General features: G+C 37.6%; 1 protein-coding gene and 2 long non-coding RNA genes across 3 annotated transcripts; all 3 read right to left on the minus strand.

Annotated features, from left to right (window-relative positions):
* Positions 1 to 10986: 10986 nt before the first annotated feature.
* On the minus strand, positions 10987 to 13180 carry LOC140016258 (uncharacterized). Its single transcript, XR_011822610.1, has 2 exons — positions 12765 to 13180; positions 10987 to 11158 (listed from the first exon to the last, which is right to left on the minus strand). It is a non-coding gene; the product is annotated as an uncharacterized lncRNA (long non-coding RNA).
* A 6863-nt stretch (positions 13181 to 20043) lies between these two features.
* Positions 20044 to 22663, minus strand: LOC140016310 (uncharacterized). Its single transcript, XR_011822695.1, has 3 exons — positions 22481 to 22663; positions 20862 to 20909; positions 20044 to 20233 (listed from the first exon to the last, which is right to left on the minus strand). It is a non-coding gene; the product is annotated as an uncharacterized lncRNA (long non-coding RNA).
* An 18556-nt stretch (positions 22664 to 41219) lies between these two features.
* On the minus strand, positions 41220 to 42761 carry LOC140015876 (zinc finger BED domain-containing protein RICESLEEPER 2-like). Its single transcript, XM_072068704.1, has 2 exons — positions 42692 to 42761; positions 41220 to 42553 (listed from the first exon to the last, which is right to left on the minus strand). The coding sequence occupies exons 1-2, from the start codon at positions 42759 to 42761 to the stop codon at positions 41220 to 41222; spliced, it is 1404 nt and encodes a 467-aa protein (XP_071924805.1).
* Between the last annotated feature and the right edge of the window lie 29328 nt (positions 42762 to 72089).

The raw sequence follows: 72089 nt of genomic DNA on the forward strand, positions 1-72089 counted from the left end.
GATGGAATCTTAAGTTTGACCACTATTCATAACTTTACCATTTAATCAGAATTGGCCAAAAAAATCATCTTCATTTCTTTCCATCATGGCCGAACTACTTTAGGGAGAAAAGAAAAAAAATCTTCAACTTTCTTCATCTCAAATCTTGCACAAGCTTGCAATCCAACCAATTAAACTAGAAAGTTCTCCATAAAAATCCTTCTCTTAGTAGTAGTAAGGTTGTTGGTGAAGTGGTTTGGAAGAAAGTGGTGTGTAGTTGCTTCCTTTCTTGCATTTCAAGGTGAGTAGCTAGGGAATTCTTTCTTTGGTCATGATAATGTCAAATTAATGACTTGTGGTGGTTATAAGTGTGATTTTGTGAAATATTTCATGACTTTTAGTTGAGTTTGGTGAATTTTATATGTAATCTTGATTTTTCTGTTTAATATGTGTTTGATAGTGTGTGGACATGGATTATGGCTTGGGATAGTCTAGAATGAAGCTATAGTGCCTAAATTGTAGCGAATTGCAAAAAATTTCCATGATGTGCGGAAAATTCCAGATTAGGGTTTCAATTTTTCCCTGTTTGACCTAGTTAGAGACCGAATTAGCCTTAGGTTAAAACATGAAAATTGTAGAGAATGATGCTTTATAGTTTCCTGCAACATTTCAACCTCATCGGAGCAATGTAGCCTATGAAAAGACTGAAATACCCCTGCTGCCCTGTTTCTGTCCGAAACTGATAATCAGCTGTGGTAATTGGTTAGTTTGACTAGGAATACTACTGATTTGGTTGTCGAAGTCTTCTTAACATTTATCACCTGGTATCTTAGCTGTCAGCTGGCTTGGAATCACTTGAATTGGAGTCGTATGTGCTGAGATGTGATTGAATGAATCAGGACTGCTAGTTGAATTTCACCGTAAACTTCGAACTGGAAAATCTGGGGTTGTTTTGGTAAATTTGACCTAGATACAATGTAAATAGGACTGAGTAACCTTCATCAAATTGTAGCCCTTTGTCTTAGCGTCGAATCGGTATAAATTACACATCCATCCGATAATCGTAGCGCCGGTTGTGTCTAATACGCTAAATGACGTCAAATCTATTTTTGGGTTTTAGGGCTTAACTTTCATTTTCGGACTTTCCCTAGCTTACCTTGGTACTTATACGTTCTAATGGGGCCTTATTTTTGGTAGTATGTGGATTTGGTTTATGACTTGTAATCGAGTCTTATTGTGTTTTATTGAATGTTTTAGGGGCGTGCTGGTGACGCAAGGCACTCGTCAGACAGAAATTTGTGATTTCACTCTGTGTTTGCTTGGTGAGTGTATTACTCACATACTTGTTACCTCATGGCTTCGCTATACTGGAAATCTATGGCTTGTATGTGACAGCCCCACTTTCCCCTAAGGCGAACCAAAGAGGTTAGCGGACTGCCTGCCCAGCTCTCGCCAGGACTAACGGTGCAGTATAGAGCGATCTTTCACGTTCCAGAACTTATAACGCGCGCCAATAAGGCAAAAGGGCAAAATAACCCAAAATAAAAGAAAATGAAATCCGGAGTCGGCCATGAATAGTAACCGACTCGTCCGTACCCAACCAAACATCGAATTACATATACCACATAACATTTAGCCTTTACAAACCAAAATGACGTTTAAAAGTGATACAAAAGTCACTACATATATGGTTTGCCAAAACAAAAGTGAAAACGGCCCTAATGATACATTTAGGGTCCCATTTTATATACAATACAAAAGAGTCATTCATCTAGTTCATTCGGCAACCATTTATCAAAATTCATTTCAAAAGAGTCATATTCCTGTAAGGAAAACAAAAGGAACGGGGTGAGCTAATTGCCCAGTGAGAATACAACTCAGGCAACCAAGTTCATGGATACATCAAGCTTAATAGTCCAATTTACCAAAATAAATAAAGCCACACATTAATAATGAGGATAAAAGGATACGGGTGGCTCTCAAGAGCCCTTTTCCTCGTTTGAATTCTTGATCAGGTCTCATTGACTCTCCGTCAATGTCTGAAAGGTAACCAACCGTAGACTCCTCTTAACTTCCATTCCCTTCCTCCTAACATTCCTCAACCGGGCCCGAAATCCAAACACTTGCATTGTGGTATTACTCGAGTAAACCGGAATCAAGAGTCTCTCATACTACAAGATTCCCTATGATGTTGCCCCAAGGCACATTAATTGGCACGACCAAGCTCTCGCCGGCTCGATTCAATCAATAACCAATGGGGTTGAGCTCATGGATAATATTTGAAGTCATGTATTTCATTTCATATAACATTTCATATAACATTTCATATAACTTTCCAATAACATGCGAAACAATAAGTGAAAGTGATAAAGTACACTCTCACTTGGATCAATCAACATTCAACATCTCAAGTACAAAGATCAAAGCCATGTAATAGCACATAAGTGAGTAGTACACTCACCAAGCTAGCACAATGTGGTTTCAAACACTTTAGTGAAAAGAACGTTGTGCACCACCGTCACGCCCTAAAAACATGCAAACAAATACAATGAGACTCGATAACGAGTCATAAACCAAGGCCAAACATGACCCCAATAAGGTTCCATAAACATTTACAAACAATAGAGGAAACCAGAAATTTCGGAAATGTAACTAGCATTGGCCCTGAAAAATACAGTTTTGACGTCATTTTGCGGTAATGGCACAACTCTCACTACAATTATCGGATGGGGGTGTAAGACCCACCATTTCGAAGCCAAGAAACAGAGCTACAACAATGTAGAAGGTCACTCAATCCAGTTCCTAACACAACTAGGTCAAATATGCAAAATACTATACCAGAATTCCCAAAACAGGTTTGCAAATCACACAAAACTGTAATTACTATAACTCAGTCTATACAAGTCCAAATGCCGAAATTCCAAAGGCATAAGTTAGCTAAGACATCCAGCTACATTTCATCAGAAGACACCAACTCCAAAATCCAAACCAATTCCAGTCAAAATGGCCAATTACTATCGCAGTTTTCGCATTCTGATCAAAGCAGAACAGCTACAGTAATTTCGTCATATCTCACTCTACACTAATCCAAATGACCTGAAATTTTGTAAGCACCTTTAAAATGTCATTCCCTACAACTTTCATGTTTTGAGCTAAGTCCAATTCGGCCTCTATCTAGTACCTAAAAATTCGGACAGAATGTACCCTTAAGAACCCTAGATTTTCCAATTTTCTTCCAAAACAGAAATTGGTTGCAATTAATCACTTTTCCCACCTCCTTAAGTCATTATAGATCATTTCCATACATCATAGAGAGCCACACCATCATGCTTGAATTAAAACAGAAAATTCCCCAAAAATAATAAAAAGTCATCAATTCAACCACAAATCAAGAATTAATCCATAAACTTGCATCTTCTACTTCCACTAAGCATGATTTGAGCATCAATTAAAGAAGGAGGGTGGTTCTTCACAACTTACCTTTAAAACAAGAGAGAAAGAGCTATGGGTCACCTTAACCTTCCAAATAACTTCACACAACAACTCACCACCACTACTTGAAGGTGTTTTATGGAGAAAAATCAAGGTTGGATGGTTGGTTTTGATGATTGAAGCAAGATTGAAGCCAAAACTTGAAGAGGTTTTCTTTCTTCCTTTGAGAGAGAGGGCCGGCACTTGAGAAGAGAAAATGGTGCAATTTTTGGTTAATTTTGTGATTTATTTGGTCAATGGTAAGACATGGAATAGTAGTCTTAAAGGTAACCCAATCAAATGGTGACACTTGTCACCCAATTTAATGCAAGTCTATCACTTTGTTCCCTCTCACATCAATCCAAATAGCTTCCTCTAATTATCTCTTAACACCCGATAAAATAATTTCAGTATCCAAAACTTAATCTAGTTGGCCGAATTTTTCCGGACTTTTCGCACTAGTGGGTCCCACGTCCGGTATCTGCTCTTAATTTCTCAAAATCTATTCGATACTAGAAAAATCATCTAAAAATTATATCTGCTCCTTAAATTTATCTAGAAAAATTTTCTAATCACGAAAATGCTGAAAACAAGTCATGAAAATAATAAAACTTAGAAAAATGAAAATTACGGGTTCTCACATTGTATGCTGGTGTGTATTGATGAGCTTAGTTGAGTTAAGGGTGTACTTTATCACTCTTATACTCAAAGGCTTATGTGACTTGTGAGGCCCCAGTTCGTTCTACGTTGATATATTCATTAATTGGGCGGTAACGTTTGGTTTTGGGAGTATTTCGAAAACCCTATGTAGGGATTAAGATTTAAACCCTAAGTTCCGGTTAAGATTGAAAACCCGTTTTTCCTACATTTTCTTTATTAGAAAATTCCCCAGATAATTTTTATGAGTAAATATAGTTTTTAGATGATTTTTCTAGTATCGGTTAGATTTTGAGAAAATAAGAATATATATTGGACGTGGGACCCACTAGTGCGAAAAGTTCGGAAAAATTCGGCCAATTAGGTTAAATTCCGGATACTGGTTAAAATTTATCGGGTGTTAAGAGATAAGTAGTGTGTGTGAAGTGATTGATGTGAGAGAGAAAAGAAAGATAGGAATGCATTAATAGTGGTGACAAGTGTCACCATTTCATTGGAGAAGACTTAAGAATTACTATTCATATTTTTGACTTTTTTGACCAAAGGTTAAATATCTTCAAAATTCATTAAAATTTCCTCATTCTTTCTTCACCATGGCCGGCTCTCTCCTCTCTCTCTTTCTCTCTCTCTTGCTCCAAGTACAAAGAAGAAACACTTCAATCTTGTTCCAAATCATCAAACCAACCATCCAACCTTGATTTTGCTCCATAAAACATCTTCAAGTGGTGGTTGTGAGTTGTTTTGTGGATTTGTTTGGAAGAGCTAAGGTGGTCTACAACTCCTCTTCTCTTGTATACTAGGTAAGTGATGATTTAACATACTCTTGCACTTAATGAAGCTTAAGTTATGCTTATTAGTGATTAAAGTGCTGAAATTTCTGGTTTTTATCTTGGTTTGGAGTGATTTGGTGAAGTTTTCCATTTTATGATGATTTTTCTGGTTTAATTGGATTATGACGGTGTGGTTGTTTGTGATGATTGGCAATGGACTATAATGGCTCTAGTGGATGTGAAATGTGGATAAATGCAACCAATTTTGGATTTGGTGTAAAAATTGCAAAGCTAGGGTTCTTAAATCCCCAATTCTGTCCGGTTTTGGATCATAGGGTTAGAGGCCGAATTTGACTTTGCTCAAAACATTAAAATTGTAGGTATTGATGTGATTGAGATGCCTGCAAAATTTCAGGTCATTTAGATTAATGTAGAATGAGTTATGATGAAATTACTGTAGCTGTTCTGCTTTGGACAGAATGCGAAAACTGCGATAGTAATTGGCCATTTTGACTGGTTTTGGTTTGGATTTTGAAGTTGGTGTCTTCTGATGAAATGTATCAGGATGTCTTAGATAACATATGCCTTTGGAATTTCGGCATTTGGACTTGTATAGACTAAGTTATGGTAATTACAGTTTTGTGTGATTTGCAAACCTGTTTTGGTAATTCTGGTATAGTATTTGGCATTTTCGACCTAGTTAAGCTAGGAACTGGATTGAGTGACCTTCTACATTGTTGTACTCCTGTTTCTTAGCTTCGAAACGGTGGGTCTTACACCCCCATCCGATAACCGTAGTGAATTTGGTGCCATTACCGGATATTGAGGTCAAATACGGTTTGTGATTCTAGTACGTTTTTGGAAAGTTTATGGCTGGAACTTTGGCTTCACATTTGACTGAGTTACAAGCTGTTTAGGCTTCCGACCAAAACACCAAACTTATAGCCCTATATCAGAGCTTTCTAACGCCCTTGGAATTTCATGAATCGGATTTATAAAACCTGAGATATAGCCGAGCAAACAAGGCCTGCCCGTGAAAATGACCAGAAATCTGTTTTGGTCCTGATGACCAATTTCCGTTCCGAATTTGGATTGCCGACCTTCATGAAAGTTGTTCCATTTGGAATGAACTATCTAACTGCCAATTTTCAGCTCTTTTGACCATGTGTAGCATAGAAAACAGTTAGCACTCAAAACTGACCATTTGTGCATTGGCCAGATTTCGTAAGTGATTGTGTTTGGTTCATTTGGGACTAAAGCCTCCAGTTTCAGTTCTGGATGTCTTCATAACAGTTGTTGTTCATCCTTTAAGCTTCGATATGGCGTCTCATACGCCTTAATCCGATATTCGTAGCTCAACTTATGAGTAAACTAGAAACGAGTGTCAAATCTGCCGTTTCCGTCTCCGTCTGTCATATTTACGTGCGCGCGTGTTGTTTTGCCGTTTTGCTTGTTTTGGGCATGTTAGTGGCCGTTTGTGATAAAATCTTCTATTTCAGACAGCGGTGAGCTAGGCGGAGCCGGTGGGGCCCACTACTAGCGAACGCGCGAAGCGATTTTGCTTCCGTACTACTTTTGGTATTTTGAGTAAGTATTCAGGCCGGTTTGGTGTGTTTTCTTTGCTATGTGTTTGAGATATGTGAAAAGGGCACTTAGGCGAGGGTGTACTTTATCGCACTCGACCTAAACCCTAATTTGAATGTATAAATGTACTTGGCATATGTATATGAACCTTTTGGAACCAAAACCCTTGAGCTTGTGGCTCGGGGCGACTTTCGAATAAAGTTTGTGAAGTTTGCAAAGTTTGTGATTTTGAATAATTTTGTGAAGTTTGTGAGTTTGGGACGAACTCTTGACCTGGTTGGACTATTCGAGCCGGTTAGGGCTTGGTCGAAGGCAGTCCAACTTAGTCTGAGGTCACCAAGTTTGTAGGTTCATTTTATGAACCAATTTTGTGAATCCGGTTCACCGAGAAGGTGACCAAGTTTGTGACCCGAGCTTGTGACTCAAGCTCAAGTTTGTGATTTCGTTCGCCCGGGCAAGTTTGTGAGGTGACTGGCCAGTGAGGGTGATAAGGTGTCGGTGGGTGTACAAGTGAAGTTCTACGGACTATTAATTGCAGTCGACGGAGTGTCGGCAGGAGATCACGCATGGCACATGAGTTGGCTTTGGAGCCACCTGTATCCTTATTATGTGATGTTACTTTTCTGCTTTTGCTTTACTCTTATTGTGTAACTGTTACGTGAAATTTATGCTTTCGCCCCTGTTTACTTACTAAGCATATAGCTTACCCCATTCCTTTTGTTTTCCTTAGCAGGGGCCGACGCGGGGACTTTTGGCTCGTATACTAGTATAGTAAGATTGGCTTGTAATAGTTGAACAGTTAGGATGTTTGTTTTTGTTTTGGTGGTTTGACTCTATACTTTTGGAGAATGTAATTATAACTCTTTTGGGATTGTATATAGAACTCTTTTGAATTTTCTGGCTTTGATTGTTTTAAGTTTTGAGTCCTGGCGCGAGCTAGGCAGGCGGCCCGCCGATACCCTTGGGTTCGCCCTTGGGAGAAGTGGGGTCGTCACATGACTGGCTTATGTGACTGTTACTGTATCAACTGAATGTCTTTGAATATATCCAATCAACTGAATGCCTTTGAATATATCCAATCAACTGAATGTCTTTGAATATATCTGAACTGGTGTCGTTTGGACATGCATCCAACGACTCTTACTGTTTACTCTGAGCTCAACTCCATTGGCGATCGATTGACTCGAGCCAGCAAGGGCATGGTCGAGAAGATTGATAAGCCGTGGGGACTGTTTCTAAGGAATCATTGGGTATGAGACCCTTGATTCCGGTATACTCGAGTATTACCATTGTGAACTAAATGGAGTTCGGGCCCAGTAGGGGTATGTGAGGTGGATGGAAGGTGAAGAAAGTGGGGTCTACGGTACTGGTTACTTCTTTTATCGTTGACGGAGAGTCAACGGGGCGAAATCAAGTACAGCAAGCGAGGAAAAGGGCTCTTGAAAGCCGCCCGTATCCTTTTATTGAATCTAAATGTGATGTTAGTTCGGATTACTTGTTGAACGTTTGGACTGAACAACTTTGTGCTTATGTGAACTCTACTGATCTGCATGAGTGTACCTCATTGGGCGAAAGCTCACCCCATTGCCTTTGTTTTCCTTACAGGAATGTGAATACCTTTTGGAAACTGTGAATTTGAAACCGAGTTGAGCTAGTTGAATATACTTTTGTATGACTCCTTGATGGTTGGAGACCTAAATGTATTTTGTTTTAACACTATCTTTTGAGTTGTAAGTTGAGACCCTTACATGTATAAATGTGATTAGCACTGTTCATGTGCGGCTCCGATATGCCAGTTTCATTTCATGATTTTGTTTCGTTTGAGCGTGCTAATACCTTCCGAAACGTTCTAGACTGTACTTAATCGCGCTAGTAGTCCTGGCGAGAGTTGGGCAGGCAGTCCACTAATCCCTTTGGTACACCTTAGGGGAAGGTGGGGCTGTCATAGGTTAGAGGCTGAAACGCCCAAGTAAGAAGTCCTTAGGGAGGTAGCCGAAACTTTATTGGTCAAAAAATCAGGAGTAAGGTATGGAAGTATGATGGACCCTTCTTTTTAATGTAAAGCTTTGAGTATAGGATAGAAGATGGTCACTCTATTGCTCATTCATGGAAAATTCGTATAATAATATTTTATCATTAGTTATAATACATCCTGAATGTAGATTAGAAATATTGATGGAAATAGAAATTATAGCATCAAATATAAATATTCAATTATATTTTTGGTTTAACCCAGAACCTTCTTCAAATTTACATCTGAATTTAAATTTTCTAGGCCACTATCCTGAAGACAAAATTCCTCATAATACAGCAAAATTTAATGGAGAAAACTTTGTTTCTTTAACCAAGAAAATATAGCAAGTAATTAAGCTTTGGGGAGCCAATTTTTCTATTCTTTTCTCTTTTGATTTTTCTCAAAAATCTCACACTACTATGTGAAGAATTAATTTTCTTGCAAGATAGAGTAATTATGATATATATAGACAAATAAGTTTCTTAATTCTATTAGGAAAGTCTAATTCAATTGCATTATGATTTAGGAATCCAGTTTCCAATACAACTTTTGCTTTGGAAATGCTTTTTCTTATTTGCAATATAAGTCCCTCAATTTTAACTTATGTTACGAATTAAACTATAAGTTTCTTAAACTTATCAATTGAGTTCTTATTACTCGAATATCTTTAACTTTGAACAATTGACTCTTTTTTTGTGTGATCCATTAGACTCTTTAATACGTTGATAATAAGTACAAGTTAAAATTCTTAATAATAAGAACTAGATAAATGAAACTCCTTTAATTTATCATTAATTAAACTTAATCAACCAACTTATACTAATTTAATTTATCATTGATTAAACTTAATCAACCAACTTATAGATCAAGATTAGTTTCAAGAAAAGTATCATGACCAATAATGCTAATATGCAATATACTCCATCAACAAAGAGTTCAAAATCAATCAACTTCTATCTGTGTAGCAATACCATCATCAATAATTGTAAATTAAAAATATAACCTGTGACGCTCCCATCTCTCCCTTGGGCAAACCCTTAGGTATCAGTGGAATGCCTGTCCAACTCTCGTCAGGACTTCGCACTCATTCAAGCTTAACAAAGGATTACAAATTAACCATCGACTTAATTAAGAAGTACTTCAAAATACAAGCTCGAAACTCCCGAGTATACCATTTATAATTACAAACAACAAACCCAAGTGTACAAAATTTACACTTTAATGGTCTCCCATAACATACCAAAGTATACTAGTTTCAACTAAGTTGCTAGTCTAGGAACTCCAATTTTCATCTCCAAACCCTATTAAGGAAGAACAAACTTAAAGGGATGAGCTAACGCTCAGTGAGACTAAGAAAACAAGCAAGCAAGCAAGTACGTAGAACCAATTAATCGAATAGCATGCTTAAAAGCAACTTAAAATATGACATTTCATTTAAGTGCACAAGTAGGAATTTAACACACAAGGAGGATATAGGAGCTCTCAGGAGCTATTCCCATTTCTCGATCAATTTGAGCCATCTGGGGTTTGTGACACCCCCACTTCTTCCTAAGGCGAACCAAAGGGTATCCGCGGGACGCCTGCCTAGCTCTCGCCAGGACTCAAGCAATTCCATTCAACTTATATCCGGACCACACAATACAAACCGAAACTTAGATACAATAAATGAGGAAACGTTCAAACTTAATAATAGTCAACCATTCTCCAACCACACGTCGATATACATAATACATTTCGTCCAAAGGTTACGTTTCCATACCAAAAGTACAATCCAAAGCCAAAGGCATAAACAAAAGTAATAGCAACCCTAAAACAAAAGCACAACAGGAGGGCTGCTCCATTTTACCTCCGAACTCAACCTGTTAAGGAAAACAAATCTACAGGGTGAGCAAAACGCTCGTGAGGCCAAGAACACACATGCAACCACATAGTTCAGATAACAAGCCCAATAACAATTCAGGTATTATCTTGCAAGTAATTAATAACACCAATAAACTGTAACCAGAAACAATTCAAGGATATAGAAGCTCTCAGGAGCTAAGTTCCACATTTGCCGATACCGTTTATATATCTTTCCGTGATGACTCTCCGTCAACCGGATTGATATTTTCATATCCGTAGTTCACCACTTACTTCCCATCCGTCCACCATACACCACTTCGGGCCCGCACTACATTTATAAGGCGATACTATACGAGTATGCCAAGCGAGATTTCTCAATAGATCAAGCTTATCATTTGAGTCTCATGGCTCACCGAGGTTCCCGACCAAGCCCATGCCGGCTCGAGTTCCAAGGTCGGCCTATGAGTTTGGGCGCCCCCCATTTGTCATGTAAATGTCGAGGAGATTCACTCCATCGACGTATGCAATCATAGCATACCATTTCATGTATTCAAGCATTTGATAGGTTTAAGCAGACATTTCAAGTCATGTAAACCAAGCAAATCATGTTAAGCATGAGTCATTCGTTTCAAATGAGAACGAGTGCGATCAAGTACACACTTGACTCCATTTTGTCAAAATCAGTTAAGCTAAGCATGAAATCAGGTGAATCAAGCATGAATCAAGACTTTAGGGTTCAAGTAGGCATACACTTGACACTCACCAAGTTATGCAAGCAAGTAAATTGGAGGAAGAGTTCAAACTTCCACAGTAGGGTCCTCTTGGAGGTCCTCGTGCGTGCCTGAGCAAATAATAGTGAATTATCACCCATATCCCAAATATCGAGGAATAATTCGTTAGCTAGTATTACTCTAGGAAATTCCGTGAAAATGAACCTCAATTACTCGTAAATCGAGGTTCAAGAGAGGTTTGATAACATTCAACAATATTTAAGTCTTTATCTAGGAAATCGGGAATAAAACGTTTAGATAATATCAAAAGAATAAAGAGTTCTTGAAAAACTCTATTTCCTTGAAAGTTGGAAAATTTTCAGTTTTGTTATGAATCTTTGAAAAATCGTAACTCACGCAGTATAAGTCGAGAATTGGAAAACTTTATACCGTTGAAAACCTCTTAGAAAGTACTGCAAGTTCCTAGAAGACACTTTTCCATGAATCAAAGTGGAAAGTGCTCAAAAATGAGCCTAAAGTTGCTGTTCCAAATCACCCAGGATTGAGCCGGGGTTGGTTTTTCGCTAACTTTGAAAATTCGGCAGAATTCACTCGTTGCAAACCAGCCCTTGAAATTTATAGCTCAATTAGAGGTGTAAGTAAGGTTTAGGTCAGAACAAACGGATCGAGAATCGGAGTTTCGAGCACCAAGATATAGTAGCTCAAAGTTGGGAAAAATTCAAGACTGTTACAAAATTTCCAGATTTGGTTCCAAATTTGGACCTTTAGTTAAGTGCCGAAACGGACTTGGATTGACACCAAATTTTGCAGTATAATACTTCCATATGAAGGTTATCTCTCTATCAAATTTCACTGAAAAATACCCTCGGGAGGGGGGTCATTCAATCAACCAAAATTTGGAAAAATCCTTAAGGCAATCTGTCCAAATCTAAGATTTTCAAAACGAGCAGTCGCCGTATTTTGATCATAACTCTCTCAATTTAACTCAGAATTGGGAATGGTTGATAGTGTTAGAAAATAAATTCATAGGGCTACAACTTCACAGAAGAAATCGTTACAAGTTTCAGCATGCAACTGGTTCAAAATCAAGGCTCAAGCTGCAGCATCATCAAATCATTTCGGCAGAACGGAGAAACAGGACAGCTGACTTCAGATGAATGGTGTGGCTCACACACATAAAACCAGGACGTGCATTATACACCGATAAAAACATGGAAACGTCTAGTTTCAAATGCCGCTAACGGCACCTGATTTCGACGTCGGAGTACGGAGTTATGGACGAAATACAACCACTGGTCTGGATTACGGCGAAACCGTTTTCCAGTTTACTAGTTTTTGAAATAAATTCGTTTGAGCAACCAAAACTCAATATTTTTCAACGAAATTTTGTACACAACTTCTAAAACATGTAAAATACACAATCAAGCCATTAAATCCTCAATCTCTGCAATAAAATGACCGAACAAAGCAGGGGCAAAATGGTCAAGTTTGGCCCTTGCTCTCTACGTGAGTTTCCTGCAGTTTTTCTTCAACGAAACACTAACTTAAACACTAATCCATCATCATAAACTTCATCAAGCACAGAATCAGCAACAACCCAAGAGTGGGAATTCATAGAGCCCACTTTTTCCAACAATACAAGCTACTAAAGTAAAGATTCCAACTCAAATGCGTAAATCAAACTCCATAAACAAGTTTAAGAAGTTAGATGGCTACCTACTTTGATGGCTGTTCAAATCAGAAAATTTCGGTCCCTATGAAGCCTGAAGACAGCCGTGAAACTCCTCCCTTTTCCAGCCTAAGTTGTTGTCCAAGTGAAAAGCTAAACGAATGTGAAGTTTGGTGAGAATCTATGGAAGTTTTGGTAGGAATTTGGTTGAGTTTTAGAAGAAAAGAAATGGTGACTTTGGTTGTTCCTTTGCTGCAGTCTAGCCGGCCATTGTAGCAGAGAAAAGGAAATGAATTTCGGCTCTGTAGCCTTTGCGTACAAAAGACGCTTGACGTCAAATCCTTTGATACGTCAAATCAATTTTAACTAGTACCCTACGCGCGCGTTTTGTATCCGATTTCTCTTACGTTTGTTGCACTAGTGCACTAAACCTCTAGGGCCCTTACATTCATATAAATATTATTCATTCTTAATTGTCCCAAAATAATGGTCCAAAGTCCCTCAATTAAGCGCGCACGTGAAAACACGTATTTCTAATTTAGGCGTAATAAAAATTAAAACCTTTGAAAAATTCTTATAACGATCGTACCACTAGTTATTACTTGTGTGTTTAAACCTAAAATTGTCTATTTTAGATCCATTGTATAGGACTTAAATTTTTAGCTTATTGTAATCCCAATTGGCTAAAGTTTTTAGACACGTTTCCACTTTTTCGCTAAATAGGCTTATAAGAAAATACTTGTTTAGGGAGGTTGAAGGTATTTAAAAGAGTACTTTGGTTGAAACCAGAAAATTTCCAGCTTGGTGCGACACTACTTGGAAAAATCGTATCTCAAGTTCTGTAAGTCCAAAATTAGAAACTTTATACTATAGCCATCCGCTATAATATAACTTAAAGTCTTCAAAAGAAAACAATCTAGCACTATTCACGAGCACTCTTGGTCTCGAACCCTATTAAGGAAAACAAAAACGTGGGATGAGCTACACAGCCCAGTGAGGTTCCATGACACTCTTGCAGTTCTGATAAGCTAAGTAATTTGAGCATACTACATATATGGTTCAAGGTTACATATTGACACATTAACATGAAACAATTATCATTATACGAAATAAACACACATTGAAGGATACGGTGTTCCAATGGAACCATTTCGGTCAACTGCACCTTATAACTTTAGAACCTCTCGGTTTGTCTGGTCATCACCTTATCCCTCCAGTGGTAGTACTCGAGTATACCGAAACGGTGGCCCAGAGTTCCAACCTACCCGACCAAACCCAGTCCTGGCTCGAGCAGGTTAGTAACCAAGGGCAGGGCCCAGTTCAGCTTAGAGCTTACAACATGTACAAGTAATCAAATAAATCGGTGAATGGTAAAAATTTATCATTTTAGTAGGTCGAGTGAGATAAAGTACACACTAGCCTTAACATGATAGATAATTTCATATAAGCAATTATTAGTAACATTTAACATGTAAACACGTAAACAATATGCGGTAATTTCATATGAACATATAATTTATAGTAATCAAGTAATCAAGTAGTCAGGTAATCAAGTAAGCAGGTAATCACGTAAGTAGGTAATCAAATAGGTTGGTAAATGGTAAGTAATTACGGTTAACAGTTAATGGTTAACGGTTTACGATAAGTAATTACGGTTAATTGGCAGATATTTGCCATTTTAATAGGCCACCATTGGCCATTTCTCACTTTTACCACTTAAGAGTCGAGGAGGTTCACTCCAATCGACTTATGCAGCCATAGCATAATCAATCATTGAAACATTTCACTTAACAAATCCCTACAAGCAATTCACTTCAAATAATTCGAGTACACTTCATGTAAATATGCATTTCAAATATTTCATGTCGGGCAATTCGAGTACACCTTACTTAAATGAGACTGAGTATAGTAAACACTTATGTTGATCTTGATCCCTATCTTTTCATGTTTACAAAACAAATGGATGATACTAATATTTCTTCAAGATATATTTTCAGTTATGAAGTTATTTGATTCCATGATCAAGTACAATTGAAAGATGACAAAGTATGCTGAAGCTGTCGGATGCTCAAGATGTTAGGATCGGACGTCCGATAATCATTGCACAACTTCGGACGCATGCTTCGGACGTCCGATAGGATCCTTCGAAGTCGACGAAACTATCGGACCTATCGGACGCTGAATATGTCTCTACCGGACGTCCGATAGAAACAAGATAATTTCTCAAATCTGTTTGTTTGCTGTCGGACGCATAAAGAGCTTGCACCGGACGTCCGAAAGAATTGAATAAAATCTCTGAAACTCACTGCCTGCTGTCGGACGCATAAAACGGGGCTATCGGACGTCCGACACTCCAACGGCTAGTTGACTCTTCAGCTACTTTCTATCCGTTGGAAGCTTTAATGAGGCTCTTTCTTGGTCCTATATAAATAGTGGTTGGTCAGATACTTCAAACAACTTTGGCACACTGAAGATACAAAAGATCTAGAGAGATTTTAGTGAGAAAATACTCCAAAAAGAATATTTGTAGTCTTAGTGGTGTGAGGTTCATTGTAAGCTTTTCATTTGTGAGTGAATCTTTCATGAGTGTAACTCTGTGAGGGTTGTCCTGAGGGATAGTAAAACGTCCTGGCTTGACCGAGTGCTGCTTGGGGCAAGGAGGAGGTGAACCTTCCTTTGTACACAAGAGTGATTGTAATTCATCAACTTGAATTAGCTTGTTTCAATTAATCTACAAGCTCAAGAGGAGTTGGGTAGTTAATTGGTTTGCAATCCTTTCCTTTTTATTTACTTATTGTTTCGTTTATGATCTTTGCATTGGTTGTTTTGGGCCTTACAATTGGTATCAGAGTTTGGTCTCCTAGAGATTAAGCTCAATCGGCTTTGGAGTAAAGATGACAACCAATAATGCTATGTTTTTTGAAGGACATTCTGTTATTAGACCACCTGTATTTAATGGGTCAAATTATATGAGTTGGAAAGAAAGAATGATTATCTTTTTGCAATCTATTGATATCGAATTGTGGTTTATTATTAGTGAAGGTCCATATGATGCCTCTCTTATAGATGAAAATATTCATGCATCTAGACCGAAAACAAGAAGTGAACTGACTGCTGTGGATAGAGCTCATCTCACCTTAAATGCAAAAGCCATGAATGTGTTATATTGTGCATTAGACTCAAATGAATCTATTAGAGTCAAGGGTTGCAAGTCAGCTAAAGAAATTTGGGACAAACTGAAAGAAATTCATGAAGGTAGTGAGAATGTTAGAGAACAAAAAAAGTCAATTCTAGTTACAAAGTATGAATCTTTCAAGATGGAAGCTCATGAAAATGTTGATCAAATGTATTGTAGATTCAATGATCTCACTAAAGATTTAGAGGTGCTGGAAAAAGAATATTCTCTTGGTGAGAAAAATAGAAAAATCCTGAATGCCTTGTCCAATGATTGGAAAAATAAAGTGACTGCTATTGAGGAGGCTAGAGATTTGAATACTATGCCTATTGAATCTCTTATTAATTCTCTTACCTCTTATGAGCTGAAACTTAAGACTAAGGTGCAAGAGGAAGAGGATGCAAAAGTGCGAAAGAATATTGCTCTAAAAGCCTCACAAGATGAAGATGATTCTGCCTCCCTAGATGAAGAAGATGTGGAAGGTGATGACAATGATATCGCTCTCATCACAAAAAGTTTCAAACGAATACTCAACAAGAGGAGATTCAGAAATGGTGGACCTAGCAATTCATTCCCAAATCAGTTCAACAACTCGAGAAACAAAGGGAAGCTAGAGTTCAACAAAAAGCAAACTGATCAGTGCTTTGAATGCGGCCAACCTGGACACTATGCAAGTGACTGTCCAGTGATGAAGAAGAAAGAAAGAAGAAAACCAAGAACAAACAAATTTCAATTCACATGGAATGAATGCAATTCCGATGGTGAAATTGAAGAGGAAGATCAATCTGCTCAATTGGCTTTCATGGCCATTGGAGATGATGAGGTAACATCTTCTAACTCTCAATTTGAAAGTGATGATGAAGATGATGATGATCTTGAATATTTCATTATAAAATTACATGATAGTTTGAAAGAATCTTATGTTAGAAACAAGGAGTTAAAACAGAAAATTAGTTTTTTGCTTCGAGATAATGCAAATCTTTTTCAACAAAACAAAAAGTTGAAAGCTGAAAATGATTACTTCAAAAAAAGTATGACTGCTTTACACTTGGATCTTGATAGAAAAATAAGTTTTTGTGAAATGTTCAAAAGGGAACAAGATGATTTGAAAAGAAGAATGGATGATTTAAATGAGTTGCTTCAACATAAAAAACAGGACTGTTTTCAAAGTAATAAATCAAAACCTCATTTTAAGATAAATTCTGCTGCAAATGAGTTTGCTTTCCATAGGAGAAGACAAGTAAGATTTATTAAACCTGTTCATATGAATAATTCCCTGATTATGTGTAATTTCTGTTGTCAAAAAGGTCACATGAAAAGTGATTGCTATGTGAGAAAGAATATAAAAAAAGGCATGAAATGCATGTGAATAGTTAGACATGATGCTAATTTTAACAAGTAGGAGGTTTTGTCTAATCATTGCAGTGATTCTTGATCAGAATATTTTTTCTTTTGATTCTTTGATCTGAGTTTTCGCTGATATCTTTGAATACTACTGAATCTATATGATGTCAAAAAGAGAGATAAAAGAATAATGCTGATCTCATGATGATTTGCTGTGATTACTGTCATTTCTATATTTTTTCTTGGAATATTGAATTCTCTGTTATTGTTGTTGGATTATAATAGTTGATTTTTACTCTTATAATGACAAAAAGGGGGAGAAATGGATGTAATGTGTAAGGGGGAGTTATTCTGAGATTATGAGTTTGGCTCTTAAAAGTTTTGGTTGCAATGATTGAGGGGGAGTTTATACTTATTTTTGTTTCTTTCCATCCATTGTTTTGTCATCATCAAAAAGGGGGAGATTGTTGATCTTGATCCCTATCTTTTGATGTTTACAAAACAAATGGATGATACTAATATTTCTTCAAGATATATTTTCAGTTATGAAGTTATTTGATTCCATGATCAAGTACAATTGAAAGATGACAAAGTATGCTGAAGCTGTCGGACGCTCAAGATGTCAGGATCGGACGTCCGATAATCATTGCACAACTTCGGACGCATGCTTCGGACGTCCGATAGGATCCTTCGAAGTCGACGAAACTATCGGACCTATCGGACGCTGAATATGTCTCTACCGGACGTCCGATAGAAACAAGATAATTTCTCAAATCTGTTTGTTTGCTGTCGGACGCATAAAGAGCTTGCACCGGACGTCCGAAAGAATTGAATAAAATCTCTGAAACTCACTGCCTGCTGTCGGACGCATAAAACGGGGCTATCGGACGTCCGACACTCCAACGGCTAGTTGACTCTTCAGCTACTTTCTATCCGTTGGAAGCTTTAATGAGGCTCTTTCTTGGTACTATATAAATAGTGGTTGGTCAGATACTTCAAACAACTTTGGCACACTGAAGATACAAAAGATCTAGAGAGATTTTAGTGAGAACATACTCCAAAAAGAATATTTGTAGCCTTAGTGGTGTGAGGTTCATTGTAAGCTTTTCATTTGTGAGTGAATCTTTCATGAGTGTAACTCTGTGAGGGTTGTCCTGAGGGATAGTAAAACGTCCTGGCTTGACCGAGTGCTGCTTGGGGCAAGGAGGAGGTGAACCTTCCTTTGTACACAAGAGTGATTGTAATTCATCAACTTGAAGTAGCTTGTTTCAATTAATCTACAAGCTCAAGAGGAGTTGGATAGTTAATTGGTTTGCAATCCTTTCCTTTTTATTTACTTATTGTTTCGTTTATGATCTTTGCATTGGTTGTTTTGGGCCTTACAACTTAACATGTAATGACCATGGCATAATCATGTCATAAACTATTCAAATTACCTACTTCTATATGGAACACTCACCAAACAAAATAAGTGAATAAAGAAAGTCGTCAATGATCCACTTTGGGATTCTCTTCGAGACCTTCTTGATCGTCTGAAGAAAAGTGACCAATAATCACTCTCACAATTTCACAAATTCCTTATCAAACAAGAAAGAATGTATACTTGCTTTAGAATTCAAGTTAATGTCTTCATAAGGGTTTTATTTTATCGAAAGTTAAGATTCAAAAGTGTGGATTTTAAAGTTCCTGAGGCAACTCATATCCTCTACGAAATCGGGTTCAAAACGATAGATTAATATCAAGATAAGAAGTCAAGTTTCCAAAATTTCATTTTCTAAGAAATCGGCAAATTTCAGCTATGTGCATCAAAGTTAGAAAAATCAAATCTTGCACTCAATAGGTCAAAAAATGGAAAATCTTATACCATTGGAATCTTGTTTCAAAGTACTAAAAATTCTTAGAAAACACTTTTCTAAGATTCAATTCGGACATCAATCATTTTTCAGCTCAAAGAGGCTGATCTGAACCGGCAAGACAGTTTTACTCATGTTTTTCGGCAAAGTTTGGAAATTCGGCAAAATTCACAAGAAGTGAATTGGCCTCCAAAATTTGTACCTCAATTAGAATTCCAATCAAGGTTTAAAACACAACAAACAGAACTGAAATCAGAGCTTTGAGGGTCAAAATATAGCAGCTCAAAGTTGGTCGCAATTTGTAAACTGTTCTGTCATTTTCTAGGTTTAAAAGGCTATTTTTGAAGTATCATTTGGCCATCGATTTGGCATTGGAAATACACCAAATTTGACACACTGAGTCTTCTATGTGTGAACAGCATTTCTACCAAGTTTCATGTAAAAACTCCCACGGAAAGGCAGTTAACAACATGACTAAAGTTTGTGAAATTTTCAAAGCAAATCTGCCAACTCAAGCTTCTCTTTCCTTTTCAAACACTTTGTATCATGAAATCAGTCCAATTTGATTCATTTGTGAAACCAGTGTTCTAGAAACATTTGACAAGTACTTGGAAAACAATGGACACCAAGAATTTCGAAACAAAACCTCCCACATCAAGCTAAACTTGTCGGCCAGCATGAAGGAAGGGATTTTTCCAGATTTCCAGCTTTATCACATTTTCAAAATCAGGCCATAACTCACTCTCTACAAGTCTAAAATTGAAAAATTTGTTACCGTTGGAAACTACTTTCAAAGTACTAAAAATTCCAAGAAAACACTTTTCCATGATTTGTGACGGCCCCACTTCTCCCTAGGGCGTACCCCGGGGTTCGGCGGACCGCCTGCCCAACTCTCGCCGGGACTCAGTCGTTCCTTAATCAAGTCCGGAATACAACCAAAGGAATAACATACAATAATCCAAAATTTAAGTGAAACTTACATATACATTTCTATCTCAAAAGGGAGTACAATCATCGAATATATAAAGGTTCTCAATTCTTCATACAACCAGTCCGTGCCAAACATTAGGGCGAGAACCATTACAAAAACAAAGAGTTAGACCAAGCTAGTCTATACCAAACTCTCACCCTTGCGTGCCTTCCCCTGTTAAGGAAAACAAACTAAATGGATGAGCTAAAAGCCCAGTGAGGTTCCGAACACATAATCAAATAATCAATCCATACATTAATCATAGAATATTAATAATTCAAGAAACATTTAAAATGGAAAGCGATAATAACACATACATTAAAAGGATACGGGCTCATTGGGAGCCATAAATTCGTTCGTTCGTTCATTCTCCTGACATTTCTCCTTATTCCTTCATTCTTTTGAAGATTGCATTTTTGTAAGTAAAACCCTCATTCGTTCTTTCGTTTCATTCACCCCTTTCCTGGCCTTTAGCCAGGCCCCACCAACCTACAAGGTAATACTCGAGTATACCAACGTTCACACCCAACATCACCATATCGCTCGACTAAGTCCGCTTCTGGCTCGAGTCGATCGGTAATGAAGGGTAGGGCCCAGTTCAGCCAAACGGCTTACATTCATGCGCAACTAGCATTTAATCATTTAATCATTGAAAATTTCACATTTATTTAGGTCGAGTGCGATAAAGTACACACTCGCCTATAAAACTCGTTTTAACAATCATTGAAAGCACTTAACACATTATCAATCAATAATAACAAGCCAATAAGTCAAGGAAATATAACAAACAAGGAACACTCACCTATGTACGCAAAACAACGTGCCAAATATCCTTAGTCACCGAGAAAACCTAAGATTAAATGAGAAAGAATATTACAGCTCATCTAGCACAAACAATTAGGTGAAATCAAAGAACTCTACAAATGATGAGTAAAACATATAAAGAGACTTTAAAGTGAAACGAGGACATTTGGACCCGTGGATAAAATAACTAGGGTTTCATAGACCAAACGTAAAACCAAACTCAAAAGGGCTATAAAATTTTCTAATGTAAACACTTGAACCAAAGACAAGTCGGAATCCAACTAGATAGGCTAAAAAATACTGTTTTCGGAATCGTTTATATGGTTCAAAATCATTTCATATTCAAGTAGATATTATAGACTTCATGAAAAAGAGGGAGGACAAAAATACTCAAGAAAACCCTAAACCATTCCTCTTTATTTGGTAAGAGTAAGTAAACATTTGGAGTTTCCAATTGAAAAATGATCATGTTTTAAGATGGAAAAATGGTTATAGTATTTGCCAAACAAAAATATACAAGTTCAAATAGAAACTTAGCCCTCGAGCGAAAATTTGGGCAGCACGCCCTTTGTATTTTCCTATTTCCAGCCATTTATGGCTTCATTCTTTTTCTCAATCAAACCAAGGTTACCCACAACACAAATTCATTTAAATAGCCATTCCATAGGCTCAAAACAATACAAGTATAGAAATCGAGCTAATAACAAATGCGGAAATGAAACTTAGCAAAAGACAGATTTGACGGGTTTTGCGTAACGGACACATCCGATGCTACGCTTATCAGATTGGAATGTAATTTACACCATTTCGAAGCTAAGACAGAGGGCTACAATTTTGATGAAGAGCACTTAGTCCAAATTCCAGTGTAACCTAGTCAAATTCCCAATTCCCAGAACCAAGTTCCAACTAATCGGCTAATTAACTGTACTACCTTTAAATGGCCATATCGCAGGCTACCAAAGTCTGTTTAAGGCGATCTTGGAGGCGTTGAAAATCTAAGAGAAAGACCTACAACTTTCATGAAGATCACTCAGTCTAGTTCTCACTCTAACTAGGTCAAATTTACCAAAACATCTCCAGATTTTCCAGTTTGAAATTCACTGCAGAAATCAACTAGCAGTCCTGCTTTATTCATTCATATCTCAGCACACACAACTCCAATTCAGGTAATTCCAAAGCCATTAGAAAGCTAAGACACAAGTCTATAAGTCTTAAGGAGACATCAACAACCAAATCAGTAGTATTCCTGGTCAAAACATCCAATTACAGAAGCTGATTATCAGTTTCGGATAAATACAGGGAAGCAGGGGTATTTTGGTCTTTTCACAGGCTACGTTGCTCCGATTGAGTTGAAATTTTACAGGAAACTATAAAACATCATTCCCTACAACTTTCATGTTTTGTACTAAGGCCAAATCAGCTCCCAACATGTTCGAAATTTCAGACTAATTTCGGACAGAAATCTTGACAGAAAAGGAACACTTGAAGTTCATTTAAATTCTACCCAATCAAACGAATTTCCAGCCGTTCAAATCAGTTCCTAGCTAGTTAGATTCAACTTCCAATCATCAATCATATGTTTTACCACAAGAATCAAGAGTTAGGAAATTGGTTTACCTCAAATCCTTAATCATACCCCCTAGCTGGCCGATTCTTTGAGGAGATGTATCCTTGAGCTCCAACTCTCCAACAAAGTTCCCTTTCTTTTTTTTCTTTTTTTTTTTCCCTTTTCTCCTAGCTCACCCGATGCTGCCTTTCTTCTTCTCCAAGCTCACGATAGCTTGTTCTTGGTTTTGGCTTTGTTTGTTTTGTCTTATGTCCTCCTAACTTAATAGCTAAGTCTATTAATAGTAAAGCAAAACAAGAGATGGGTCATGGGCTTGGGTAATTAATGGGTTTATGGCTTAGGCTTCTAATGAAATTAAAACTTAAAGGCCCAACACTAAAACTCTACTTGATCCAATGTAATTAACCCATTGGTTTACTTAGTTTAATTAAAACTAACTTAAGCCCACCAACCCAAGGTACTAATCACTCAAACCCCCGTACTAAACATGCATAGATGCACATACAATCACGAAAATATTAATTGGTTGAATTTAATTTAAACTTAACGGTTTAGTTTTGAAAGTAGGATTTTAATGATTCAATTAAATTTTTCACTTTTGGTATGTAAAATACTCTTTGAAAATTAAAACACATGATAAAATACATTTTTCACACAATAGCTACTATAAATATCCATATTTAATTTATTTGAGACAATTTGGAATCCAGGATCACACATCCATAATGCACCTCAAATTTAACATGTACGCACTTATACTAAAACAAATGATTTAAAAACGATACTCACTTATAAAATCTCTGAAAATTAAATGATTAATTGATTGAAAGCAAGGAAAATAGACGTGGAAAAATAAAATAGAATAAAATAAAATAAAACAAGGAGAATTTTGCGGGTCCTCACATGATTCCAATTGGAAGGCATTCAAAATTGGACTTAAACTGGCTGTTTTGAAATGCCAAGACAGATTTGGGTTGATTTTTAGCAAAGTTTGAAAATTCGGCAAAATTTGTACAATGCGAACTAGCCTCTGGAATTTGGAACTCAAATAGAATTACAATCAAATTTTTCAAATCAACAAGTGGAACATAAATTGGGATTTTGAGCACCAAGATATGGTAGCTCAAAGTTGCTGCAAAAAGTGAAATTGTTAAGCAAATCCCAGGTTTAAATCACGTACTTCGGGACTTTGTTTGAGCTTCGAAATGAACTTGGAATAGTATCAAATTTGGCATGATTATATTACCATATAAGGGCTATTCCTATGTCAAATTTCATAGAAAAATACGTACGGGAAGTTGGTTAACAAAATCATTAAAATTCCAAGAACACCCAAGACAAAACTGCCTTGGTGTTCCGTTTTCGGTTTTCAAAACGTTTGGCCAACAAAATGTCTCAAACATGGTCCATTTGTGTACATAATGTCTAAGTAACATCTAATATACATATGGTAGGTGGTTAACACCAAGAATTTCGAAACAACAAGTCCCAATCAAAATTTAGGCATCCAACTAGCCAAAAGAGGGTTTCAAATCATTGAGTCAGATTAGGATTTCAGCCACAACTCACTCAATTCAACTTGGAATCAAGCATGGTAAGTGGTGTTGAAAACTAGATTCATAAAGCTATAAGTTCTTAAAAGAAATTAGTTTCAAAATCTGTCCACAGCTAGCTCATATTTGAGTATCAATTCGCTGCTCAAAACAGAGCTCCCAGTGTAGACGTGAAACAGGACAGTCATGTTCAAATGATTGGTATGGAGTACTCAAGTGGAATCAGAACATGAATTTTATACCTTTGGAAATCTGGGAATTTCTAGTTTCCAATGCCACAAACGGCACTCGATTTCGACATCGGAGCAAAAAGTTATAGCCGTTTGAAAATCACTGCCAGAGCAGTTACGGAAAAATTTCCAGTTTTGCTAGACTTCCGAAATCACCACATTTGGCCAACCAAATCACTAAATTTTTTTATGAAACTTTGTACACAACCTATATTACACATATACATCAGAAACAAGTCATTAGAACCACCAAATTGGCTCTAAGGGCCACGGCATGTACAGGGGCAGAAATGAAAAAATTCTCCCCTTCACTTCCTTTGAGCTTTCATCCATAATATCACTCATTTCTACTAATTTAAGCATTAATGCAACATTATTAACATCAAAACTCACAAAATCAGTCCATCAATCCATAGTGGGAGTTCATAGAGCCCACTCACCAATTTTTCAACAATTTAAGCTACCCATAAGAAATTATGAACTCATAAGTGCTATATTACTTCCATAAATCAAGATTTCAAGGTTTGATCGTCACTTACTTTGCTAGATGTTTCAAGGCAGAATTTTTGGTCCTCCTTAGCCCAAGAAAAGCCATGGAAAGCAAGCTCTTTTGTAGCTTAAGATGATCACCAAGTGCTTAGCAAAGTGTGGTTGAAGTTTATGGTGATTTGGTGAAGGATGAAGCAAGATTTGATGAAGAAATTTGGTTCTTCTCCTCCTATGGATGACTGGCTGTTTGAGTGAAGAGAGTAAGATATTGTGGCTGAAATGAAACTTCCAAGAGAAGCTAAAATGTGTGGCTCTAAATTGGTTCAAAGGTCAACTCTCCCTCCCGGGCGTACGCGCGCGTTTCGTGTTCAATTCCTCTCGAGTTTGTTTCACTAGTGCACTATACCTCTAATGCACTTCCAATCATATTATTATTATTCACTCTTAATAGTTCCAAAATAAAGGTCTAAAATTCCTCAATTAATTTTGCGCGTAAAAATGCGTACTTTCGATTTGTGCGCGATAAAGTGGAATTTTTAGGAAATTCTTATAACGATAGTATCACTAACTAATAATTGAACACTTAAATATGAAAATACCTATTTCAAGACTAATGTACAAGTCTCCAATTTTCCAAACTTATTGTATTCTCGATTTGATTATCACCTCCAAACGTGAATTCACTATTCTCACTAAACGAGCTTCCCAAAAATTAGTTTTACTAACGAGACATGTTAAAAATATAATTGAGACATTATTCCATGTAAATAAGTTTAAAATAATTAAAATAAATTATTCAGAAAAAACGGGTGAGAAAATAAATAATTTAGCCAGAAAAATAAATAAAATATGAAAATTTCGGTTCCTCACAACCTTCCCTCCTTAAAAAGAATTTCGTTCTCGAAATTCATACCTTCCGTAATTTTAGATAACCCTAAACTCTATTGTGTGATCATTTTAGATGTTCTTGCAGATGCTACTGGTCGGTTTCCTCTTCCATTGACTTGTCGAGGGATAGTTCCATTTCCTTGTTGAATAGTAGTTTTTCGTGGATACCTCCTTGGACAGTCGTGAACTTTATGGTTGGTACTCTCACGTCCCATACACTTTCACCCCTTTAACTAGCAGTTTTCTTCCGTATGATTCGTCCTTCCACAATATCCACAGGTCGGACGAGGCGTTGTGACTTGACTTGCTTGCGAAGTTTTCTTTGATTGTATCTGTCCTACCGGAGCTCCTCGTGACATAGTTCCTTTTGGTTCCTTTATCATGAGTGGTGCAGGGAGTGATAGTCTTACTCCATCCACTCCTTTTCTAACTTTCTGTGGTGGTCCAATTTTTCTTAGTGTACTATTAGATACATCTCTTGTCTTCGCTTGGAAGGCTCTTAGTTGGGATTTTGTACTTTCCACCCTTTTCGTTTTCTCGAGCGTGTCACTAAATGTTTCAATCTATGCTGCGGCAAGGGCATCTTGGATTTCTAAATTTAATCCTTGGATAAACCGTCTTATTCTTTTCCGTTCCGTAGCCACCAATTCTGAAGCATATGTAGATAATTTCGTGAAGCGTGTTTCATACTCAGCCACACTTAAAGTTCCTCGACGAAGCTTTATAAAATCGTCTTTTCTCTTTTCTTGGACAAGTGAAGGAAGAAATTTCTCATTAAACTCACACACAAAGTTTATCTAAGTCCTTGGAGTTTGATCTCTTTCCCACTTGTTTCTTATAACATTCCACCAGGCTCGGGCTGCTCCTTCAAGTTGAAATACAGCAAAAGTGACTTGCCTTTCCTCTGTGTAGTCCAAGGCATCGAATATATTTCTTATATTCTCTAACCAATTCTCAGCCACTTCTGGGTCAAGTCCTCCAGAAAATTTAGCCGGGAAGAATTTCTGAAACCGCTCCAAAGCTCGATCCTCCCCTATCTCTTGATTTCCATTTTGATTTCTTTGTCCAACCCCCTGACCCTGTTGAGCTACTAAGAGCTCTAGTACATCTGTCATGTGAGTTAAAACTAATCCTATTTGGTCATCTCTTCTCCCAGCTCTTGGCTCGGCATTTTGATCAATATCAGATCCATTATCCACTCTTTGATTTTGGGGTTGTCTAGGTTGACGTCCCTTCCGTTGTCCTCTAGTTTCATGTTCACAGGTAATCTATATGAATATGCATAAACTTCACACTAAACTATAATATGAACTACACACACCTACCAGTAACAACTTTAAAGAAAAATGGAATCACTTGCACAAATAACATTATCATCGTACAAGTCAAACGTAAACTAGTTCTCATTAAATCATAACACAAGTTACAGTCAAGTAAACTTCATACCAAGTCAAAGTCAATAAACAAAAGTAAACAAGTGATTATCAAAGTACATTAATCTCCAAGGCATAAACTCTTAAGTTCTACTCCCATCGTCCCCACTATAAAAGATCACAAGTAGTGCTTCACTAGATTAATTGGAACTAGATGGTTCCCGTTCCCTAGCATGTTCAACTTCAATCCCAGCACAAGGATCTTTTGGGTTGCGATCTTTCCATCTCCCGCTCTTAATTATTGTGCCATCTTAGCCAAATGATTATTGGTTCCCCATAACTATTCACGTGAAATATTGATTCGTTCTTATTTCCCATAAATGGAGATCTCAAGTCCTTAGGATTGCTCTCAACTCTTAAGTACTTGGGTACAAGAATCCGAAATAAGATAATTCACAACTCAGGCTGTACGCTCCCAAATGTAAATCACCACATTTGAGATTCTTATCTCACATACATATCTAACTTTTCCCCAAATATCAAGATAAAGGGTTCATACCTATCACATTCATGATTTACAGCTCACGTTTCTAGAAGAGCACTTAAGCCTTTACTCATTCACATAGTAAGGACCATACCACCACTTGACCCAAACTTACCCCATGTAGAGACCACGTGAAGTGGCTCTGATTTTCATTCCTACAAATAGTCACTTAACTTTCAAACAAGTCCCACAGTCCGGCATCCTAAACTTTTAAACCTAGGATACACTACAAAGATCTGAAGCCTAAGCTCTGATACCAACTGTGACGCCCCCACTTCTCCCTAAGGCAAACCAAAGGGTATCCACGGGACGTCAGCCCAACTCTCGCTGGGACTCACTACAATCCACAATTCAAAAGTTTGGAATACTTCAAATAATTTCAATACATAATTAAAGTACTCCAAAATATCTCACACTTACAATTAGTTAGCTTTCAACCTTAAATACAATCCAACGGAATATGTATTATAGCCATCCGTTATAATACAACTTAAATTCTTCAAAAGAAAACAATCTAATACTATTCACGAGCACTCTTGGTCTCGAACCCCGTTAAGGAAAACAAAAACGTGGGATGAGTTACACAACCCAGTGAGGTTCCAAAACACTCTAGCAGGTCTAATAAGCCAAGTAATTTGAGCATGGCACATATATGGTTCAAGGTTATATATTCGCACATTAACATGAAACAGTTATCATTATGCAAAATAAACACACATTGAAGGATACGGTGTTCCAGTGCAACCATTTCGGTCAACTGCACCTTATAACTTCGGAACCCCTCGGTTTGTCTGGCCATCACCTTATCCCTCCAGTGGTAGTACTCGAGTATACCGAAACGGTGTCCCAAGGTTCCAACCTACCCGACCAAGCCCAGTCCTGGCTCGAGCAAATTAGTAACCAAGGGCAGGGCTCAATTCAGCTTAGAGCTTACAACATGCACAAGTAATCAAATAAATCGGTGAACGGTCAAAATTTATCATTTTAGTAGGTCGAGTGAGATAAAGTACACACTCACCGTAACATGGTGGATAATTTCATATGAGCAATTATTAATAACATTTAACACGTAAACAATATGCGTTAATTTCATATGAACATATAATTTACGGTAATCAAGTAATTAAGTAGTCAGGTAATCAAGTAAGCAGGTACTCATGTAAGTAGGTAATCAAGTAGGTTGGTAAACGGTAAGTAATTACGGTTAACAGTTAATGGTTAACAGTTTACGGTAAGTAATTATGGTTAATTGGCAGATATTTGCCATTTTAATAGGCCGCCATTGGCCATTTCTCACATTTATCACTTAAGAGTCGAGGAGATTCACTCCAATTGACTTATGAAGCCATAGCATAATCAATCATTGAAACATTTCACTTAACAAATCCCTTCAAGCAATTCACTTCAAATAATTCGAGTACACTTCATGTAAATATGCATTTCAAATATTTCATGTCGGGCAATTCGAGCACACCTTACTTAAATGAGACCGAGTACAGTAAACACTTAACACGTAATGACCATGGCATAATCATGTCATAAACTATTCAAATTACCTACTCCTATATGGAACACTCACCAACCAAAATAAGTGAATAAAGAAAGTTGTCAATGATCCACTTCGGGATTCTCTTCGAGACCTTCTTGATTGCCTGAAGAAAAGTGACCAATAATCACCCTCACAAGTTCACAAATTCCTTATCAAACAAGAAAGAATGTATACTTGCTTTAGAATTCAAGTTAATGTCTTCATAAGGGTTTTATTTTATCGAAAGTTAAGATTCAAAAGTGTGGATTTTAAAGTTACTGAGGAAACTCATATCCTCTATGAAATCGGGTTCAAAACGATAGATGAATATCAAGATAAGAAGTCAAGTTTCCAAAATTTCATTTTCTAAGAAATCGGCAAATTTCGGCATTGTGTGTCAAAGTTAGAAAAATCATATCTTGCACTCAGTAGGTCGAAAAATGGAAAATCTTATACCATTGGAATCTTGTTTCAAAGTACTAAAAATTCCTAGAAGAACTTTTCTAAGATTTTATTCGGACGTCAATCATTTTTCAGCTCAAAGAGGCTGATCTGAACAAGCAAGACAGTTTTAGTCATGTTTTTCGGCAAAGTTTGGAAATTCGGCAAAATTCACAAGAAGTGAACTGGCCTCCGAAATTTGTACCTCAATTAGATTTCCAATCAAGTTTTAAAACAGAATAAACAGAACTGAAATCAGAGTTTTGAGTGTCAAAATATAGCAGCTCAATGTTGGTCGCAATTTATAAACTGTTCTGTCATTTTCCAGGTTTGACAGGCTATCTTTGAAGTATCCTTTGGCCATCGATTTGGCATTGGAAATACACCAAACTTGATACACTATGTCTTCCATGTGTGAACAACATTTCTACCAAGTTTCATGCAAAAAATCCCACGGAAAGGCAGTTAACAACATGACTGAAGTTTGTCAAATTTTCAAAGCAAATCTGCCAACTCAAGCTTCTCTTTCCTTTTCAAACACTTTGTATCATGAAATCAGTCCAGTTTGGTTCATTTGTGAAACCAGTGTTGTAGAAACATTTGATAAGTACTTGGTAAACAATGGACATCAAGAATTTTGAAACAAAACCTCCCACATCAAGCTAAACCTATCGGCCAGCATGAAGGAAGGGATTTTTCCAGATTTCCAGCTTTATCACATTTTCAAAATCAGGCCATAACTCACTCTCTACAAGTCCAAAATTGGAAAATTTAGCACCGTTGGAAACTACATTCAAAGTACTAAAAGTTCCAAGAAAACATTTTTCCATGATTCCAATTGGAAGGCATTCAAAATTTGACTCAAAGTGGCTGTTTTGAAATGCCAAGACAGATTTGGGTTGATTTTCAGCAAAGTTTGAAAATTCGGCAAAATTCGTACAATGCGAACTATCCTCTGGAATTTGGTACTCAAATAGAATTAAAATCAAAGTTTTGAAATCAACAAGTGGAACATGAATTGGGATTTTGAGCACCAAGATATTGTAGCTCAAAGTTGCTGCAAAAGTGAAATTGTTAAGCAAATCCCAGGTTTAAATCACGTACTTCGGGACTTTGTTTGAGCTTCGAAATGGACTCAGAATAGCACCAAATTTGGCATGATTGTACTACCATATAAGGGCTATTCCTGTGTCAAATTGAATAGAAAAATACATACAGGAAGTCAGTTAACAAAATCATTAAAACTCCAAGAACTCCCAAGACAAAACTACCTTGGTGTTCCGTTTTCCGTTTTCAAAACGTTTGGCCAACAAAATGTCTCAAACATGGTCCATTTGTGTAGAAAATGTCTAAGAAACATCAAAGATACATTTGGTAGGCGGTTAACACCAAGAATTTCGAAACAACAAGTCCCAATCAAAATTTAGGCATCCAACTAGCCAAAAGAGGGTTTCAAATCATTGAGTCAGTTTCGGATTTCGGCCACAACTCAATCAATTCAACTTGGAATTGAGCGTGATAAGTGGAATTGAAAACTAGATTCATAAAGATATAATTTCTTAGAAGAAATCATTTTCAAAATCTGTCCACAGCTAGCTCATATTTGAGCATCAATTCGCTGCTCAAAACAGAGCTCCCAGTGTAGACGCGAAACAGGACAGTCATGTTCAAATGATTGGTATGAAATACTCAAGTGGAATCAGAACATGCATTTTATACCTTTGGAAATCTGGGAATGTCTAGTTTCCAGTGCCACAAACGGCACTCGATTTCGACATCGGAGCAAAAAGTTATAGCCGTTTGAAAATCAGTCCCAGAGCAGTTACGGGAAACTTTCCAGTTTTGCTAGACTTCCGAAATCACCCCATTTGGCCATCCAAATCACTAAATGTTTTTATGAATCTTTGTACACAACCTATATTACACATATACATCAGAAACAAGTCATTAGAACCACAAAAATATGCTCTAAGAGCCACGGCATGTACAGGGGCAGAAATGAAAAAATTCTCCCCTTCACTTCCTTTGAGCTTTCATCCATAATATCACACATTTCTACTAATTTAAGCACTAATCTAGCATTATTAATATCAAAACTAACAAAATCAGTCCATCAAGCCATAGTGGGAGTTCATAGTGCCCACTCACCAATTTGCCAACAATTTAAGCTACCCATAAGAAATTATGAACTCATAAGTGCCCTATATTACTTCCATAAATCAAGATTTGAAGGTTTGATCGTCACTTACTTTGATAGATGTTTCAAGGCAGAATTTTTGGTCCTCCTTAGCCCAAGAAAACCCGTGCAAAGCAAGCTCTTTTGTAGCTTAAGATGATCACCAAGTGCTTAGCAAACTGTGTTTGAAGTTTGAGGTGATTTGGTGAAGGATTGAAGCAAGATTTGATGAAGAAATTTGGTTCTTCCCCTCCTATGGATGGCCGGCTGTTTGAGTGAAGAGAGAGAGAGGTTGTGGCTGAAATGAAGCTTCCAAGAGAAGCTAAAATGTGTGGCTCTAAATAGGTTCAAAACTGTCTCTCCCGCGCGTACGCGCGCGTTTCGTGATTGATTCCTTTCGAGTTTGTTTCACTAGTGCACCATACCTCTAATACACTTTCAATCATATTATTACTATTATTCACTCTTAATAGTCCCAAAATAAAGGTCTAAAGTCCCTCAATTAATCGCGCGCGTAAAAACCCGTATTTCCGATTTGTGCGCGATAAAGTGGAATTTTCAAGGAATTCTTATAATGATAGTATCACTAACTAATAATTGAATACTTAAACATAAAAATACCTATTTGAAGACTAATGTACAAGTCTCTAATTTTCCAAGTTTATTGTATCCTCGATTTGATTATCACCTCCAAACGCGAATTCACTATTCTCGCTAAACGAGCTTCCCTAAAATTAATTTTACTAACGAGACATGTTAAAAATATAATTGAGACATTATTCCATGTAAATAAGTTTAAAATAATTGAAATAAATTATTCAGAGAAAACGGGTGAGAAAATAATTAATTAAGCCAGAAAAATAAAATAAAATATGCAAATTTCGGGTCCTCACAGAACAGGATTAAGTTGTCTTCAGGAAAGTTGTAACCCTTTGTCTTAGCTTCAAAATAGTATAAGGTGAACCCCAATCCGATAAGTGTAGCTTCAATGGTGACCAAAATGCTAAGAGACGTCAAACCTGTGATTTTGTTAATTGTCTTAAACATTAGTTCCGGTCCATTTTCTAGCATTATTTTGTAATTGAATGACATTGAGCCTATTGAAAGGCTATTGTGGTTAGATTATTTGTGTATGATTTTGGGGCTGAATTGAGAAAAATAATGAAGCCATAAATGGCTGAAAAATAATGAAGCCATAAATGGCTGAAAAATAAGTAAACACAAAGGGCGTGCTGCCCAAATTTGCACTCGAGGGCTAGGTAGATGTAAGTGCGACTTGAGTAAGGATTTGAGAATGAATATCACTTGAATCGTTTAGGATATTCAATTCTTCTTTCATAAAGGTATATAAGTTAGAATTCGGCCGAAACTTGTACCGTTGGAAAAATGAAATTTACGACTAATAGAAATACATTTTCCTCGTTTCTTCAACTCAAATGGTATTTCAAAGTATAATTGTTTCAAAGTTTTACAGTTTGAAAAGCGAGCAAGAGTTTTACGAATATTCTCTAAATGAGTTTCAATTGTTTGATTCTTGTTAAACGAAATGTTTAAGTTTTGAACCTTAGTTGATTTTCAAAACTCGTCAACGATGTTTTATCGCAGATTTGGACTCCCAACAAGGAGTAATACCTGACCGTGACCCGTAAGGGCACTATATCTTTGGTGAGTGCTTCCAAATACCTGATTGAACTGGACATTTGTGTTTAATACTTGACCAATGTGATTACATGATATATGAGTGGATTGATAGAGGGTAAGAATGTACTTTATCGCACTTGCCCTAATGTGATATATTCTTGTTCAATGATTTCAATTGAATTGATATACATTCATATGAGTTGTATCTTGTCTGAAATTCCAGAAATCCTATGGCTAGTTGGTCGAGCCGAGCTGATAAGGGCTTGGTCGATTCACTAACGAACCCTGGGTCATTAGTTTTGTCGAGTGGAGTGCTATCTCCTTGACTAATCGGTATAATCGAGTATTACCACCAGTGTTTATTGAGGATTTCGGGCCCAGTAGGGGGTTTGGTTGGTGGACGGAGATTGTAGCTAAGTGGTGCTCTACTGGACTGATTCCTTTACTTGAAAGTTGATAGAGTGTCAACTACTACTTGATCAAGCTCTGGTGAAGCAACAGAAACTTGGCTCTTGAGAGCCATCCGTATCCTTATATTTTGACATGATCATTACTCATTGGGTTAGTGTTTCTTTTGAAAAACTTTTACACTCGCCCATTTTGAGATTTGCTATTTGAAGTGCTATTGCTCACTTTTATGAACTTGTTATGCTCGCTATTTTTCTACATTGATACTTGTACTTTTAAATAATGGTCAACTTGTTATTTGGAACCTCACTGGACTTTTAACTCATTCCACGCCATTTGCTTTCCTTACAGGGGTATGAGCGAGGCGTGAGACTTGTACAAACTAGTGTGGTCTAGTTTTTTTGAATTTTACAATTATTCTCGCACTAGCACCCGACTAGGGGTTGATTGTACTTGGATTGTAAACATTTTAATGTATTTGGGCATGTATAAGACTTGTAGTTGGATTTGAGCATCAGTGTATATGCTAAGTTTGAAATCGTTGTTTTATTTCTTTTCTATGGTTGTAAGTTCTTTTCTCAAATTAAGCGTGAATGAGTCCTGGCGAGAGTTGGGCAGGTGACTCACTAAACCCTAGGGTACGCGTGACAGCCCTACTTTCCCCTAAGGCGTACCAAAGGGGTTAGTGAACTGCCTGCCCAACTCTCGTCAGGACTACTAAGACGGTTATACACAAACTAAAATGTTCAAAAATATATTAGCGCGCTTAAACGATTCAACAACCATGAAACGGAAAAATGAAAATCGAAACTGAAGGTGAATAGTGACTGCCACGTCACAATCCGGCTGGATTCTAGCAGGATTGGAGGCAGTAGCCAACTCAAACGGATTTCAAAATCCCCTGTCAATCTGACCGGCTATCCGGCGAAGAACTGGCCGGATATGCGGCCGGATTCTCCTGCAAAATTTCCCGCCAAACTTTTTTTCTTCTTCGTTCAAATTTCTAATCTATCAGAAACCCAATCAAAGAACAATTAACTTCATATAACCCTAGGGAAAAAAACATTTCCAAGCAAAATAACACATGAACATGATTAGCACTTTTATATACACATGTTTGTACATTTACAAATCCAAAAGGGAAACGTTCGGATCAAAATACATTTAGGGTTTTCCAACTATCAAGGAGCAATACAAAAGAATATCTATACTAGATCAACTCATTCTTCAGAATATCATAGATCCAAAAGATTGTTCCCTGTAAGGAAAAAAAAATTAATGGAGTGAGCTTTCGCCCAATGAGGTACCATCACTCAAGCATTGAAGGATCACATAAACACAATGATACTCAATTCAAATACGTTCATCAAGTGAGCAAAACCAACACCGCACAACAATAGAGAGTAAAAGGATACGGACAACTCTCAAGAGCCCTTTTCCTCTTTTGCCGTACTTGATCTCACCTGATTGACTCCTCGTCAATGTATATAGAGTAACCATAACCGTAGATTCCACTTTACTCCGATTTCCGTCCACCACACATACCCCTTACCGGGCCCGAACACCAAGCAGAATAGAATTAGTAATACTCGAGTATACCGGAATCAAGAGTCTCATACCCAAAGATTCCCAAAAACAGTCTCCATGGCTTGTCAATTTTTCGCGACCAAACCCTTGCTGGCTCGATTCAAATGACTACCAATGAGGTTGAGCTCAAAGTTAACAGTAAAGGTCGTTGGATACACGTCCAAACGACATCAGTTCAAGTACAATTAAGAGAATTCCAAGTGATACAGTGAACGGTCAAATAAGCCATAGAGTACGAGAGTGATAAAATACACCCTCGTCTCATCTAGCATAAACAGTAATCACAAGCAGTCCGGTCATAGATTTCAAGTACAATAAAGCCATGAAATAACAATCATGTGAGTAGTACACTCACCACTTCAAACAAAGAAATTTCACAAGTTTTCGCCCGATGTATGCCTCAGATCATCGGCACGCCCTATAACAATCAAGAAAACACAATTGAGACTCGGGCACGAGTCGTAAACCTAATCAATAAACTACTAATGCAAGGCCAAAAAGAACTTGGAAGTGAAAATAAGAAACACTTGGTGCCAAAGGTTTAGACAACCCCCAAAGTCACTCATTTCCACTCAAAGCAAGCCAAACCAAGAAATCACATAGACTTAAAATTTGGACAGCATTTCCCCTAAAATTTCATATTTTCCATCCTACAAACAACCATTTAAATTCATCCAACACAACCAAAACTACAACTACAATTCATAAGCAATCCAACACACCTTATTAGGGTTACAATACCCTTCAATCTTAGCCAATCAAGAGTTCCACAACAACTCTAGAAAAGCCCCAAATTTTGAAACCCTAAAACTGAAATTTTCCGCACAAATCTAAAATTTTCCGTAACAGCCACAATTAACATACAAAGGCTCCATTTTACACCATATCAAGCTATCATTCCATGACCAACCAACAATTATTATATAAAATCAGAAAAATCACTAATAAATCAGAAATTTATCAAACTCTACTTAAAATCATGAAATCTTCCACAAAATAGCATATTTAGCCAATAAAACCACTAATCTACCCTTATTAAGAACAAAGAGGAAATTTCTTAGCAACTCACCTTATAAACTCAAGAAAGATAGCACCTTAGAACCTCCTCTTCTAAAACCACTCCACCACTTTCTTTAATCCTACCTAGCAAAGGATTTTTTATGGAGTAATTTGATTCTAGTGGTTGGATTACAAGATATGAGCAAGAATGGAGGAAATAAGTTGAAGGTTTTCTCTCCTTTTCTCTCTATGAAGCTCGGCCAAGGAGGAGCAAGACTGAAGATGATTTTGGGTCAAAATTAATGTTTTAGTAAAGTTGGGGAATAGTGGTCAAAGTCCAACATCCAACCATGTCGCGACACCTAGCACCTTTTAAGTTCAAACCTATCTTCTTGTCTCTCCAAGGTTAATCCATCTAAGTAACCTCTAATTATCTCTTAACACCTTGTAATTTAATCCCTTTATGCAAAATTTAACCTAATTGATCGAATTTATCGCACTTAACGCACTAGCGGGTCCCACATCCAATATATACTACTATTGTCTCATGAACTATCTTATACTAAGAAAATAATTTAAAAACTATTTTTACTCATAAAAATTATCTAGAAAATTTTCATAATAAAGAAAATATAGAAAATGTTTGCAAATAAATAAAATAATGTCTAGAAAATAAGAAAATTTTCGGGTTCTCACAAGGGGGAGGTGGGGCCGTCACAAAGTGGCTGGCCAAAGAAGGGAAAAATGAAGGATATTTGGGTCAATTTTTGTTTTTATTAAAGGCTAAGAAAGGTCTTAGTCAAAGTCAAAACTCCATGGCTTTGATGACAAGTGTCTTCCAATGGTTAATCCTCGTCTAATGGTTGTCCAAATGCTAAAATATCTAGCCAACCTACAATTATCCCATAACACTTTATAAAATAATATCCCTTTGCACAAAACTCCTCTTAATCTTCAAAAATTTATCGCACACACCTCAGCAGTGGGTCCTACTTCCATAATGCACTACGAACTTAACATGTACTAACTTAAAAAGAAAAATACTTTAAAAACTTGAATCACTTGTAAAAGTATCTAGGAAATTAAGGCAATAACGTAAAGTAAAGAAAATGTATTCAAAGAAATAAAATAAAATAAAGTAAAATAATTTTCGGGTCTTCACAAAAAGAATATGAATGCTTTTCTGAAGACAAAGCACATATCGGAGAGCCTTTGGGATGAGGAGTGTACTACAAAACCTTGAAATTACTCCCAAGCAAGGGTTCTAAACCTATGGCAGAGATGGGGCCTTTTCGTCGATAATGACCACTTATGCTGGAAAGACTCCAGAAGCTGCATTAAATTATCTAAATTGGAAAATTAAATTACTTAAGAGTTGCCGAATTAAATCAAGCCAAAAGGCAAGAACGACTCTTTGCTGAATGAACACAAAGCCAACCCCGATTGCAACAAAAAAGAAAAGGACGCCTCATCCAGCTGTCAGAGCATGGAATAGATGTAAGCAGTTACGTCATGAAGCATCTCCGAAATCCAAAATAAAAATTCAAGTTCACATAATTGAAAGAAGTCCATGAGTAAAACCACTTAAAGTCAAAGTTGAAGTGCAAAAGCTCTATAAATAAAAGGACCAAAAGTAGAAGAAGGCAATCGATACTTAGCTGACCTCATGTAATCCTTCACTCCACCTAGAATAGCCATAGTAATTTTTCTTAATGATCTTTGAATATCTCTCATGAATACTAAAAAGAAGAGAGAGTGTACCATCTATTTACCTTGTACTTATAGCCTTTATATTAATAAAACAAGTGCTTTCCTTCATAAACTCCCAATATTTTACTTCTGAGTACATCTAGAGGTAGGAAATGAAATTAGACTACGCTGCAAGGCTTTGAAGCGGCCCCTAAAGGAAGTCACTCAGGTGGTTATGTGAAAACCCGTAAATTTCTTACTTTCTAGGCTTTATTTTATTTATTTGCACATCTTTTATGCATTTTCTTTAGTAGGAAAATTTTTTAAATAATTTTTATGAGTAAATAGGGTTTTTAAATTATTTTTCTAGTATAAGTTGGTTCAAGAGGTTTTAAGAGTATATACCGGACGTGGGATCCACTAGTGCGGTAAGTTCGATAAAATTCGGCCAATTAGGTTAAGTTTTGCATACAGGGTTTAATTTACTAGGTGTTAAGAGATAATTAGAGGTTACCAAATGGATGAGAGATGGAGAGACAAAAAGATAATTATGCATTAATAAGGGTGACAAGTGTCACCTTGTGATGGAATCTTAAGTTTGACCACTATTCATAACTTTACCATTTAATCAAAATTGGCCAAAAAATCATCTTCATTTCTTTCCCTCTTGGCCGAACTACTCTTGGGTGAAAAGAAAAAAAATCTTCAACTTTCTTCATCTCAAATCTTGCTCAAGCTTGCAATCCAACCGATTAAGCTTGAAAGTTCTCCATAAAAATCCTTCTCTTAGTAGTAGTAAGGTTGTTGGTGAAGTGGTTTGGAAGAAAGTGGTGTGTAGTTGCTTCCTTTCTTGCATTTCAAGGTGAGTAGCTAGGGAATTCTTTCTTTGGTCTTGATAATGTCAAATTAATGACTTGTGGTGGTTATAAGTGTGATTTTGTGAAATATTTCATGACTTTTAGTTGAGTTTGGTGAATTTTATATTTAATCTTGATTTTTCTGTTTTATATGTGTTTGATAGTGTGTGGACATGGATTATGGCTTGGGATAGTTTAGAATGAAGCTATAGTGCGTAAATTGTAGCAAATTGCAGAAAATTTCCACGCTGTGCGGAAAATTCCAGATTAGGGTTTCAATTTTTCTCTGTTTGACCTAGTTAGAGGCCGAATTAGCCTTAGGTAAAAACATGAAAATTGTAGAGAATGATGCTTTGTAGTTGCCTGCAAAATTTCAACCTAATCGGAGCAATGTAACCTATGAAAAGACTGAAATACCCCTGCTGCCCTGTTTCTGTCCGAAACTGATAATCAGCTGTGGTAATTGGTTAGTTTGACTAGGAATACTACTGATTTGGTTGTCGAAGTCTTCTTAACATTTATCACCTGGTATCTTAGCTGTCAGCTGTCTTGGAATCACTTGAATTGGAGTCGTATGTGCTGAGATATGATTGAATGAATCAGGACTGCTAGTTGAATTTCACCGTAAACTTCGAACTGGAAAATCTGGGGTTGTTTTGGTAAATTTGACCTAGATACATTGTAAACTGGACTGAGTAACTTTCATCAAATTGTAGCCCTTTGTCTTAGCATCAAACCGGTATAAATTACACATCCATCCGATAATCGTAGCGCCGGTTGTGTCTAATACGCTAAATGACGTCAAATCTGTTTTTGGGTTTTAGGGCTTAACTTTCATTTCCGGACTTTCCCTAGCTTACCTTGGTACTTATACGTTCTAATGGGGCCTTATTTTTGGTAGTATGTGGATTTGGTTTATGACTTGTAATCGAGTCTTATTGTGTTTTATTGAGTTTTAGGCGTGCTTAGAGGTGGCAAAATGGGTGATTTGGGCGGGTTTGAGTTGGGTAAAATGGGTAATGGGTATAAGTGAGTCAACCCATTTATATCTATTTAATTAGATGGGCATAAATGGGTAAGTCAAAAAATGAGTTGGGTAACCCAATCATCCATTTATAACCCATTTATTCTAATTTTTTACAAGCTCATATAAATTCATTTTGTAAACTAAATTATCAATTTATACCATTTTACACCCATCATTAATTTTAAATATTTACTTATTATGCCAAAGAAGTCTAATTATCAATTTTTTTTCCTTCCACGTGCCATGTTGCAAAATTACATATTATTTAATAATTGAACATTGAGAATCTAAAAATTTGGACTAAATAATATGAAAGTTAACAAAAAAAATTAATCCAAAACTTTGAACCCCTAGTATTTTTATTTTTATAAATTTAAAATTTCATTTGAAAAGGTAAGAAAGGAAGCTAAAATTTGTCATAAATTGATGATGCTAAAAAATGATCAAATTAATAAATTACAAGGAAATAAAGCGATAAGATAAAACCAACAAATAAATAAAACAAAAATACTTAACATCAAAAATAGTTAAAAATCCTTATGAAGACTAGCAATCACTTCATTTAGCATACAAATAAAGACAAATTTTCAATAAATACGAATAACAAGCATCAGGTTCTCAAGTTTCGTACAACTGTATAGCATAAATGATAAAACTCCTCTAGCTCACTGGTGAATGAAGAAAAAGGTACCCTTACATTACAAAAGTTTCAGTGTCAATTTTGCATAATAACTGCAGGTTGCTCTGCTAGTACAAATTACCACCAAGCAGGTTGAACAAACTTAACACGGCAGAGAGACACATATTGTAGCAAGAAACAAATATTATTCCCTGATTTGAATCCTCTGATAAACATCAAGGAGAAGAATAAACCAAGTTTAGTTGACAACATCGAGGACCAGCTTACGTGACTTCAAAACCGACCATTTCAAACGCCTGTAGTAAGCAGCTTGAAGGAGTGCCAGTGATAGTACAAATATCCACTTGATAGTAAAAAGATAGCAACCTAAAAGTTTGCTGCTGGCTCAACACAAAATAGAGAAGATTCCTGGCAACCAAAACCAAAACCAAATTCAAAGTTCTATTTTTTGCTACTTAAATTTCATATAGATAGAAAGATAAAATTCTTTTCACTACATTACTAACAATCCCCATGATCATGAGAATACAGCTTACCTAAATATGAAGGTTAGTAAGTTTAGCAACTAAAGGTGCAAAGTCAATACTCAGTCTTTCTTTATCTTCTTCATCTTCAGAAGCTGAAATCAAAAGTAAAGTTCAATAAGTGACCAAAAAAAGTAAAATACAAGATCATGTGCACTGAAAGGTTAAGTATAACATACCTGTTACTCCATATAACTAGTCCCTAGTACATAACAAGACCTCCACATTTTCTGGTAGGAGCGAAGTACGATATTTACCCACAATTCTACCACCAATACTGAAAGCTGATTCCGAGGCCACTGTAGTGATAGGAATACTTAAAATATCCCGTGCCATCAAAGAAAGAATAGGGTATCGATTTTTGTTTTCTTTCCAAAAATTGAGAACATCCAATTCTTGAGTTGAAAGGAGTCGAGTATCATCCAAATAAGAGTCTACTTGTGACTTATTCCTTTTGTTTGCATGTTGTTGACTCTCAAATTCAGTAAAATCATCATTGTCATTGCCCAAATCACCACCAGAGCAGCCTGCTATTGATCCATCTAGCAAATCACCATCAAAAGTATTCTCGTACTCCTTAAATAGTAAATAAAATTTATCCCGAACTTCATTAGCACGTTCTTCATAATCAAAAGGATATAGCTTCTTAAAAGCATACACCACATAATCCATTTTAAAGCGCGGATCCAAAATGATGGCAAAACTCAAAACCAAGCTATAACATTCCCAATACTTCTCAAATTTCAGTTTCATTTGCTTGGCCATATCACTCACTTCAATGTCTAAATTATTGACCTCTTCCATGATAACTTTTTGAATTTTCCAGACACCATGAAAATACAAATTTGCAGTTGGATAGTTAGTCCCTGAAAAAAGGGTGGTCAGGTCATAAAAATGCCTCAACAGTGTTGTAAATTTCTGCACCTTAAGCCATTCTTCTTCAGTTGGGTAAAATCTGCTGAAGTTGCGATCAACCACGTGCAACTGATGAAAGGCAAGCTTATATTCAAGTGCACTATCCATCATCACAAATGTAGAGTTCCACCTGGTTGGGACATCTTGATGCACCCTCTTATTGCATGGCAAAGAAACTTGAACAATACACTCTGCAAATTTCAACTTTCTAGATTCACTAGCTCTAATATATTTTACACACTCTCGGATCTTTGAGACTGGTTTGGAAATAACTTTGACACCATCTTGGACAATCAAATTTAGCACATGTGCACTGCATCTTACATGAAAAAATTCACCCTCACAAAATAGTGTATTTCTTAGCCTCAAATGCTGCTTCAACAGATTCACCATACCATCATTGTAAGATGCGTTATCCAATGTGATAGTAAAAAATTTTTTTTCAACAGCCCAATCTCTCAATAAATCTATGACTTTTTCAGCTAATATTGGACCACCATGTGGTGGTGGCATGTGGTGAAAATTTAGAACCCTCTTTTGTAAAATCCAATCTTCATCCACGAAATGAGCCGTCAATGCCAAATACCCATCTGTTGCAATAGATGTCCACAAGTCTGCAGTAAGGCAAATTCGACTTGAAATTTAATTTAATTCTGTCTTTACTCTCTCTTTTTCTCTTTTGTACATCTTTTCAATATCAGCCTTTATCGTGTTTCTCGAAATGGGTAAAGCATATGAATTTAAGTATATACACAAGTCTCGAATTCCTTCTTGCTCCACCAGTCTATAAGGATGGTTATGCTTCACAATAGCAATTCCCATCTTTTCCCGATAAATTCCTCGGTCAATTGGCCGGACTCCACCCATCCGGACGTAGCCAGACTACAAGGTAATACTCAAGTATACCAAATTCACCCAGGTCACCATATCGCCCGACCGAGTCCGCTTCTGGCTCGAGTCGATCGGTAACAAGAGCAAGGGCCCAGTTCAGCCAAAAGGCTTACATTCATGCGCAACTAGTATTTCAACATTTAATCACCGAAAATTTCATATTTATTTAGGTCGAGTGCGATAAAGTACACACTCACCTAGCAAAAGTTCATTTTAAAAAAATCATAGAAAACAAGTAACATTTAATCAAATAGTCACAAATAATCACATAGATCCAACAATCCACATAGTCATAGAAACAAAACGTATATAGAACACTCACCTATTTACGCACAATAACGTGCACAGTTTCCTTTCGAATACACCCTCAATCACCAAGGTATCCTAATATAATCAAATAAACATATTATGCTTCAACCATCAAAGATGTAAGTGAGTCAAGTACAAGTCGAATACGTACTAGTACAAGGTATAATTATGGTTTTGGTAGTGAAAAGAGTACGTTGAAACCAAAGGGCATATGTAAAATATTTGTAAACTTAGACTCACTAGTAAAACTTTAAGAATCGCTATTTGATTCGAAGTGGCAAAGAAAACATAAACAACCTAGATGGCTCACGTGGTAATCACTCTTAACCCTTACTCAGGTTGCAAGTATAATTTTCTAGTCCTCGAGCATAAATTTGGGCAGCATGCCCTTTGTGTTTACCTAATTTTCCAGCCATTTAGGCTTCATTATTTTTCCTCAACCAAATCCCAAAGTCACACATATCAGCAATTCAAGTCAAAAGCCGTTCCATAGGCTCATAATATCATAAGAATAAGAATCACAATAATAACAAGTGCAGAAATACGATTTAGCAAAAGACAGATTTGACATGTGGATGGGGAAATAACATATCCGAGGCTACGCTTGTCGGATTGAGTCACAACTTATGCCGTTTCGAAGCTAAGACACAGGGCTACAATGTTCATGAAGATCACTTAGTCAAATTTTCAATGTAACCTGATCAAATTCCCAACTCACATAACCTGGTTTCAACTATTCGGCTAATCCACCGCACTGCATTCAAGTGACCATATCTCAGTCTACCGAGGTCCGTTTAAGGATTTCTTGGCGGCGTTACAAAGCTAAGACAGGGTACTAAAACTTTAATGTTTTAACAAAAGACTAAATCTGAACGGATTATAGTGAATAAACACAACCAACAAGACTAAACTGTCCACGCGGAATTCTGGAAGGTGACCTAGATCAGCGAGGGTATTTTAATCTTTTCACAGTCTACATAGCTCCGATTAGGCTGAAATTTTATAGGAACCTACAAAATACCATTCTATACAAATTTCATGTTTTGACCCTAGGCCAAATCGGCCTCTAACATGAAGCTACAAAACCGGACAGAAAAGGGGAAAAATTTCCAGAAATCTGGAATTCTTATAATCAATTGCTAACTTCTTTGTTTTTGGCTTGCTTCACCATCTTAACTTCCCATATTAAACTTTAAACATCAAAGCCCCAAATTTTAAGCACTATAAAAATCATAGGAAAGCTGAAAAATATTCCAATAAAATGGAAAATCATGACCCAAGCCTCTATTTCACCACATACCTCAATAATTCAACCATATGTGACATATTTAGCAACTAATCGTGAATTTAATCGGAGAGTCAAGGTTCCAGCATGTATACCTTTCCAAGGAGACTAGAAACAAGTGTTCAAGGCCTTTGTTCCTCAAGAAAATTACACCGGTAGGTAGCCTTTGTGCTAGATAACAACTTAATCGGAGTAGATTTGCGCGAATAGAAGAAACTTTTCAAGATTTGGAGAAGAAATGAAGGAGAATGAGATGAACTCTCTTTGTCTCTCTCTCTCTCTCTTATTTCGGCCAAGATGTAGAATTAATGAAGGAAATTAAGCTAAGCTTGTGTTATAAGAAGGTTGGAAAGCTAAGGATTAATTCTAGCCACAAGTTTGGCTAACACTTGGACTAATCTTGACCACAAATTTTTCTCTCTCTTGTTGCATTTCTAACCTCTAATTTTCGGCCAATAGGAGGGCTAAGAGGGGGAAGATATTTTGCTCCATTAATGATAAACTTGTATGGCAAGAAAGTGGTGATCAAGTGGTGGTTCAATCGGTAGTACGCGGTACACGTCGGTTCGCGCCGTTTTTCTTAAAAACACACGTACTAGGGTTTTTACTTCCTATTCACTAACCTCATATCATTGCTCCTAATCACATATTATTTCTCACTTAAAAGTCACTTTTAATCACCAAATTTGATCCTTTTTCCGTACCGAAAATTCATCCGGCGAAAATCGCAAAAACCCTAATTTTGCTCCAATCTTGAAATCAAAAGTGAAACCCTACTTTCTAGGCTCATTTACACTTATTGTGGAACGATTCGGTAGTAGGGCTTTAATAAATAAATAATTCCAAATAAAAGGCATTTGAGAAAAATATAAGAAATTTGCAAGTCCTCACAATCTCTCCCCCTTAAGAAATTTCGTCCTCGAAATTTTTACCTTCGTTTGCCTCAGACGAGTCTGGAACTTGTCGGTTGTCTAAAGCGTAAACCTTTGCCAGTGCACTGGTTCGTTTCCCTCTTTCATTTAATTGTGATTTAACTCCATCCAGTTGCTGAGTATTGCTTTCACGTGACTATCTCCTCGGACAGTTGCTAACTTGATGATCGCCACTTCCGCAGATTAAACATTTCCGCCCTTTTCTCCAACAATCGCTTTCGGCATGATTTGCCTTTCCACAGTATCCACAGACCACGTGAGAAGCCATCTTTTGGCTTTCTTGAAAACTTTTTCCAGGTCTGATATGGCTTCCTTTTGTAGATCCTTCACCTACCGCCCCTAATGTCCATGGTGGGTGGGACAAAAAGTTCACTTTCCGCACTTTGGAAGGGACTATCGCTTCACTTAATTCCTCCACTACATTACCCGATGCACTCCTTTTCCGGGTCTGAGAGGCTTTGATCTGTGCCTTTGCAGTCTCGATTCTTTGAGCTTTCTCAAGGGCCTCCGTAAACGTATTCACTTGTGCCGCCGCTAATGCTTCTTGGATTTCTAAATTTAAGCCCTGTATGAACCGTCTTACTCTTCGCCGCTCTGTGGCCACCAATTCAGAAGCAAACTTGGATAGTTTCGTAAATTTCGTTTCATATTCGGCCACACTTAGCGTTCCCTGGCGTAGCCCAATAAACTCCTCCTCTCTCCTCTCTTGGACTAAAGGAGGGAGGTATTTCTCGTCAAATTCCCTTATGAAATTTGCCCATGTCCATACGGTCTGTTCTCTTTCCCATTTTGCTTTAATAACGTTCCACCACGCTCGGGCCGGTCCTTCAAATTGGAACACCGCAAAGTTGACTTGTCTTTGCTCGGTGTAGTTCAAGACTGTGAAAATATTAACCATGGCCTCTAACCATTGTTCGGCTATATCCGGATCAGATTCTCCAAGGAATTTCGGAGGAGTGAACTTCTGAAACCTCTCAAGAGCCTTATCTTCTCCGATTTCAGGGTTCTGGGGTTGGTTCACGGCCATTTGGCCTTGTTGATCCACCAACCTTGCCAAAATGTTTGTCATTTGTTGCATCGCCGTCGCCATTTGATCTCCGGCCTCTACCCTCGGTCCATGTTCTTGCTCGGCCACTGTTTCTCTTTCTCCTCTTAGTTCTTGAGCTTGCCTAGCTCTACGGCCACGACTAGTTCCATGTCCACGACTACGTCTCCCGTCCATATATATTTTCCCTCTCTCTTTTCTTTTCTTTTCCCCCAAAAAGGTAATTTAGTTAATAAACACAGTAAATTGACTAAAGTAACAAATTCTAGCATTCCAAATACACAAATAAACATATACGCACATAACACGCCATATCAAGGAGGCAGATGATCAAATACACAAATATATATCAAATTGAACAGATAACCATATACACACACGTATACTAACGTCATGTAGTAACAATATATATAAGAAAATCAAAAGGAAAAGGTGAAGTCGTCCCAGTCTCAGTTAAATAACCCCGTCCGGTCTCTCATGTCACTTACTATCCAAACTAGATGTCCATTGACCTCTTATACTCATTCTAGCCAGACGAAGCCTGTTCATGTTCCCAAAATGCAAGTTTCAAGTACTTAGCAGCACCTCCACTCTAGAGTACTCAGGCACAAGAATCCGAAATAAGATAATTCACATCTCGAGCTGCAGTCCCAAGAGTAAACTATCTACAATCGAAATTCCTACCTGACGTACCTATCTATGGTTCTCAGATACCATGAGAAGGATTTAAGGCCTATAATATTCGCAATTCATAGCTTCACTTAGTCCCTCATACTTATTCACCACTTAGTCCAGGGTCACTCCGCGCAAAGACCACGCGAAGCAGCTATAGGTTTTATCCCTCAATCGCTTAATTTCCAAATTAAATCGAATCCCACAATCCGGCATCCTAAACTTTAGCCTAGGATACACTACAGAGATCTAAAGCCTAAGCTCTGATACAACCTGTGACGGCCCCACTTCCCCCTAGGGCGTACCCCAGGGTTCAGCGGGTCGCCTGCCCAGCTCTCGCCAGGACTCACTCACTATGGAACTCGAATCATGTATATACATCCATAGACAATAGATGCTCAAGTAAAAGATAAGAAACTTCTACACACCAGAAGTCTTCAAAGTTTTTACCATTCAAGTACAACCATCGAATATACAAGGGTTCTCATTCTTCATACAACCAGCCCATGCCAACCACTAGGGCGAGAACCATTACAAGGCCAAAGAACTAGATCAACTAGACTATACAGAACGCTCGTCCTTGCTCGCCTTCCCCTGCTAAGGAAAACAATTGACGTGGTATGAGCTAAAAAGCCCAGTGAGGTTCTATATATATAAACAAGTAATTAAACAAGGAACATTAGTCATGTAATAACATTTAATCCAGAAAACATGTTCAATATAAAGCAATGATAATACATTCATTAAAAGGATACAGGCTCACGAGGAGCTATTTGTTTGTTCGTTCGTTCCCCTGACATTTCGCCTTATTCCTCCAATCGTTTGAAAATACATTTTTTGTAAGTAGAATCCCTCGTTCATCCTTTTGTTCGTTCATCCCCTTTTCCGGACGTTGACCGGACTCCACCCATCCGGACATTGGCCGGACTCCACCCATCCGGACGTAGCCGGACTACAAGGTAATACTCGAGTATACCAAATTCACCCAGGTCACCATATCGCCCGACCGAGTCCGCTTCTGGCTCGAGTCGATCGGTAACAAGAGCAAGGGCCAAGTTCAGCCAAAAGGCTTACATTCATGCGCAACTAGTATTTCAACATTTAATCACCGAAAATTTCATATTTATTTAGGTCGAGTGCGATAAAGTACACACTCACCAAGCAAAAGTTCATTTTAAAAAAATCATAGAAAACAAGTAACATTTAATCAAATAGTCACAAATAATCACATAGATCCAACAATCCACATAGTCATAGAAACAAAACGTATATAGAACACTCACCTATTTACGCACAATAACGTGCACAGTTTCCTTTCGAATACACCCTCAATCACCAAGGTATCCTAATATAATCAAATAAACATATTATGCTTCAACCATCAAAGATGTAAGTGAGTCAAGTACAAGTCGAATACGTACTAGTACAAGGTATAATTATGGTTTTGGTAGTGAAAAGAGTACGTTGAAACCAAAGGGCATAGGTAAAATATTTGTAAACTTAGACTCACTAGTAAAACTTTAAGAATCGCTATTTGAATCGAAGTGGCAAAGAAAACATAAACAACCTAGATGGCTCACGTGGTAATCACTCTTAACCCTTACTCAGGTTGCAAGTATAATTTTCTAGTCCTCGAGCATAAATTTGGGCAGCATGCCCTTTGTGTTTACCTAATTTTCCAGCCATTTAGGCTTCATTATTTTTCCTCAACCAAATCCCAAAGTCACACATATCAGCAATTCAAGTCAAAAGCCGTTCCATAGGCTTATAATATCATAAGAATAAGAATCACAATAATACCAAGTGCAGAAATACGATTTAGCAAAAGACAGATTTGACATGTGGATGGGGAAATAACATATCCCAGGCTACGCTTGTCGGATTGAGTCGCAACTTATACCGTTTCGAAGCTAAGACACAGGGCTACAATGTTCATGAAGATCACTTAGTCAAATTTTCAATGTAACCTGATCACATTCCCAACTCACATAACCTGGTTTCAACTATTCGGCTAATCCACCGCACTGCATTCAAGTGACCATATCTCAGTCTACCGAGGTCCGTTTAAGGTTTTCTTGGCGGCGTTACAAAGCTAAGACAGGGTACTAAAACTTTAATGTTTTAACAAAAGACTAAATCTGAACGGATTATAGTGAATAAACACAACCACCAAGACTAAACTGTCCACGTGGAATTCTGGAAGGTGACCTAGATCAGCGAGGGTATTTTCGTCTTTTCACAGTCTACATAGCTCCGATTAGGCTGAAATTTTATAGGAACCTACAAAATACCATTCTCTACAACTTTCATGTTTTTACCCTAGGCCAAATCGGCCTCTAACATGAAGCTACAAAACCGGACAGAAAAGGGGAAAAATTTCCAGAAATCTGGAATTCTTATAATCAATTGCTAACTTCTTTGTTTTTGGCTTGCTTCACCATCTTAACTTCCCATATTAAACTTTAAACATCAAAGCCCCAAATTTTAAGCACTAGAAAAATCATAGGAAAGCTGAAAAATATTCCAATAAAATGGAAAATCATGACCCAAGCCTCTATTTCACCACATACCTCAATAATTCAACCATATGTGACATATTTAGCAACTAATCGTGAATTTAATCGGAGAGTCAAGGTTCCAGCATGTATACCTTTCCAAGGAGACTAGAAACAAGTGTTCAAGGCCTTTGTTCCCCAAGAAAATTACACCGGTAGGTAGTCTTTGTGCTAGATAACAACTTAATCGGAGTAGATTTGCGCGAATAGAAGAAACTTTTCAAGATTTGGAGAAGAAATGAAGGAGAATGAGATGAACTCTCTTTGTCTCTCTCTCTCTCTCTTATTTCAGCCAAGATGCAGAATTAATGAAGGAAATTAAGCTAAGCTTGTGTTATAAGAAGGTTGGAAAGCTAAGGATTAATTCTAGCCACAAGTTTGGCTAACACTTGGACTAATCTTGACCACAAATTTTTCTCTCTCTTGTTGCATTTCTAACCTCTAATTTTCGGCCAATAGGAGGGCTAAGAGAGGGAAGATATTTTGCTCCATTAATGATAAACTTGTATGGCAAGAAAGTGGTGATCAAGTGGTGGTTCAATCGGTAGTACGCGGTACACGTCGGTTCGCGCCGTTTTTCTTAAAAACACACGTACTAGGGTTTTTACTTCCTATTCACTAACCTCATATCATTGCTCCTAATCACATATTATTTCTCACTTAAAAGTCACTTTTAATCACCAAATTTGATCCTTTTTCCGTACCGAAAATTCATCCGGCGAAAATCGCAAAAACCCTAATTTTGCTCCAATCTTGAAATCAAAAGTGAAACCCTACTTTCTAGGCTCATTTACACTTATTGTGGAACGATTGGGTAGTAGGGCTTTAATAAATAAATAATTCCAAATAAAAGGCATTTGAGAAAAATATAAGAAATTTGCAAGTCCTCAAACTGGGTCTCTTGTATTGTCGAGTGGAGTGATATCTCCTCGACTAATCGGTATACTCGAGTATTACCACCCGTGTTTATTGAGGATTTTGGGCCCAGCTGGGGGTTGAACGGTGGACGGAGAGTCGTTTAAGTGGTGTTCTACTGGATTGGTTACTTACTTGAAAGTTGACGGAGTGTCAACTACTACGTGATCAAGCTTCTGGTAATGCAAAGGGGAATTTGGCTCCTGAGAGCCATCCGTATCCTTATGCTTTGGAATACTTATTGTTTGTTGGATTATTGTTTCTTTTGAAAAAACTTCTATATTTGCTCATTTTAAGATTGCCACTTGACGTGTTACTGTTCACATTTATGAACACTTCATGAACACTTTATGCTCGTTACTTTGCTATATCGAAAACTCGTACTTATAAATAATGGTCAATTTGCTATTTGGAACCTCACTGGGCTTTTAGCTCATTCCACTCCATTTGTTTTCCTTTCAAGGGTACGAGCGAAGTGCGAGATATGTAAAGTCTAGCATAGACTAGTTGTTTGATTTTTGACTTGTACTCGTGCTATTTCTCGAATAGAATGTTTTGTATTTGGATTGTATACGCCTTGAACCAGTTTGAGTATATTGAGACTTTGTACCTCGATTTCTATCAATGTAAATTATAAGCTTGAATTGGGATTGTTATTTATGGTTCATGGTTGTGTGTACATTATTCGATAGAGATAGTGAGTGAGTCCTGGCGAGAGCTGGGCAGGCGGTCCGCCGAACCCTTTGGTACGCCTTAGGGGGAGGTGGGGTCGTCACAGATGGTATCAGAGCTCCTATCGAGCTCGTGCCGGGAGAAGGTTCTTGGACTGTGGGGATTGACTTGTTAAGTGTGGAACAATTGTCTATTGTTGGGGACCTTAGATATGTATGCTGGGTAGGAATCTCTAATATGGGTAATTTACTCTTGGGACCGGCCGGCTCGAGTTGTGAATTGTCTTATTGTGGATTCTTGTACTTGGGTATCATATAGTGAAGAGCGTTAGAATAAGGGTCTGTATCTTGATTGCACTTGAGGTGAGTTTTGATGGAAAGGTTAAAGCGTGGATGATTCTAACATTTAACCTTGTTATTGGACCGATCAAAGGGGTTTGCAATACTTGAACTGTCTGAGACAGACTAAAATGAGCTCATTTGGGACTTGAACTTGTTTTGGCGAGTGTGCTCTTACGTACATGTAATGGACCTGATTTGATTTTTACACATGAGTAATATGACCTATATGTGGATTTGAATTCGGCGACTGTTTGAGAATGTGAATTGCTGGGTATAGGCTAGTCGAGTGAGTTCTTATTTGTACCCGTGCTTCTTGAACTTGAAGTAATTGAATCTACTTTTGAACTTATATGTTTGAACCCTGCTTTGACCTTGCTTTTGAACTTATTCGTATTTGTGGGGCTGTAGACCAGCTACTTCTCCTCTGTAGCGGTTGAACTAAAACTCTCTGGTGAGCCTTTGCCTGTTGTCTTTCCAAGCACCGCCAGGGGTAAAATTTTCGACTTGAGAAATTTTCGACTTGAGGCTAAGCCATGTTCTAAATTTTTCGAATATCTGAGACTTTACTTTCAACTCAGGGCTAGTTATGTGAATTGAGCCCTTTTTGCGTGATCTATTTGGTTATCTCTTAGCTCTTTACTAAATGATAAGGTCATATATAAGGGATTGGAGTGATTTCTAGTACCTGATTGACTTTAAAGGACTCTTAGTACCCGTTGGAATTTCGAGGGCGAAATTCTTTTAAGGAGGGGAGATTGTAACATCCCGAATATTAGGAGGTTGTTTGTGAAGAAAATATTAAAGTATATTTCTTCGGGTTTGATTTAAAACCTTATTTCATTTTAAACGACTAGAAACCCTAATGTTTTAATCAAAAACCCTAGTTTACTTGTGACTAAATGTGACGCCCCGAAAAAATGAGTTTGAGAACCCGGAAATTTTGTAATTTTCTAGGGTTTATTTTTTTAATCGCCCGTTTTTCTACATTTTCTTGATTAGAAAAATTCCCCAGATAAAGTTTATGAGCAAAAATAGTTTTAAAATGATTTTCCTAGTATTGGAGAGTTTTTAGAAAATTAAGAATATATAACGGACGTGGGACCCACAAGTGCGAAAAGTTCGAAAAAATTCGGCCAATTAGGTTAAATTCCGGATACTGTATAAAATTTATCAGGTGTTAAGGGATAAGTAGAGGATGTGAATTGATTGATGTGAGAGGAAAAAGAAAAGATAAGATTGCATTTATGGAGGTGACAAGTGTCACCATTGTATTGGAAATAGCTTATGACTTACTATTCATTTTCTTGACTTTTTGACCAATTGCTTAAATATCTTAAAAATCACACAAAATTCATTCTTGTCTTCAACCTCTTGGCTGAGTCTCTCTCTAGCAAAGAAGGAAGAAAAAACCTCTTCAAAGTTTGGCAATTATCTAGCTCAAATCCTCCAAAACACTTGCTTGATCTAGTTTCTACTCCATAAAACCTCTTCTTTTAGTGATAGTGAGTTGTTTGGTGAAGTTGTTTGGAAGCTTAAGGTGACAAGTAGCTCTCCCTCTTGTTTTGCTAAGGTAAGTGGTGGATGAACACCTCTCCTTCCTCTAATGATGTTCAATTCATGATTAGTGGTGTTATAAGATGCAATTTCATGGATTATTTCTTGAGTTTGGTTGAATTGGTGAAGTTTTATTATTTTTGGGGATTTTTCTGTTTTCATAGGGATATGATTGGGTGGTCATGTATGATGATTGGAAATGATGTTTAATGACTCTAGGAGGTGGAAAAAGTGATTAAGTGCAATCAATTTCTGTTTTGGAAGAAATTTCAGAAAATTAGGTTTTGTAGTTCTTCATTCTGCCCGAATTTATTGCACCATGTTAGAGGCCGAATTGGACTTTGATCAAAACATGAAAGTTGTAGGTATTGATGAGTTTGAAGTGCCTGTAAAATTTCAGGTCATTTGGATTAGTGTAGAGTGAGATATGCCGATTTTACTATTGCTGTTCTGGGTTGATCAGAATGCGAAAACTGTACTTGTAATTGGCCATTTTGACTGGAATTTCTTTGGATTTAGGTGTTGGTGTCTTCTGATGAAATGTAGCTGGATGTCTTAGCTACCATATACCTTTGGAATTTCGGCATTTGGACCTGTATAGACTGAGTTATAGTAATTACAGCATTATGTGATTTGTAAACCTGTTTTTGGTGTTTCCGGTTGAGTATTTGGCACATTTGACCTAGTTGTGCTAGGATTTGGACTGAGTGGCCTTCTACATTGTTGTAGACCTATCTATTATCTTCGAAACGGTGGGTCTTGCACCTTCTTCCGACAATCATAACGCCTTTGGTACCATTACCGCAAAATGACGTCAAAACTGTTTTTCTGGTTTTGAGCTTAAGTTTCATTTCCGGACTTTTCCTAGCTTGACTTGTACTAGTACTACTTGGAGCTTGCTGAGTGGATATTGGATGAACTTGTTGTTGTGTGTGTACCTTTGGGACTGGCTGAGGAAATAATGAAGCCATGATGGCTGGAAAAGTTAGCAAATGTAGGGGAAGTGCTGTCCGAACTTTTAAAGGATTTGTTTGCATTGAGTTTGTGATCTAAGACTTGGGTTTGAGCAAGGCAATGATACATGATGGATGATTTCTGAGCCATTGAGGTGAGTGACCTCAAACTATTTCTGAAGTTCTTTATGAACCGTTTCCTGCATTATTTACTTTTAAACTGTTTCCAAAAGTTACTTTTGAACTGTTTTCTTGCATATCATGCGTACTTGCATATGAGTGTCCCTTGGTGGCTGTAATTCTTGACTTATTGGCTTGTCATTATTAATTGAAAATGTGTTAAGTACTTTCGATGATTGTTAAAACGAGTTTTCTAGGCGAGTGTGTACTTTATCGCACTCGACCTAAATAAATATGAATTTTCAATGATTAATGATTAAATGCTAGTTGCGCATGATGTAAGCCTTTTGGCTGAACTGGCCACTGCCCTTGTTACCGATCGACTCGAGCCAGAAGCGGACTCGGTCGGGCGATATGGTGACCTGGGTGAATTTGGTATACTCGAGTATTACCTTGTAGTCCGGCTACGTCCGGATGGGTGGAGTCCGGCCAACGTCGGATGGGTGGAGTCCGGTCAACGTCCGGAAAAGGGGATGAACGAATAAAAAGATGAACGAGGGTTTATTTATAAAAAATGAAATTTTCAAATAATTGGAGGAATAAGGGGAAATGTCAGGGGAACGAACAAATGAATAGCTCCATGTGAGCGGTATCCTTTTAATGAATATGTTACTATCGCTTTCCATTGTAAATGTTTCTTGAATTATTGATTATTGATGGTTAATGTGTTGGCTTTGTTATGAAATTTCATGTTCGGAACCTTATTGAGATTTTAGCTCATTGAGCTTTGTGGAATTACCATGTGGTGTCATTTTCTGCTTTTGTTTTACTCTCACTGTGCAAATGTTGACCTGTAACAAAATTACATTTTTACCCCCGGTTACTTATTGAACTTCTAAAACATTACAATGATTTCACTGGCTCACGAGAGCAAAAATACGTACATCTGATTTCTGAACCATGACATCAATGAAATGAATTTTTGTGAAAACTATTTGATTACTGATTTTACTGGTTACTCACTGGGCTTTTAGCTCACCCCAAAAATGTTTTATTTCCCCCCCCACAGGGCTCAAGGCGAAGGAAGGGCTTGTTGTGCTTATTCACGTGACTGGATGGCTTATATCGTGTACAGTTTAAGTTTGGATCTATTTTATGTACGAGTTGGTCTTGTATAAATATTTGAAATTGATATGGATGTAAGTATACATTCCACGATTGGAATCAGTTTCCGCTGCATTTGTGACATGTAATTATTGGAGACTTGGATGTATGTTTGTGGACCATATGATGTATATTTGAGATTTATATTGTAATTCATTTGAGGATTGTAGTGATCGACTGAGTCCCGGCGAGAGCTGGGCAGGCGGCCCGCCGAACCCTCTGGTTCGCCTTAGGGGGAGGTGGGGCCGTCACACTAAACGGTTTCTTAAATCTTTCATATTTTACTAGAGATTCTAATGTTAATTATTGAAATTGTAAATTCCTCACGTTTTCTTAAAAAATTTCCTTTTATTTGAAAATTATTATTTATTAAGGGCCTACTACCCAATTGTTCAACAATAAGTGCAAATGAACCTGGAAATAGGGTTTTACACTTCGGTTTCAAGATTTGAGCAAAATTAGGGTTTTCGCGATTTTTCGCCGGATGAATTTTCGGTACTGACCAAGGATCAATTTGGTGATTAAAAGTGACTTTTAAGTAAAAAAATCATATGTGAGTAGTAGCAATGATATAAGGTTAGAGTATGGGAAGAAAAAAAAAACAGCAGTACGTGAGTTTTTAAGAAAAACGGCGCGAACCGGCGGGTCCCGCGCACTACCGGTTGAACGTACCACTTGACCACCACTTTCTTACCATACAAGCTTATTGACTTTTGAGCAAAATATCTTCTTGTTTGGCAGCTGCTTTGATCGAAAATTTGAGGCTAGAAAATAGCAAGGAAGAAAGAGAAAAATGAAAGGTGGTGGTGGCGACAAGTGTCGCCACCCTAGAGTTTCTTGGCCAAGTGATTAACTAGCCTTCTTAAACAAATTTTCTGCACTTTCCTCTTCATTTTTCCAGCAGCTGGTTGACCAAGAGGGAGAGAGAAAGTGAGAGCAAGAAACAATTCCTTCTTCTTGATTCTAACCAACCAAGTGACAAATTAAATTTCTAAACCGATTAAACTTACCTTTGAGTGATTAGTTAGTGATTGTTGGTGAAATTTTGGAAAGAGAAAGCTTGGGCTACACTTGGTGAACTCTAATCAAGGTAAGAGGATGATATCTCTCTAACTTTCTCTTTCAATCATGGTTAAAGTAAGCTTAGTAGCTTGATTGGTGGTGGATTCATGGATGCTAGCATGTGTAGAAGTTTTTCCCCAATTTATTTGATGAACTAGGGCTGTGGAATTTCTACCCAACTTGATGTATGATGCTTGTATGTTACAATTAATGTTGTATAAGATGTTTTGGTAGTGTGAGAGGTGAGAAATTGGGGAAAGTTGCACTAGAAACTACAAATTTCAGATTTCTGGAAATTCTAGCTTACATTCTGTCCGAATTTGTATCTGTGTGTTAGAGGCCGAATTGGCTTTGGGTCAAAGAAGGAAAGTTGTAGATAATGGTATGTTGTAGGTGCCTGTAAAATTTCAGTCCAATCGGAGCAACGTAGGTCATGAAAAGTCCGAAATACCCTTACTGTTTCAAATATTTCCCAGCAGCCCGTTTCATCAGTTAAGTCCAGTTTATCACGTCTTTTTACTAGGAGCCGTACTGATTTAGCTCTGGGCCAAAACATGAAAGTTGTAGTATTCCGACTTAGCTTTTAAATGCCTCTAGGAACACCTGATTCGGACTTTTGTACTCTGAGATATGACCATTACAGGGTAATGCAGTTATATAGCCGATGAATTGGTTTCTGGTTTAGTAATTTGAGGATTTGACTAAGCTACATTAGGAACTGGACTAAGTGACCTTCATGAACATTGCAGCCCTATATCTTAGCTTCGAAACGGCATAGGTTACGCCTCAATCCAATAAGCGTAGCCTCGGATATGTTATTTCCGCATTCGTACGTCAAATCTGTCTTGTGCTAAGTTGAATTTCTGCACTTGTCATTGTTGTGATTCTTGTTATTATGATATTGTGAGCCTATGGAACGGCTCTGGGCATGAATTGTTGACATATGTGATGTTGGGTTGTGGTTGAGAAAAATAATGAAGCCTAAATGGCTGGAAAATTAGGTAAACACAAAGGGCATGCTGCCCGAATTTATGCTCGAGAACTATATAAATACACTTGCAACTTGGGTCGAATTGATATGAATAGTGCTTGAACCATCTAGGGTACTTGAGTATTTTTGTTCCGGGGTATATAAGGAAGGACTTGGCCGAACTTGTACCCTTGAGAAAGGAAATAATGATTGCTCAGAGTATGTTTTCCTTATACTTTCGACTTGCATGGCATTTTCAAGTATAAATGTTACAAAGTTTTACCATTTAAAAAGCGAGCAAGTGTTTCACGACTACCATCCGAGTGAATTTCAATTTCTTTATTTTTATTGAACGAAACGTCTAAGTTTTGAATCTTAGTCATGTTTCAAAGTTCTCAAACTGAGTTTTATCGCAGATTTGGACTCCGAACCCGGAGTATAACCTGAAAGTGACCAGTAAAGGCACTATATCTTTTGGTGAGTGCTTTCAAATACCGAATTGAACTTGATACTTGAACTTGATACGTGACCAATCTGATTACATGTTATATACATGAATTGTAAGGGCAAGAGTGTACTTTATCGCACTTGCCCTTACGTGATATACTTGTTTATTGTTGCAATTGACTTGATATACTTGATTATGATGCGCGCACTTCCTGGAATTCCAGAAACCCTGTGGCGAGTTACTCTAGTCGAGCCGGCAAGGGCTTGGTCGATTGGGTAACGAACCCTGGGTCTCTTGTATTGTCGAGTGGAGTGATATCTCCTCGACTAATCGGTATACTCGAGTATTACCACCCGTGTTTATTGAGGATTTTGGGCCCAGCTGGGGGTTGAACGGTGGACGGAGAGTCGTTTAAGTGGTGTTCTACTGGATTGGTTACTTACTTGAAAGTTGACGGAGTGTCAACTACTACGTGATCAAGCTTCTGGTAATGCAAAGGGGAATTTGGCTCCTGAGAGCCATCCGTATCCTTATGCTTTGGAATACTTATTGTTTGTTGGATTATTGTTTCTTTTGAAAAAACTTCTATATTTGCTCATTTTAAGATTGCCACTTGACGTGTTACTGTTCACATTTATGAACACTTCATGAACACTTTATGCTCGTTACTTTGCTATATCGAAAACTCGTACTTATAAATAATGGTCAATTTGCTATTTGGAACCTCACTGGGCTTTTAGCTCATTCCACTCCATTTGTTTTCCTTTCAGGGGTACGAGCGAGGTGCGAGATATGTAAAGTCTAGCATAGACTAGTTGTTTGATTTTTGACTTGTACTCGTGCTATTCCTCGAATAGAATGTTTTGTATTTGGATTGTATACGCCTTGAACCAGTTTGAGTATATTGAGACTTTGTACCTCGATTTCTATCAATGTAAATTATAAGCTGGGCAGGCGGTCCGCCGAACCCTTTGGTACGCCTTAGGGGGAGGTGGGGTCGTCACAATTTCCCCTTAATTTCTTCACTTTCCATCCTACAATCAAACACCAAATCACATAACAATCAACCACAATTTCACATAGGCGATAAAATACACCTTTCGGCATAACAACTACAACTGAAGCTACACTTATCGGATTGAAACGAATCTTATGGCGTTTCAAAGCCAAGACATATACCTACATTCCTTATAAAGACCTCCAAAGCCAAATCATGCATGTTCATGGTCAAAAATCGAAATCATAGAGAGGACAGAAAACTGTCCGTGAAACAAGGCTTGTGGGCAGTTAAGGGTATTTCAGTCATTTCACAAGATACAGATTTTACCAGTAGCTAGCTAACTGAAATATCAACAACTTTTGTGTTTTGAGCAAGTGCTGATTCGGTCTCTCTCAAGGATGTATACACAGTGCAAAAAAAGGGCAGATTTGAAACCGTAAAACTGAAATTCAACATAACTCTAACTCAACCCATGAAATCTTCCACAAAACAACATCTATAACAATTATAAGCCACTAATTAGCAATTAATTGAAGTAAAGAGGAAGTTCTTGGCAAAATACCTTGGAGACTCAAGTAAAATGATAGCTTAGTATCTTTCCTCCCATAATCACTGCACCAACTCCTTTAAGCTTCCTAGTTGAGCACTTGTATGGTGTAGTTTCCAATTTAGTTGGCTAGAACTCAAGATTTGAGTAAGTTTGGAAGCAAAAATTGAAGAACTCTCTCTTGTTTCTCTCCTCAAGTGGTTCGGCCAAGAAGCAAGAAAAATGAAGGAATTTTGGTCAAAATTTGATTTTAGGAAAGTTAAATAAGCTTGGTCAAAAGTCTAACATCCAACGAGGTAGTGACACTTGGCCTTTCTAGTGTTTAAAACTTATCTTCTTTCTTCCAATGGTTAATTCATCTAACTAACCTCTAATCATCTCCTAGCACCTTGTCAAATAATAACACTTAGCACAAAAATCACTTAATTACCAAAATTTTATCGCACTAGCGGGTCCCAAGTCTATAATGCGATTCAAATTTAACGTACACTAACTTATACTAGGAAAATGATTTACAGCTATACTTGCTTATAAAAATGTATCGAAAATTTAATATTTTAAAGGAAAGTATAAAAATGTAGGCAAAAATAAAAGAATGCCTAGAAAATGTAAAAAATTTTGGGTTCTTACACTCTCTCCCCCTTAAGAAATTTCGTCCTCGAATTTTTTATCTTCAGATGACTCAGGAGCTTGTCTAAGGCATATACCTTTGCCGGTACTTTTGTTCTATTCCCTTTTTCATTCACTTGCTTCAGTTTGGTTCCATCCAGTGATTGAGTACTATTCCCCCTGGGCTACTTCATCGGGCAACTACTAATTTGGTGATCGCTACTCCCACAAATCAAACATTTTCACACTTTCCTCCAACACTAATTCTCAGTATGATTTGCCTTTCCACAATATCCGCAGGCCAGGTGAGACGCCACTTTTTGGCTTTCTTGAGAAATTTCTCCATGACCTATTTGACTTTCTTTGGTAGATCTTTCATCTAGTGCTCCTAATGTCCATGGTGGGCGGGGTGAAGGGTTCAGTTTTTGTACTTTAGAAGGCGCTATCTTTTCACTAGATTTCTCAAATACACTACCAGATGCACCCTGTGAGAACCCGAAACTTTTCCATTTTCTAGGTTTTATTATCTTTAATGCCATGTTTTCTGCATTTTCTTGATTAGGAAAATTTCTAGATAATTTTTGTGAGTAAATAGGATTTTTAGATGATTTTTCAAGTGTCAAATAGTTTTTGAGAAATTAAGAGCGTATACCGGACGTGGGACCCGCTAGTGCGGAAAGTTCGGAAAAATTCGGCCAACTAGGTTAAGTTTTGGATACTGGAATTAATTTATCGGGTGTTAAGACATAATTAGAGGGTGCTATTTGGATTGGTGTGAGAGGAAACAAAAAGATAGGGATGCATTAAATAAAGTGACAAGTGTCACTTAGTGATTGGATGGACTTGAAGACCACTATTCACCTTTTTTTCATTTGACCAAATAAATCACAAAAATTACCAAAAATTCACCATTTTCTTCTTCTCTAGTGGCCGTGTAACAGCCCCACTTTCCCCTAAGGCGAACCAAAGGTGTTAGCGGACTGCCTGCCCAGCTCTCGCCAGGACTAACGGATCAGTTTACGTCGATCTAATACGTTCCGGAACATACCCACGCACGTAAACAAGTCAAAATCACAAAAAAAAAACAAAAAAAAATCGAAGCCGATGATGAACAGTACCGGCCACGTCAGAATCCGGATACTAGGCCGAGAGTATGTGACGCCCCGAAAACTAGGAGTATGAGAAACCGAAAATTTTTATATATTTCCTCGACATTATTTTGTTTTCTTGTCTCTAAGTTTGTTTTCTTCAATATATTAATTTTTTTATACATTTCTATAAGGAAATATAGTTTCCAAATCATTTTCTTGATCCAAGTTAGTCCACGTTAATTTTGAAGTGCGTTTTGAACGTGGGACCCGCAAGTGCGGTAAATGCATTATATTTTTGACAACTTGTTAGAATTTTGTATTAAGTGATATTATTTTACAAGGTGTTAAGATATTTGTATTGGAGAGACAAAAAGATAAGTTTTAAACCTAAAGGTGACAAGTGTCACTTTCTTACTCAAGGGTGGACTTTGACCATTTTACTACCTTTACTAATTGATTAAAAACTTGACCCAAAATTCATCTTCTTCATAAGCTCTCTTGGCCGACTTTCTTGCTCAAAGAAAGGAAGAAAACCCTCCACAATTTTGGTCTCCAATCTTGCTCAATCTCTCAAATCAACCGTTTAATCTTGCATTTGTTCCATAAAACTTCTTCTATTAGTGTTTGTGAGTTGTTTGGTGGAGTTATTTGGAAGGTTAAGGTGCCTAGTTGTTCTCTCTCTTCTATGGCTAAGGTGAGCTATGAGGAACCACTCTCCTTCCTTAATTGATGCTTAAATCATGATTAGTGGTGGTACAAGGTGCAACTTTATGGATTATATTGTGATTTTTGGTTGAGTTGGTGAAGTTTTATAATTATTGGGGATTTTTCTGTTTTAATATGAACATGATTGTGTGGCTATATATGATGATTGGAAATGATGTTTAAGGACTCTATGAGGTGGAAAAAGTGGTTAATTGCAAACAATTTCTGTTTTGGAAGAAATCTTGGAAAGTTAGGGTTTGATGTTCTTCATTCTGCCCGAATTTGTAGCTCATAGATAGAGGCCGAATTGGCCTTGGCTTAAAACATGCAAGTTGTAGGGAATGACATTTTAAAGGTGTCTACAAAATTTCAGGTCAATCGGAGTAGTGTGGAATGAGCAAAGTCGAAATTACTATTGCTGTTCTGGTTTTACCCGAATGTAAGAATTGCGCCTGTAATTGGTTGTTTTGGCTGGGATTGCTTCCGAATTAGTTGTTGAGGCCTTCTGATGAAATTTATCCCTGTTTCTTAGCTATCAGTTGGTTTTGGAATTTCTGGATTTGGACTTAGAGAGCCTGAGTTATGATGTTTCCGCTAGAATGCGTTCTGTGAAGCTGTTTTTGTGATTCTGGTGTAGTTTCTTGTGTTTTTTACCTGGTTACACTCGAACCTGGGTTGAGTGACCTTCTACAATATTGTAGCCCTGTCTCTTAGCTTTGAAATGGTGGGTCTTGCACCTTCATCTGACAATCGTAACGCCTTTGGTACCATTACCGCAAAATGACGTCAAAACTGTTTTTTCTGGTTTTGAGCATAACTTTCATTTCCGAACTTTTCCCTAGCTTGAATTGTACTCGTATTACTTGGAGCTTTCTGAATGGCTATTGGATAAACTTGTTGTTGTGTGTGTACCTTTGGGACTGGCTGAAGATATAATGAAGCCATGATGGCTGGGAAAGTAAGCAAATTTAGGGAAAGTGCTGTCCGAAGTTTTAAAGGGTTTGATTGCTTTGAGTTTGTGATTTAAGACTTGGATTTGGGCAAGGCAATGATATTTGATGGATGATTTCTGGGCCATGGAGGTGAGTGACCTCAAACTATTTCTGAAGTTATTTATGAACCGTTTCCTGCATTATTTACTTTTGAACTGTTTCCAAAGTTACTTTTGTACCGTTTTCTTGCATTATTTACCTTTAAACTGTTTCCAAAGTTACTTTTGAACTGTTTTCTTGCATATCATGCGTGCTTGCATATGAGTGTTCCTTATTTGCTATATTTTCTTGACTTCATGACTTGTATTATTGATTGATAACGTGTTAAGTGTTTTGAATGATTTCCAAAACGAGCTTTCTAGGCGAGTGTGTACTTTATCGCACTCGACCTAAATAACTGTGTAATTTTCAAGGATTTAATTATTGGAATGCTAGTTGCGCATGATGTAAGCCTTTTGGACTGAACTGGCCATTGCCCCTTGTTACCGGTCGTCTCGAGCCAGAAACGGTCTCGATCGGGCGATTAGGGACTTGGGTGAACGTTTGGTATACTCGAGTATTACCTTTGTAGGTTGGTGGAGGTTGGTGGAGTCTGGTGAATGAAATGAATGACCAAATGAGCGAGGCATTTATTTATAAAAGAAACGAAAATGCATTTTTCAAAAGTTTGAAGGAAGGAGGAAATGTCAGGAGAACGAACGTATCTTTTTCATGAATGTTACTATCGCTTTCCATTGTAAATGTTTCTTGAATTATTGATACTCCATATTTACTGTTTTTCAAATGTTGTAGTTGTTTCTTGACTTATCATTTGATTTATGACATCATTGATATATGACATCATTGAAATGAACTATTGTGAAACCAATTTGATTACTGATTTTTCTGGTTACTCACTGAGCTTTTAGCTCACCCCAAAACTATTTTATTCCCCTCCAAAGGGCTCGTGGCGAAGGAAGGACTTGTAGTAATTGTTCACGTGACTGGATGGCATATATCTTGTATAATTTGGATTTGGAATCATTTTATGTATAGTTGAGAATCGTTTCCGCTTCGCTTATGACATGTAATTATTGGAGACTTGGATGTATGTTTGTGGACCATGTGATGTATATTTGAGATTTATATTGTAATTCATTTAAGGATTGTAGTGAACGACTGAGTCCCGGCGAGAGTTGGGCAGGCGACCCGCCGAACCCTGGGGTACGCCCTAGGGGAAGGTGGGGCCGTCACAGAGTAGCCAAATTTTTTCTTTTGCCGTTTGAAATACGAGTTAATCCGAAATCCAACCAAATGTCAACCAAACATATATACATTGAAATGTAACATTTACAAGCCAAAAGCCAAAGCGGCATATCAAAACGATTCATCATGGATATACATGTTCGGTTTGCCAATCAAAAGAAATTGAACCCAATACACATTAGGGTTTCATTCAAAGAGCTATTCAAAAGACATTTACATGAGCTCAACTTGACAACCAACTAACACAACCTTTTCCAAAAGTGGTCATTTCCTGTAAGGAAAACAAATGGAACGGAATGAGCTTAAGCTCAGTGAGTTACTACCACATAAGCAACAAAGAGCATACAACATAACCTTTCATTTCAAGTACACAATTACAGAATAAAACAAGTCGGTAAAAGGATACGGACGGCTCTCAAGAGCCCATTTCCACGCTTACATTCTTGATCCAATCTCATTGACTCTCCGTCAACGTTTAAGAGTACCAACCGTAGAACCCACTTCACTCCCATCCCTTCCACCAAACATACCCCAACCGGGCCCGCACTCCAATCAGTAGCTTTTGGTAATACTCGAGTTTACCGGAATCAAGAGTCTCATTACTACAAGATTCCCCAGTACAGTCCCCGTGGCATGTCAATTTTCACGACCAAACCCTCGCCGGCTCGATTCAATTGACTACCAACGGGGTTGAGCTCAGTAATACAGTAAGGCCGTTGGATACTCGTCCAAACGACACCAAATCAGTTTTTCATGAAGTGAATTCAATATCTCATATAGCAAGTGCAGTATATCAGTGAAGCGGTAAACAGTCATTCACGGTATCACAAGGGCTACAACATTACAGAAGGTAAAAGACAGGGCTACAACATTACAGAAGGTCACTCAACCCAGTTTTGGGTGCAAACAGGTCAAAAATGCAAGATACTATATCAAAAACGTAAAACAGATTCACCAAAACGCATTCTAGCGGAAACATCATAACTCAGGCTCTACAAGTCCAAATCCAGAAATTCCAAAGGCATATGGTAGCTAATACATCAAGCTACATTTCATCAGAAGACCTCAAAGGCCAAATCGTGCATTTTCATGGTCGAAAATGGAAGACTACACAAAAACAGAAGTCTGGGCGCGAAACAGGTTTCGAAAACAGTCAAGGGTATTTCGGTCATTTCACATGTTACAGTGGTCGGATCAAGCTGAACATTTACAGGTAACTAGTTTATAGCCTTGGCTACAACTTTAATGTTTTGGCCAAAATCTAATTCGGTGAGGATCAGGGTGAAAAGTCACGGTCAAATTGAGTGAAAAGGCAACCCTGTTCGCAGCACCCCTTCCTAGACCAGTCTCGATATTTTCGACTTATCTCATTCTACGCTACTCCAATTGACCTGAACTTTTATAGGAACCTTTAAAACATCAATACCTACAACTTTTATGTTTTAAGCCAAGGCCAATTCGGCTTCTAACCATGAGATACAAAACCGGACAGAATTGGGGATATAAAACCCTAACTTTCTCAAATTTCTTCCAAACCAGAAATTGGTTACAATTACCCATCATTTACACCTACTAGAGTCATTCTAGGCCATTGCCAATCATCATACAAGGCCACAACACCATGATCATATTAAACCAGAAAAATCACCAATAAATTGAAAACTTCATCAAGTCCTCCAAAAGCAAGAAATAAACCACATATTTCATCACTTAAGCTCCCATTAGGCACAAATTAAACTTCATTAAGTGTAGGAGGAAGTTCAAACACCACTCACCTCGTAAACAAGAGAGGGAGAGTTGCTTGGCACCTTAGCTTCTCCAAACACTTCACCAAACCACTAAACAACACCAAATGAAGAGGTTTTATGGAGTAGAAACAAGTTTAATGGATTGCTTGGGATGATTTGAGCTAGATGGATGCCAACCTTTGAAGAGTTTTCTTCCTTCCTTTGCTAGAGAGAGAGAGCCGACCAACAAGGAGAAGAAAAGAGTGAATTTTTGGTGATTTTTGAGGTATTTAATCAATTAGTCAAAAAAAGTCAAAAAGGTGAATAGTTGTCCAACAAGTGAAACCAATGGCCAAGTGACACTTGTCACTCCATAAATACATCCCTATTGTCGCGCCCCACTTTTTGATGTAGGTGAGAGTAGTGTGTGTAGTGTGTGTGAACGTGTGTAGAAGTGAAAGCAAAGACCGTGGGATTGTAAAATGCGACGGTTTTGGTAAAGTAAAGTTCAAAAGGGTTTTATGTATGAAAAATGGAGTCGCCACTTGGTATAGAGTTAGGGTGTACCAAGTCACCCAAAAAATGATTTTTGTTTTTGAATTAAAAAGTAAACAAACCCTTTTTGAAAACTTTTAGGTCTACGTAACAAAAGAAAGGGACCCCCATTTGGTAAGGGAGAAGGCAAAGGCAACGCCTAAGGCACTCCCTTACCCTAGCCAAAGCTAGTTGCGTGGCTTAGCCCCAATTTTCTTAATTTTTCTACCCAAGGTATGTATCGCATGTTGGATATAACTATATGAATGCAAAAACCTAGACCTAGGGGGACATGGGGGAAATTTCTCTTCAAAGGTTGAGTGGTGCCAATCACATTAATTGTGAAGCCCAATAATGATCCTTTGGAGAGATCACACATAATCCTAAATGACGTAAAAATGAGTAGAATGCATGCCATGTGAAAATGTGAGTTTGTGTGAAGTGAGAAAAGTAATAAAAATAATGGGATGTAAGTGGAGGTGTGCAAATGTATTTACAAGGTAAGGTGAGTAAAGAATGATGATGTGAAAATAACATAAAGTGCATGTGTGCGAGTGATATGGTATAAAGTGTGAGTAGTTTAAGTGAAAATGTCCAAAAGTAGTGTGAAGTGAGAAAGTGGAAAAAGGGATAGAATATAAAGTAGAAGTGTACGTGATAGTGAAAAAACGCATGAACCCTAGAGGAATGCATCAAGATGGGAACGGGGAGTCCTAACTTTGTGACTTTAATTTTTCCCTTTGATTAGAAAGAAGAACTAGCGTGCTAAGGCTATTTTGGAGCCACACTCGCTCGTTTCCCTTATCGAAAGGGGACTCTCAAGCCAATGTACCCTATAACTAGCATGATGATGTAAAAAGCCTAAAACGAGGGGAAAAGGATTGGAGGAGCATGCCAAATGATAAAAAAAACTAAGAAAAATGCATGAAATGTAATGAACATGCAAGTATGCACTAATGAAAGGGGGATGGCCTATTGGGTCTAGCATTGGACTAGCCCTTTCTATAAATGAGCCACAACTAGCGTTGGACTAGTGTGGTGACGTACATTCATCCATCACATTCATCCATGGCTATTGAAAGCAAGTAGACATGCCAAACACTCATAAACACATAGCACATAACACTTAGCATGCTCGACTAGATGCAGGAGCCTAATAAAGCAAATTAACACATGGCAACAAAAACAAGCAATCAAGCTAATGAACCTATTACATTTGCTAGCTAGGCACACGTCTTCAATAGGTCTTCATCAAGTGCTTTCCAAGCCCTATCTATTACAAGCCAAGAGGTGTACACATACCCCATAAAGAATAACTTAAATAAAAAGCAAAAGTAAATGAAGTAAATGAAAGGAATTAAAGAAAAACAAGGGAAGCAAGTAGACATGCAATTTTCACATAGCACGTTGGATCACATAGGAGAGACAAAAAAAGATAAAAGAAGTTATACCTCCCTTGAGTTGGAGCTCTAATGGGGTGAAGTCACTTATTTATCCTCCAAAATAAAAGAAATGGTCAAGGTACCAATTTATTTGGGAAAATTAAAGAAAATGTGCAAAACAAAGCTCACTTGATCATGAAGCCCCTAAAGTCATGACTTAAGTGCAATTGAAACAAAGCATAGTAGTTAATTGAAGCAAACAAGCAATGAAGTTGTAAAATTAAAACTACCAAGGACCAAATTGAAGAAAACATTCAATTGGTTGGGTCATAGTGGCATAAGGGGAAATTTGAGGGCTGAAGTGTAATTTTCAGAAGTTATTTTCATGCAAAAAACCATGCAATCACGTAAAAACTTGAGTTTCTGCAACAAACTTGAAGCATTTTCACAATTCCCAGCCAAGCAATGAAACACCTAAACTAACACAATCCAAACAAACAAGAAAACTTATAAGGAGATCAAACATTCTTCCCCCTCTTCGGAACACAAAAATCCAGAAAAAAAAAACATTCAAATGCTAAAAAAAACAGCAACTTTGGTTTGTTCTTTCTAATTCATGCTGCAAAACTGAAAACTAGCAAGATAGATGACTAAATCAGCATTGGTGAGCTGCTGCGGCAAAAGAAAGGCTTTTCCTAACGGTATGAAGTTGCAGCAATCCTTTGTTATTCACTCAAACATGTTTGTGTAAGGCAGCCCAAGCAACGTCTATCAATGCAACAAACCGAAAACAACTGCAAAAACTTCAATTCATGTTGTTAACCCCACTCAACCACAGTCATCTATCCTTAAAAGAAACTAATCACAGCAGCTAGGGGTAAAGTGCAATTTTTTGAAGATCTTTTCATGCAAACCATGCAAACCTGCGAAACTCATGTTCCTGCAATTTTCCAGCAACTATTCTTTCAGCAATCTTTCATTTAGCCCAGGTGCATTTGTACAAAACAAAACAATGGATTCAACAACTCAACTTGAACGCAACAACTTAGAAGGAGGTTATGCAAAATCTGGAAAACTTTCATGCAAGGCTCTTGAAGAAAAATTCTGCAACCAGGCTTGCTGCCTTCTGTAACCATATTCCTGCGGTTTCTTTTCTTTCTAGCCTAGATACATTCTTGCAACCAACTCAAACAAATCCTAACTTGTTCTACCACAAACAGTAAGAACACCACAAAATGATATGAAAAGATTCTGAAAACTTCGGCCCACAAACAAACCCAAGCAAGATAAAGAAAATTCATGACTTTTATCTTCTAAGCTCCTAATCACACGCATGCCTTGTAAAAGAAAAACAGAAACCAAAATCTTGCGTAGTGCTGCCCAAACCAAAAACCTCTCAAACAAGCTCTTAACCAATCCTCAAGATTCCACAGAAACGCAAGGAAAATGCTACTGGAACATATGAACGAACAAAAGAAAAAACCAGTCGCTAACATCAAGAACATTTCTGCATTTTTCAGATACAATTTTCTGCAACTTTCTTTCCATTTCAACATGCAGACAAGTTTATCAATTACCAAGATTTTAACTCTCAATCATCAACTAAATCAAAAGCTACATTTTGTTACAGAATTAAAACAAAGATTAAGCTGACCGTCAGGAAAAGAGGGAGCTAATTAGCAAAAGAAAAAAAAAAGCGCAGTAAGACAATAAAACAAGTTCATCAACCTCAACCAAGGTTCGGCAGTACAAAGGCATATAAACATCTGCTACCCTCAAACCTAAAAACTTCAAGCAAACAGCCTAGGATCCAAATCATAAAAAAAACAAACAAGATACTAAGCACAACACTTGCAAACCATGAACCACGCTCAATCAGTTTTACAGGGGTGAGAAAGCACGAAAGATAACAGCTTTTTGGTTCCTAAATTTCCAGCATAGAACCCAGCCACTGGAGTAATAACTTATCCACCAAATCATGCCCAACACATAACCACAAGATTGGACCTTTTTACTCACAAACGAAAAAAACAAGCTCTTGGTGAACATGAAACAAAAAGGGCGGAAGAATAGACAACCAAAGCAGTGATCTTTCCATAAGTAAAATCACAAAACATTACTTAAAGCGATTCTGGGATCTAAAGGAGAGGAACTACTTACAATACTCAGCTTTCTCAATGAAGATCCGTCTCTGCTGGTGACGTGAAGGTTAGCAATTCCAGTGGTTCTCGTTTCCCTCGCCTTTTCTTTTGCCGTCAATCGGTTTCAAACTCTCCCTCAGCCGCTGCTCCCAAAACCTTCTTCAGCTCCCCAGAAACTCCCGTAGCCTTCTAGTTCTTCCTTACTCTTTCTCGGTTCTCCCTCAAAACCCCCGTAACTTTTCCAACCTTCCAGCTCTTCCTTACTCTCGGCCCTCTCTCCGCTTTCTCCTTGAAGTTTCCTTCAATCTCTCTGTAGCTTTTCTAGTTTTCTCCCGCTCTCTTGCTTCTCAGTTTTTCCTTAGCCGTCAACTCCTATCTCACTCCCCTCTTGCGGCTCTCGGCTGTTTTTTTTTCTTTTATATCACCGAGCCTCCCTCTTAGCCCTTATCTGAATGGTTAGCAACCACCCCAAACCCCATGCTCTTTCCTTGGCCATCCGATGGCTCTCATGCACGAAAATAGCTTTTCCCTTTTTTTTTTTAAACACTTAATTTAAATCACAATAAAAATAATAATAATTCAAACAAGCTTAAACTTAAATAAAATGTACAAAATAATAACCAAAAGATAAAAAGCTAAGATTTTCCTCTTTTTCCTTTTTTTTATTTTTTATTTTTTCATCATTTTTTCATTTTTACATAATGAAACTAAATCTGAAACAACTAAAACATATTTTTTGAACGCTTTTCTTTTTTTTTTTCCTTTTTTTAATGCTAAAATGTCTAAAGATGAGATTAGTAAAACCAAACTGAAATAAATATCAATAAAACTAATAATGAAAAAAAATAAAGTCAAAAATTTGGTGTCTACAGTTTGCCCCTCTTTGTCTGAGTTTTGAAAAAATTTGAGACAAAGAAGTAGACACCAAATTCTTACCTGCATTATGCGGCTGCAAATGATTCCAACGATTGCCGCCCTTGAAATGAGAACTGATCTCTTTATCAAAAGTTGAGAAATGGGATTGACCCAAACAGAAATTTAAACGGGACTGACCCGAACAGGAATTTAAAGGGGACTGACCCGAACTGAAATTTAAACGGGACTTTAAACGGGACTGACCCGAACTGAAATTTAAATGGGACTGACCCGAACAGAAATGTAAGCGGGATAGACCCGAACAGAAATGTAAATGGGATAGACCCACGGGATAGACTCGGACAGAAATGTAAACGGGATAGACCCGGTCAGAAATGTAAATGGGATAGACCCACGGGATAGACACGGACAGAAAATTAAATGGGATAGACCCAGACAGAAATTTAAAATCATGGGACTGGCCCGAATAAAACATAAAATCATGGGACTGGCCCGAATAAAACATAAAATCATGGGACTGACCCGAATAAGCTTTAAATCATGGGACTGGCCCGAATAAAATGAAAACTCATGGGGTGCTCACTAGTGGGACTAACCCACGGCTAGTGGCGATGCAAAATAAAATGCGCACTAGTGGGACTGACCCACGGCTAGTGGCTGAGTAAACGAAAATGCGCACTAGTGGGACTGACCCACGGTTAGTGGCAGAACAAAAGGAAATGCTCACTAGTGGGACTGACCCACGGCTAGTGGCTAAGTAAAATAAAGTGCTCACTAGTGGGACTGACCCACGGCTAGTGGCTGAGCAAAATGAAATGCGCACTAGTGGGACTGACCCACGAGCCGTGGGCTAAGCAAAATGAAATGCGCACTAGTGGGACTGACCCACGGCTAGTGGCAGAACAAAATGAAATGCACACTAGTGGGACTAACCCACGGCTAGCGGCAATGAAAATGAAATGCTCACTGGCGGGACTAACCTCACGCTCCAGTGGCTGTGAAAATGAAATATTTTGACAATCGGACAGTGGGATCAAACCCGAGCCTGCCGTGATGAACTTGATTTGATTTTTGATTTTTTGATTTTTTGATTCTTCCTGACTGAGAGAGACTTGTCGAAATAATTTGCCCCAGTGTGATGAATTGGTCAGTGGGATTAAACCCGAGCCTGCCCAATGAAATGTTGGCGGCACGAAATCCAGGCCCAACTTGATCTTTGAGATGTTGGCGGCACTAAATCCAGGCTCAACGTGATGTTGTGAATGTTGGCGGCACAAAATCCAGGCCCAACGGGATGTGATGTTGGCGGCACGAAATCCAGGCCCAACTTGATCTTTGAGATGTTGGAGGCACAAAATTCAGGCCGAACGAGATTTTTGAGATGTTGGCGGCACGAAGTCTAGGCCCAACTTG

The sequence above is a fragment of the Coffea arabica genome, chromosome 10c (genome assembly GCF_036785885.1).
Source record: "Coffea arabica cultivar ET-39 chromosome 10c, Coffea Arabica ET-39 HiFi, whole genome shotgun sequence".
NCBI classification, from domain to species: Eukaryota; Viridiplantae; Streptophyta; class Magnoliopsida; order Gentianales; family Rubiaceae; genus Coffea; species Coffea arabica.

Bases quoted from the DNA above. Each gene is read 5' to 3' on its own strand.
- LOC140015876 (XM_072068704.1), bottom strand. From the start codon at position 42,761: ATGGGAATTGCTATTGTGAAGCATAACCATCCTTATAGACTGGTGGAG. The intron at 42,554-42,691 runs GTATATACTTAA...GCCTTACTGCAG, and splicing joins AGAAGGAATTCGAGACTTGT to ACTTGTGGACATCTATTGCA.